The sequence below is a fragment of the Triticum dicoccoides genome, chromosome 2A, assembly GCF_002162155.2.
Source record: "Triticum dicoccoides isolate Atlit2015 ecotype Zavitan chromosome 2A, WEW_v2.0, whole genome shotgun sequence".
Lineage (NCBI taxonomy): Eukaryota > Viridiplantae > Streptophyta > Magnoliopsida > Poales > Poaceae > Triticum > Triticum dicoccoides.
Window position 1 is genome coordinate 335031601 of NC_041382.1, and position 72089 is coordinate 335103689.

Genomic DNA, 72089 nt, shown 5'->3' on the forward strand with positions numbered 1-72089 from the left:
GGTTTGATGTTATATGCACGAGTAGAACACAAGTGAGTTGTGGGCGATATAAGTCATACTGCCTACCAGCATGTCATACTTTGGTTCGGCGGTATTGTTGGACGAGACGACCCGGATCAACATTACGCGTACGCTTACGCGAGACCGGTTCTCCCGACGTGCTTTGCACATTGGTGGCTTGCGGGCGACTGTCTCTCCAACTTTAGTTGAACCGAGTGTGGCTACGCCCGGTCCTTGCGAAGGTTAAAACGGAGTCTATTTTACAAACTATCGTTGTGGTTTTGATGCATAGGTGAGATTGGTTCTTACTTAAGCCCGTAGCTGCCACGTAAAACATGCAACAACAAAGTAGAGGACGTCTAACTTGTTTTTGCAGGGCATGTTGTGATGTGATATGGCCAAGACATGATGCTAAATTTTATTGTATGAGATGATCATGTTTTGTAACCGAGTTATCAGCAACTGGCAGGAGCCATATGGTTGTCGCTTTATTGTATGCAATGCAATCACGATGTAATGCTTTACTTTATTACTAAGCGGTAGTGATAGTCGTAGAAGCATAAGATTGGCGAGATGACAACGATGCTACGATGGAGATCAAGGTGTCGCACCGATGACGATGGTGATCATGATGGTGATCATGACGGTGCTTCAGAGATGGAGATCACAGGCACAAAATGATGATGGCCATATCATATCACTTATATTGATTGCATGTGATGTTTATCTTTTATGCATCTTATCTTGCTTTGATTGACGGTAGCATTATAAGATGATCTCTCACTAAATTATCAAGAAGTGTTCTCCCTGAGTATGCACCGTTGCGAAAGTTCTTCGTGCTGAGACACCACGTGATGATCGGGTGCGATAGGCTCTACGTTCAAATACAACGGGTGCAAAACAGTTGCACACGCGGAATACTCACATTATACTTGACGAGCCAAGCATATACAGATATGGCCTCGGAACACGGAGACCGAAAGGTCGAGCGTGAATCATATAGTAGATATGATCAACATAGTGATGTTCACCAATGAAACTACTCCATCTCACGTGATGATCGGGCATGGTTTAGTTGATTTGGATCACGTGATCACTTAGAGGATTAGAGGGATGTCTATCTAAGTGGGAGTTCTTAAGTAATATGATTAATTGAACTTAAATTTATCAGGAACTTAGTCCCTGATAGTATCTTGCTTGTTTATATTGATTGTAGATAGATGGCTCGTGCTGTTGTTCCGTTGAATTTTAATGCGTTCCTTGAGAAAGCAAAGTTGAAAGATGATGGTAGCAATTACACGGACTGGGTCCGTAACTTGAGGATTATCCTCATTGCTGCACAGAAGAATTACGTCCTGGAAGCACCGCTGGGTGCCAGGCCTGCTGCTGGAGCAACACCAGATGTTATGAACGTCTGGCAGAGCAAAGCTGATGACTACTCGATAGTTCAGTGTGCCATGCTTTACGGCTTAGAATCGGGAATTCAATGACGTTTTGAACGTCATGGAGCATATGAGATGTTCCAGGAGTTGAAGTTAATATTTCAAGCAAATGCCCGGATTGAGAGATATGAAGTCTCCAATAAGTTCTATAGCTGCAAGATGGAGGAGAACAGTTTTGTCAGTGAGCATATACTCAAAATGTCTGGGTATAATAATCACTTGATTCAATTGGGAGTTAATCTTCCAGATGATTGCGTCATTGACAGAATTCTTCAAACACTGCCACCAAGCTACAAGAGCTTCGTGATGAACTATAATATGCAAGGGATGAACAAGACTATTCCCGAGCTCTTTGCAATGCTGAAAGCTGCGGAGGTAGAAATCAAGAAGGAGCATCAAGTGTTGATGGTCAATAAGACCACTAGTTTCAAGAAAAAGGGCAAAGGGAAGAAGAAGGGGAACTTCGAGAAGAACGGCAAGCAAGTTGCTGCTCAAGAGAAGAAACCCAAGTCTGGACCTAAGCCTGAAACTGAGTGCTTCTACTGCAAGCAGACTGGTCACTGGAAGCGGAACTGCCCCAAGTATTTGGCGGATAAGAAGGATGGCAAGGTGAACAAAGGTATATGTGATATACATGTTATTGATGTGTACCTTACCAATGCTCGCAGTAGCACCTGGGTATTTGATACTGGTTCTGTTGCTAATATTTGCAAGTCGAAACAGGGACTACGGATTAAGCGAAGATTGGCTAAGGACGAGGTGACGATGCGCGTGGGAAACGGTTCCAAAGTCGATGTGATCGCGGTCGGCACGCTACCTCTACATCTACCTTCGGGATTAGTATTAGACCTAAATAATTGTTATTTGGTGCCAGCGTTGAGCATGAACATTATATCTGGATCTTGTTTAATGCGAGACGGTTATTCATTTAAATCAGAGAATAATGGTTGTTCTATTTATATGAGTAATATCTTTTATGGTCATGCACCCTTGAAGAGTGGTCTATTCTTATTGAATCTTGATAGTAATACACATATTCATAATGTTGAAGCCAAAAGATGCAGAGTTGATAATGATAGTGCAACTTATTTGTGGCACTGCCGTTTAGGTCATATCGGTGTAAAGCGCATGAAGAAACTCCATACTGATGGACTTTTAGAACCACTTGATTATGAATCACTTGGTACTTGCGAACCGTGCCTCATGGGCAAGATGACTAAAACACCGTTCTCCGGTACTATGGAGAGAGCAACAGATTTGTTGGAAATCGTACATACAGATGCATGTGGTCCGATGAATATTGAGGCTCGTGGCGGATATCGTTATTTTCTCACCTTCACACATGACTTAAGCAGATATGGGTATATCTACTTAATGAAACACAAGTCTGAAACATTTGAAAAGTTCAAAGAATTTCAGAGTGAAGTTGAAAATCATCGTAACAAGAAAATAAAGTTTCTACGATCTGATCATGGAGGAGAATATTTGAGTTACGAGTTTGGTGTACATTTGAAAAATTGTGGAACAGTTTCGCAACTCACGCCACCCGGAACACCACAGCGTAATGGTGTGTCTGAACGTCGTAATCGTACTTTACTAGATATGGTGCGATCTATGATGTCTCTTACTGATTTACCGCTATCGTTTTGGGGATACGCTCTAGAGACGTCCGCATTCACGTTAAATAGGGCACCATCAAAATCCGTTGAGACGACGCCTTATGAACTGTGGTTTGGCAAGAAACCAAAGTTGTCGTTTCTGAAAGTTTGGGGCTGCGATGCTTATGTGAAAAAGCTTCAACCTGATAAGCTCGAACCCAAATCGGAGAAATGTGTCTTCATAGGATATCCAAAGGAAACTATTAGATACACCTTCTATCACAGATCCGAAGGCAAGACTTTTGTTGCTAAATTCGGAAACTTTCTAGAGAAGGAGTTTCTCTCGAAAGAAGTGAGTGGGAGGAAAGTAGAACTTGACGAGGTAACTGTACCTGCTCCCTTACTGGAAAGTAGTACATCACAGAAAACTGTTTTAGTGACACCTACACCAGTTAGTGAGGAAGCTAATGATAATGATCATGAAACTTCAGATCAAGATACTACTGAACCTCGTAGATCAACCAGAGTGAGATCCGCGCCAGAGTGGTATGGTAATCCTGTTCTGGAAGTCATGCTACTAGCTCATGATGAACCTACGAACTATGAAGAAGCGATGGTGAGCCCAGATTCCGCAAAATGGCTTGAAGCCATGAAATCTGAGATGGGATCCATGTATGAGAACAAAGTATGGACTTTGGTTGACTTGCCCGATGATCGGCAAGCGATTGAGAATAAATGGATCTTCAAGAAGAAGACTGACACTGACGGTAATATTACTGTCTACAAAGCTCGACTTGTCGCAAAAGGTTTTCGACAAGTTCAAGGGGTTGACTACGATGAGACCTTCTCACCCGTAGTGATGCTTAAGTCCGTCCGAATCATGTTAGCAATTGCCGCATTTTATGATTATGAAATTTGGCAAATGGATGTCAAAACTGCATTCCTGAATGGATTTCTGGAAGAAGAGTTGTATATGATGCAACCAGAAGGTTTTGTCGATCCAAAGGAAGCTAACAAAGTGTGCAAGCTCCAGCGATCCATTTATGGAGTGGTGCAAGCCTCTCGGAGTTGGAATAAACGCTTTGATAGTGTGATCAAAGCATTTGGTTTTATACAGACTTTCGGAGAAGCCTGTATTTACAAGAAAGTGAGTGGGAGCTCTGTAGCATTTCTGATATTATATGTGGATGACATATTACTAATTGGAAATGATATAGAATTTCTGGATAGCATAAAAGGATACTTGAATAAGAGTTTTTCAATGAAAGACCTCGGTGAAGCTGCTTACATATTAGGCATAAAGATCTATAAAGATAGATCAAGACGCTTAATTGGACTTTCACAAAGCACATACCTTGACAAGATTTTGAAGAAGTTCAAAATGGATCAAGTAAAGAAAGGGTTCTTGCCTGTGTTATAAGGTGTGAAGTTGAGTCAGACTCAATGCCCGACCACTTCAGAAGATAGAGAGAAAATGAAACATGTTCCCTATGCTTCAGCCATAGGCTCTATCATGTATGCAATGCTGTGTACCAGACCTGATGTGTGCCTTGCTATAAGTTTAGCAGGGAGGTACCAAAGTAATCCAGGAGTGGATCACTGGACAACGGTCAAGAACATCCTGAAATACCTGAAAAGGACTAAGGATATGTTTCTCGTATATGGAGGTGACAAAGAGCTCATCGCAAAGGGTTACGTTGATGCGAGCTTTGACACTGATCCGGACGATTCTAAATCGCAAATCGGATACGTGTTTACATTAAACGGTGGAGCTGTCAGTTGGTGCGGTTCTAAACAAAGCGTCGTAGCGGGATCTACATGTGAAGCGGAGTACATAGCTGCTTCGGAAGCAGCGAACGAAGGAGTCTGGATGAAGGAGTTCATATCCGATCTAGGTGTCATACCTAGTGCATCGGGTCCAATGAAAATCTTCTGTGACAATACTGGTGCAATTGCCTTGGCAAAAGAATCCAGATTTCACAAGAGAACCAAGCACATCAAGAGACGCTTCAATTCCATCTGGGATCTAGTCCAGGTGGGAGACATAGAGATTTGCAAGATACATACGGATCTGAATGTTGCAGATCGTTGACTAAGCCTCTTCCACGAGCAAAACATGATCAGCACCAAGGCTCCATGGGTGTTAGAATCATTACTGTGTAATATAGATTATTGACTCTAGTGCAAGTGGGAGACTGAAGGAAATATGCCCTAGAGGCAATAATAAAGTTATTATTTATTTCCTTATATCATGATAAATGTTTATTATTCATGCTAGAATTGTATTAACCGGAAACATAATACATGTGTGAATACATAGACAAATAGAGTGTCACTAGTATGCCTCTACTTGACTAGCTCGTTAATCAAAGATGGTTATGTTTCCTAACCATAAACAAAGTGTTGTTATTTGATTAACAAGGTCACATCATTAGTTGAATGATCTGATTGACATGACCCATTCCATTAGCTTAGCACCCGATCGTTTAGTATGTTGGTATTGCTTTCTTCATGACTTATACATGTTCCTATGACTATGAGATTATGCAACTCCCGTCTGCCGGAGGAACACTTTGGGTGCTACCAAACGTCACAATGTAACTGGGTGATTATAAAGGAGCATTACAGGTGTCTCCAAAGGTACATGTTGGGTTGGCATATTTCGAGATTAGGATTTGTCACTCCGATTGTCAGAGAGGTATCTCTGGGCCCTCTCGGTAATGCACATCACATAAGCCTTGCAAGCATTACAACTAATGTGTTAGTTGTGAGATGATGTATTACGGAACGAGTAAAGAGACTTGCCGGTAACGAGATTGAACTAGGTATTGGATACCGACGATCGAATCTCGGGCAAGTAATATACCGATGACAAAGGGAACAACGTATGTTGTTATGCGGTCTGACCGATAAAGATCTTCGTAGAATATGTAGGACCCAATATGGGCATCCAGGTCCCGCTATTGGTTATTGACCGGAGATGTGTCTCAGTCATGTCTGCATTGTTCTCGAACCGTAGGGTCCGCACGCTTAACGTTACGATGACAGTTATTATGAGTTTATGCATTTTGATGTACCGACGTTAGTTCGGAGTCCCGGATGTGATCACGGACATGACGAGGAGTCTCGAAATGGTCGAGACATAAAGATTGATATATTGGAAGCCTATGTTTGGATATCGGAAGTGTTCCGGGTGAAATCGAGATTTTACCGGAGTACCGGGAGGTTACCGAAACCCCCCGGGAGCTGTATGGGCCTTAGTGGGCTTTAGTGGAAAGGAGAAAGGGGCAGCCCAAGGTAGGCCGCGCGCCTCCCCCCTCCCCTAGTCCTATTAGGACAAGGAGAGGTGGCCGGCCCCCCTCTCTCTCTCTTTCCCCCTCGGGGAATCCTATTCCAACTAGGATTGGGGGGGGGGGGGTCCTACTCCCGGTAGGAGTAGGACTCCTCCAGCGCCCTCCTCCTGGCCGGCCGCCCCCTCCCCCTTGGATCCTTTATATACGGGGGCAGGGGGGCACCTCTAAACACACAAGTTGATCCTTGAGATCGTTCCTTAGCCGTGTGCGGTGCCCCCTGCCACCATATTCCACCTCGATCATATTGTAGCGGTGCTTAGGCGAAGCCCTGCGACAGTAGAACATCAAGATCGTCACCACGCTGTCGTGCTGACGGAACTCCTCCCCGACGCTTTGCTGGATCGGAGCCCGGGGATCGTCATCGAGCTGTACGTGTGCTAAGAACTCAAAGGTGCCGGAGTAACGGTGCTTGGATCGGTCGTATCGGGAAGACGTACGACTACTTCCTCTATGTTGCGTCAACGCTTCCGCAGTCGGTCTGCGTGGGTACGTAGACAACACTCTCCCCTCTCGTTGCTATGCATCACCATGATCTTGCGTGTGCGTAGGAATTTTTTTGAAATTACTGCGTTCCCCAACACCCATACCCATGTGATTATGTCTCCTTGGTTGGTGAAGAAGGTGGCGGTGACGGATAATCGCACATCGAGCGTAAGAGGTCCTCCAGCTTGCGAATAATGCCCTTGAGTGCGACAATATGCTCCTTCAACAAAATATTTTCTTGTGTGAGATACTTGTTTTGAACACAAGCTAACTCAATCATCTTGAAAGCTTCAATCTCAGTTGGGGTAAGAAGGTTATGATCAATTTGAAGGGTGTCTTTTGCTTCGAGAGCTTGATCCTCCGTGGTCTTCTTGATCCTTTCATCCTTGTTGACCCTCATGGGTTCTTCCCTCTTCAGATCTATCTTCATTAGCCAAGCATCGTTGTCACCATTGTTGGAGGAGGGAGACGACATGATGCCTAGCCTGGAAAACCCTGACAGAAAACAGCCCGAAACAAGAACAGAGGAGGTTTGCGTGATACGGGAGTCAAAACCTTTGGGAGAATATATAATGAATTTTTACCGACCAAAATACGTAATGTGCAAGAAAACGAAGTCCGGAAGGCACACGAGGTGCTCACGAGGTAGGGGGCCGCGCCCAGGGGGTAGGGCGCGCCCACCACCCTCGTGGGGCCCTCGTGTCCTTCCCGGACTGCTACTTATTTTTCTATTTTTCTAAATATTCCAAAACGGAGAAATATTGCCTTAAAATTGTTTTGGAGTCGGTTTACTTACCATACCACATACCTATTCATTTTCGGAGTCTGAAACGTTCCGGAAAGTGTCCCTTATGTATTCCTCCGGGGTTACGGTTTCAATAATATTGGTTTCAACATTTATGGGATTACCTGAGATATAATGTTTGATTCTTTGACCGTTTACCACCTTCGGATTTGTGCCTTCGAAGTTGTTGATTTTTATGGCACCGGAATGATAGACTTCCTCGATAACATAGGGGCCTTCCCATTTAGAGAGAAGTTTTCCTGCAAAAAATCTTAAACGAGAGTTGTATAGCAATACATAATCACCTACATTAAACTCACGCTTTTGTATCCTTTTGTCATGCCATCTTTTAACTTTTTCTTTAAACAACTTGGCATTTTCGTAAGCTTGGGTTCTCCATTCATCAAGTGAGCTAATATCAAATAACCTCTTCTCACCAACAAGTTTAAAATCATAGTTAAGCTCTTTAATAGCCCAATATGCCTTATGGTCTAGTTCGAGAGGTAAGTGACATGCTTTTCCATAAACCATTTTATACGGAGACATACCCATAGGATTTTTATATGCAGTTCTATAAGCCCATAATGCATCATCAAGTTTCTTGGACCAATTCTTTCTAGACCTATTAACAGTCTTTTGCAAAATTAATTTGAGCTCTCTATTGCTCAACTCTACTTGACCACTGGACTATGGGTGATAAGGAGATGCAATTCTATGATAAACATCATACTTAGCAAGCATTTTACGGAAAGCACCATGAATAAAGTGTGAACCACCATCAGTCATTAAATATCTAGGGACTCCAAACCTCGGAAAAATAACTTCCTTAAGCATTTTAATAGAAGTGTTATGATCAGCACTACTAGTTGGAATAGCTTCTACCCACTTAGTAACATAATCAACAGCAACTAGAATATGTGTGTATCCATTAGAGGCAGGAAAAGGTCCCATATAATCAAAGCCCCAAACATCAAATGGTTCAATAACAAGAGAATAATTCATAGGCATTTCTTGATGTCTACTAATATTACCAATTCTTTGACATTCATCACAAGACAAGACAAACTTACGGGCATCCTTGAAGAGAGTAGGCCAATAAAAACCAGATTGCAATACCTTATGTGCAGTTCTATCTCCAGCGTGGTGTCCTCCATAAGACTCGGAATGACACTTGCGTAGGATCTGTTCCTATTCATGCTTAGGTACACAACATCTAATAACACCATCCACTCCTTCTTTATAAAGATGTGGGTCATCCCAAAAGTAATGTCTCAAATCATAGAATAACTTTTTCTTTTGTTGGTATGTGAAGCTAGGTGGTATAAATTTAGCAACAATATAATTAGCATAATCAGCATACCATGGAGTACTACGAGAAGTACTTATAACATTTAATTGTTCATCAGGAAAGTTATCATTAATAGGTAGTGGGTCATCAAGAATATTTTCTAACCTAGATAAGTTGTCTGCAACGGGATTCTCAGCTCCCTTTCTATCAACAATATGCAAATCAAATTCTTGTAGCAAGAGAACCCATCTAATAAGTCTAGGTTTAGCATCTTTCTTTTCCATAAGATATTTAATAGCAGCATGATCAGTTTGAATAGTTACTTTAGAATCAACAATATAAGATCTGAACTTATCACAAGCAAATACAACTGCCAAAAGTTCTTTTTTCAGTAGTAGCATAATTTCTTTGAGCATTGTCTAGAGCATTACTAGCATAATGAATAACATTTAATTTCTTATCAACTCTTTGCCCTAGAACAGCACCTACAGCATAATCACTAGCATCACACATAACTTCAAAGGGTAAATTCCAATCAGGTGGCTGAACAACAGGTGCAGAGACTAATGCTTTCTTAAGTATTTCAAATGCTTCTACACAATCATCATCAAAGACAAATGGTATATCTTTTTGCAATAAATTAGTCAGAGGCCGAGAAATTTTTGAGAAGTCCTTAATGAACCTCCTATAAAATCCAGCGTGACCAAGGAAACTTCTTATACCTTTGATGTCCTTGGGACATGGCATCTTTTCAATAGCATCAACCTTGGCTTTATCAACTTCAATACCTCTTTCAGAAACTTTGTGCCCCAAGACAATACCTTCATTAACCATAAAGTGGCACTTTTCCCAATTCAAAACAAGATTAGTTTCTTCACAGCTCTGCAAAACTCGATCAGGATTGCTCAAGCAATCATCAAAAGAGGAACCATAGATGGAAAAGTCGTCCATGAAAACCTCACAAATCTTTTCACAAAAGTCAGAGAATATAGCCATAATGCATCTTTGAAAGGTAGCAGGTGCATTACATAAACCAAAAGGCATACGTCTATAAGCAAAAGTACCAAAAGGGCATGTAAAAGTAGTCTTTGATTGATCTCTAGCTGACACGGGTATTTGAGATAAACCAGAATAACCATCTAGAAAGCAATAGTGTGTATGTTTGCATAATCTTTCTAGCATTTGATCAATAAAAGGTAAGGGGTAATGATCTTTTTTAGTAGCTTTATTTAATTTGCAGAAATCAATTACCATCCTATAACCTGTGATAATTCTTTGTGGAATCAATTCATCTTTATCATTAGGAACAACAGTAATACCTCCCTTCTTAGGAACACAATGGACATGACTTACCCACTCACTATCAGCAACGGGATAGATTATACCTGTCTCCAGAAGCTTGAGTATTTCTTTTCTTACCACTTCTTTCATTTTAGGATTCAAACGTCATTGAGGATCACGAACTGATTTGGCGTCTGCTTCCAAATTTATTTTATGTTGACATAGAGTGGGACTAATGCCCTTAAGATCATCAAGAGTATATCCAATAGCAGCACGGTGCTTCTTCAGAGTTTTCAATAATCTTTCTTCTTCATGCTCTGAAAGGTTAGCACTAATAATAACATGATATATCTTCTTTTCATCAAGATAAGCATATTTAAGATTATCAGGCAACGGTTTAAGCTCAAACACGGGATCACCCTTAAGTGGAGGAGGATCCCCTAAGATTTCAACACGCAAATTGTGATGCAGAATAGGTTCCTGTTTAAAAATACTTCATCTATTTCCCTTCTTTCATTCATGAACATATCATTTTCATGGTCTAGCAAATAGTGTTCTAAAGGATCACTAGGAGGTACAACAATAGAAGCAAGACCAATAATTTCATCCTTACTAGGTAATTCTTCCTCACGATGTTGTTTACTAAATTTAGAGAAATTAAACTCATGAACCATATCATCTAAGCCAATAGTAACAACATTCTTTGTGCAATCTATGGTAGCATTGACAGTATTTAAGAAGGGTCTACCAAATATAATGGGACAAAAGCTATCTTGTGGAGAAGTAAGAACAAGAAAATCAGCAGGATATTTAGTTTTCCCACACAAGACTTCAACATCTCTAACAATTCCAATTGGTGCAATAGTATCTCTATTAGCAAGTTTAATTGTGACATCAATATCTTCTAACTCAACAGGTGCAATTTCATTCTTAATTTCTTCATATAAAGTATGCGGTATAACACTAGCACTTGCACCCATATCACATAAGCCATGATAACAATGATCTCCTATTTTAACAGAAATAACAGGCACGCCTACCATAGGTCTATGTTTATCTTTAGCACAAGGTTTAGCAATTCTAGCAGTTTCACCTTCGAACTGAATAACATGCCCATCAATATTATCAGACAAGAGATCTTTAACAATAGCAATATTAGGTTCTACTTTAACTTGCTCAGGAGGTGTATAAGTCCTAATATTGCTTTTACGAACAATAGTTGAAGCTTTAGCATGATCCTTTATTCTAACAGGGAAAGGTGGTTTCTCAACATAAGAAGTAGGAACAATAGGATCATTATAAGTGACAGTCTTTTCTTCAACTTTAATAGGTGCAGCTACTTTTACTTCTATGGGAGGATTATATTTAAACCACTTCTCCTTAGGGAGATCAACATAAGTAGCAAAAGATTCACAGAAATAAGCTACTATCTCAGAGTCAAGTCCATATTTAGTGCTAAACTTACGGAAAATATCGGTATCCATAAAAGATTTAACACAATCAAACTTAGGTGTCATACCCGACTCCTTACCTTCGTTGAGATCCCAATCTTCAGAGTTGCGTTTAATTCTACCCAATAAATTCCATCTGAATTCAATAGTCTTCATCATAAAAGAGCCAGCACAAGAAGTATCGAGCATGGTTTGATTATTATGAGAAAGCCGAGCATAAAAACTTTGCATAATTATTTCTCTCGGGAGCTCATGATTAGGGCATGAATATAACATTGATTTAAGCCCCCCCCCCCAAGCTTGAGCGATGCTTTCTCCTTCACGAGGCCAAAAATTATATATATAATTGCGATCACGATGAACAAGATGCATAGGGTAATACTTTTGATGAAATTCCAACTTCAATCTTTTATAGTCCCATGATCTCATATCATCACATAGCCTATACCATATCAATGCGTCTCCCTTCAAAGATAAAGGGAAGACCTTCTTCTTAGCAACATCATCGGGTATACCTGCAAGCTTAAATAATCCACAAACTTCATCCACATATATTAAGTGCTCATCAGGATGCTTTGTTCCATCTCCTGTAAAAGGGTTAGCTAGCAGTTTTCCCATCATACCCGAAGGAAATTTAAAAGGAGTTTCATTTTCAATAGGTTCAGTAGGTTGAGGAGCAACTCTTTGCTCTACTGGACGGGGTGAAGATACCCCAAACAAGCCCCTCAGAGAATTACTTTCCATAGTAACAAGTGACAGTAAATTTCAGCACACTATATAAATTTTTCCTTACCAAATTCCACCTACCAAAGGCGCTACACTCCCCGGCAACGGAGCCAGAACAGAGTCTTGATGACCCACAAGTATAGGGGATCTATCGTAGTCCTTTCGATAAGTAAGAGTGTCGAACCCAACGAGGAGCAGAAGGAAATGATAAGCGGTTTTCAGTAAGGTATTCTCTGCAAGTACTGAAATAAGTGGTAACAGATAGTTTTGTGATAGGATAAATTGTAACGAGCAGCAAGTAACAAAAGTAAACAAAGTGCAGAAAGGTGGCCCAATCCTTTTGTAGCAAAGGACAAGCCGTAACAAACTCTTATAATAGGAAAAGCGCTCCCGGGGACACATGGGAATATCGTCAAGCTAGTTTTCATCACGTTCATATGATTCGCGTTCGATACTTTGATAATTTCATATGTGGGTGGACCGGTGCTTGGGTGCTGTTCTTACTTGAACAAGCATCCCACTTATGATTAACCTCTATTGCAAGCATCCGCAACTACAACAAAAGTATTAAGGTAAACCTAACCATAGCATGAAACATGTGGATCCAAATCAGCCCCTTACGAAGCAACGCATAAACTAGGGTTTAAGCTTCTGTCACTCTAGCAACCCATCATCTACTTATTACTTCCCAATGCCTTCCTCTAGGCCCAAATAATGGTGAAGTGTTATGTAGTCGGCGTTCACATAACACCACTAGAGGCTAGACAACATACATCTTATCAAAATATCAAACGAATACCAAATTCACATGACTACTCATAGCAAGACTTCTCCCTTGTCCTCAGGAACGAACGAAATTACTCACAAAGAATATTCATGTTCATAATCAGAGGGGTAATAATATGCATATAGGATCTGAACATATAATCTTCCACCAATTAAACCAACTAGCATCAACTACAAGGAGTAATCAACACTACTAGCAACCTACTAGCACTAATACCGACCTCTGAGACAAGAATTGGATACAAGAGATGAACTAGGGTTTGGAGATGAGATGGTGCTGGTGAAGATGTTGATGGAGATTGCCCTCTCCCGATGAGAGGAGCGTTGGTGATGACGGTGGTGATGATTTCCCCCTCCCGGAGGGAAATTTCCCCGGCAGAACAGCTCTGCCGGAGCTCTAGATTGGATCCGCCAAGGTTCCGCCTCGTGGCGGCGGAGTCTCGTCCCGAAAAGTTCCTCCCTATTTTTTTCTCATCGAAAGACCTCATATAGGAGAAGATGGGCGTCGGAGAGCCACCAGGGGGCCCATGAGGTAGGGGGCGCGCCCTAGGGGGGGGCCACCCTCGTGAGCAGGGTGTGGGCCCCCTGGCCTTCATCTTTTGCGTGGATTTTTCTTTATTTCTTTTAAGACGTTCCGTGGAGTTTCAGGACTTTTGGAGTTGCGCAGAATAGGTCTCTAATATTTGCTCCTTTTCCAGACCAGAATTCCAGCTGCCGACATTCTCCCTCCTTATGTAAACCTTGTAAAATAAGAGAGAATAGCCATAAGTATTGTGACATAAAGTGAAATAATAGTCCATAATGCGATAAATATCGATATAAAAGCATGATGCAAAATGGACGTATCAGATACTTCTATTTAGTCTAATCTGCCTGTGTAAAAAAATTAAAGCGGGAGAAGGCAGTGTACGTATGTCGTTTCGCACACGGAGGTGGCATGTTCCCTCTCGAAACCACGAGCCTTCTTGACGGAAGCTCCGATTTGCAAGAAGCTTACACCAAAGCTTGTCCCAGTTCGGCCAAAAACATTACCGCAGCATGTTGGTGCCATGTCATGACACCATGCCAAGTTTCATGATTTTCAGGCGTGTTTTGGATTTACATGAATTAAAAAACCAAGTTTCTCAATCTTTCCGGGCGAGCCATGACGCCCAGATGTTTGAATATCATTCCCATCTCTTGGATGGGACCTATAAATTCACCCAAGGACACACATCTGATTTTTCAAACAACTTTGGTGCACTAGAGCATGTGCTTGTAGTTCAAATTTGAATTATGCACATTAAATGCCCAGAAACTCAACTAATGCATAAAGATGCCAAACGAACCCAAAATAATTCCAAAATCTAGCATGATACTTCTATTTGGTCTAATCTGCCTGTGTAAAAAAATTAAGGCGGGAGAAGGCAGTATATGTATCTCGTTTCGCACATGGAGGTGACACGTTCCCTCTCGGAACCACGAGCCTTCTTGAGGGAAGCTCCGGTTTGCAAGAAGCTTATACCAAAGCTTGTCCCGATTCGGCCAAAAAATTTACCGCAACATGTTGGTGCCATGTCATGACACCATGCCAAGTTTCATGATTTTCAGGCATGTTTTGGATTTACAGGAATTAAAAAACCAAGTTTCTCAATCTTTCCGGCCGAGCCACGACGCCCAGATGTTTGAATTTCATTCCCATTTCTTGCATTGGACCTATAAATTCACCCAAAGACACACATGTGATTTTTTAACCAACTTTGGTGCACTGGGGCAAGTGCTTGTAGTCCAAATTTGAATTATGCACATTAAATGCCCAGAAACTCAATTAATGTATAAAAAAGGCCAAACGAACCCGGAATAATTCCAAAATTTAGCACGATACTTCTATTTGGTCTAATCTGCCAGTGTAAAAAAATTAAGGTAGGTGAAGGAAGTGTACGTATGTCGTTTCATACACGGAGGTGGCACGTTCCCTCTCGGAACCAAGAGCCTTCTTGAGGGAAGCTCCAGTTGCAAGAAGCTTACACCAAAGATTGTCCCAATTAGGCCAAAAAATTTAATCAAACATGTTGGTGCCATGTCATGACACCATGGCTAGCTTCATGATTTTTAGCCGTGTTTTGGATTTACAGGAATTAAAATAACCACGTTTCTCAATCATTACGGCCGAGCCACGACACCCAGATGTTTGAATTTCATTCCCATTTCTTGCATGGGACCTATAAATTCACCCAAAGACACACATGTGATTTTTAACAAACTTTGGTGCATTGGAGCATCTGCTTGTAGTTCAAATTTGAATTATGCACATTAAATGCCCAGAAACTCAATTAATGCATAAAAATGCCAAACGAACCCAGAATAATTCGAAATTTAAACACGACACTCATGTACTAGTTGCATGTTCACTGTACGTAAATGTTCTAGCAATTCAAAGACCATCCTTTCCCTCTGTAACACCATTTTGTCTTTCAAAACATAATGAAAAAATCAGGTATACCACAAACAGTTTACAAGAAAGAATCGTGTGGGATGTGATATAAAATATCTTGGTGCACTGTCTTGTCTAGCTTACGCAGGAAGCTTCGTCGTCTACAGTCCACCGCCCCCGCTTGAACCACGCTTGCGCGCCAGTTTCTCACGGCACCGAGCGATTTATTTTTTTCCACCGCGGAAATATCTATCTCCCTGCCCCCTCCCTCCTACCAAAAGCCACATTTCCACTCTTCCTCCTTGCTTTCCAAGTTCAAACCTTCACTTCTTCTTACTGGCAGCTCAGCCTCCTCACCGCGACCCTTCTTCATGCAGCGCCGCCTCCTCGTCGGCGACCCTTCTTCTTGAAGCACCGCCTCCTCGCCGGCGACCCTTCTTCTTGCTGCGCAGCCTTCTCGCCGCCGACCCTTCTTCTTGCTGCGTGACCTTGTCTATATGGTCAGGTAATCCACACCCCACCCACACCATCCTCCTCCTTTCCCATCCCACATGCCCCGACTGATGGAGCGACACCTTCCACCGAAATCACTGCCCCCTCCTCCAATTAAGCGCCGCCCATAGCCATTTTGCACATAGTATAACATGGAGCTCAGTAGCATGTGGCCGCATGCGAGAACGAGGTCGCTATGGCTTCCATGCGTGTCGACTGCCAGATCTTGGAGGAGCACCTTGTCTTCGAGGCCACTGTCGACACCGCCACACGGTTGTCTACTTTAAAATACTGTTCGTGATGTTTTCTCGAGGCCACCACCAGTGCCTTCTAGTGATTTGTCCTCTGTAATGTTAATATGCAATCTGATGTTCAGTTAACAGTTTGGTGCTCTCAAATGTAATGTTCAGTTAACACTTTGGTCCAATAATTGCTACATTTCGTAGTACTATTCTCAAGCATTCTTTGTTTTGTTAACTGTCTTATCTGCTAGTACATGTTTCTATTCTGCAATGTCGTTCTCAGTTAACTATTTTAGTTCATTTGGTCTGCTGTCCATTTAACTGTTTGGTTCAGTTCTGCAATTTGATTTTCCTTTGATGTGGGTACAATTTTGTATTGTTACGCATGTGACACCAATCAAATTTGGCTGTACTCAATACAAATTCTACTGATAGTATGTCAACTATCAGTTAACCTGACGAAGATCTTCCTTATGTGTGTTGCAGGGAAACAATGGGAGACACTGCGGTTTACCATCGAGGTTTTTTCAAGTAGTGTCCTTTGGCTAATAGCACATTATTGTGCAGTTACAAGAATCATTCTAATATTTAGGTTTCTTACAATTTGGTCTTGCACATGTAGGTCCTGCTGTCAGAGGCTTAGACCCACTGTTCGACCCATTTTTGCTTATGGGGAAATTAGATGTCCATGAATATCAGTCAAGTCAAGAAACTCAGAAAGATTGTTAGGATGAAGAAACTTGCGACGAATAACAGCAAGATCTTTGTTTGCACAATGAAGAAGACATCAGTCAACTATAGGATGGTACCAACTCTTTTACCTTGTTTTTACCCCTTGCGCCATTTCAAAATTTACAACAGTGATTTATGCATAGCTTTGTTTTTAGTACTTTTCAAAGCAGTTCACCGATGTTTACCTCTCAAAGCACCTGCATGGTCAAGAGGCAAGGAAGGTATTCATTCAACACCCACGAGACAATATTGAAGTCTTGCTTAAGAGGACGAAGGTTGGGTGGGCAATTATCCATAGCCACTGGCCTAAAGTTGCAAGGACATTCAACATTACTAAAGTCTCAATATTTGCCTTCCGCTTCTGCAGTATCCCAGATGAGATTCATCTGTCTATTTACCGTGTATGATGCTACTTTCCAAAGGTTTTTGATGCTGCATGTGAAACTTGGTGCCATTGTGTAATGGAGTAACTGAGTGTCGAAGCTATCTGTTGTAATTCGATTATGAAATCCTGGTTGCTTTTATACGGATATGAAATATCTGGCGTGTTTTATAAGAAATATCAGTTTGATTAGTACATGGATTATCAATAATAGTCTAATTACCCTGCTTATTGGGGTTTTCTATTGCAAACGGTTACTCAGACAGCACTATGGGCGATGAACTCAAACAACCCGCACGGTTTCTAGAAAGTAGGCGTGTTCGATCAACTAACAATCACACACGGCTTCCGGCAGTGAACTGTTTGCGGTTAGGCCACCTTGCACAAACGTTTCCACACAAAGAACTGTGTGTAATATACATACCTATGGAAAAATTTCTAGGATTCACTGTGTGGGATGTACATACCTACGGAAATGATTTTCTGGTATTCACTGTGTGGGATGTACATGCCTACGGAAATGATTTTCTGAGATTCACCGTGTGGGATGTACATACCTACGAAAATGATTTTCTGGGATTCACCGTGTGGGATGTACATACCTACGGAAATGATTGGGTTTCAATGCCTCACCCGATCGCACACGGCCCTAGCCTGGGTCCCAGGAGGGCCTCTCCCCGACGATTTCTGGGTTGTGTGGGAAGGACACCCTATCACACACACTCACTTGGCGATGTTTCCAAATGCTGTCGCGGAAAGGGGTTAAAACCCATTTGTTTAGCACATCGCTGTACCAGTGTGAGCTCGGCTAGGTCTTGTTTAACACCGCTCCTTTAATGAGTGATCTGGGAATCTTGAAATCAGAGAGGGGAACTCGTCTGTCGAGCCAAGGACTTCAGATCCGAGGTTGTCCACGTCAAGATAATCGTCCTCAGCATAGAAGACTAGTTCGGGGGCTACTAACGGTGTCCTGGATTTCGGGGTACTAACCTAGTCGGCCCATGCTCCTCAGATTGGGCTGGTGGGCCCTCAATCTTATCAAGATGGGCTCCGAAAGCTGCACGGTGGGGTGGGCTCAGGACTGCATTTGTCGAAGACTAGTCATATACTCTAAGACTTCTCCTGCCACTACCACGCCAAGATACTGACCTTGTAACCCTAGATACCCTACGTGGCGTGTATATAACTCTATGACGCCCCCGATTCAATCATACACGCAAACATATATGATCAAGATCAGGGACTCAAGTGAAGCTATCACAACACAACTATAAAAATAAATAAGTCATACAAGCATCATAATACAAGCCAGGGGCATCGAGGGCTCGAAAACAAGTGCTCGATCATAGACGAGTCAGCGGAAGCAACAATATCTAAGTACAGACATAAGTTAAACAAGTTGCCATAAGATGGATAGCACAAACTGGGATACAGATTGAAAGAGGTGCATGCCTCCTACCTGGGATCCTCCTAAACTACTCCTGGTCATCGACGGTTGCATGCACGTAGTAGTAGGCACCTCCGGTGTAGTAGGCGTCATCGTCGGTGGCGTCTGGCTCCTGGGCTCCAACATCTGGTCGCAACAACCGGGTATAGAAACGGGAAAAGGAGGAGAAAAGCAACTGTGAGTACTCATCCAAAGTACTTGCAAGCAAGGATCTACACTACATATGCATTGGTATCAATGAAATGGGTAGTATTTGTGGACTGAACTGCAGAATGCCAGAATAAGAGGGGGATAGCTAGTCCTGTCGAAGATTACGCTTCTGGCAGCCTCCATCTTGAAGTATATATAAGAGAGTAGCTGGTAAGTTCACCAAGTATCATCATATAGCAAAAAACCTACCCGTCAATCATCTCCTCGTCGCCCTGTGAGAGAGCAATCATCGGGTTGTATCTGGCACTTGAAAGGGTGTGTTTTATTAAGTGTCCGGTTCTAGTTGTCATAAGGTCGAGGTATAACTTTGGGTCGTCCTTTTACTGAGGGACGCGGCCATTCAAATAGCTAAACTTCCCTGCAGGATTGCACCACATTACCCAACACGCTCAATCCCTCTGGCCGAGCACACTTTCCTGAGTCATATCCGGCCTCGGAAGATCAACACGTCGCAGCCCTACCTAGGCACAACAGAGAGGTCAGCACGCCGGTCTAAACCCTAAGCGCGCAGGGGCTAGGCCCATCGCCCATTGCACACCTGCATGTTGCGACGGCGGCTGGAAGCAGACCTAGCCTCCCTAATTGTCGGGATCCCGATCCTAAGCCACATTGATCTAGCATGTAACACATCATATCACTTTGCGTCCTCACGCACGGTATTCCCACGGGTGACACCGTACCTGGCCCGGGACCGTTTGCGCCTTTTAGCTCACGTATATGATAGTGTCGCTAGCATCCATATGACAAAGAACCCGGGCCGACATGACTAGTCGTGAACCCAAAGTGGCACTAACTTATAGTGACATGCATACATCACCCAACAACGAACGTGTCGGTCATCAGTGAGTGAATTCGGGCTGTAGCAGCTGGGCTAGCAGGACTCCGGGAATTCGGGCTGTAGTAGGCTAACAGGACTCTGAAAGACAACACGTGGCATTCCCCCGAAGGGACAGACATAGGATCGAATAAGGACATATGCCGGCCAGTCTAAATGTTCCGGAGCAGTAGCAACTGGGCTAACAGGACTCCAGTAAACCGGGCTACAACAGACTACCATGGCTCAGTGGAAGCACTAGACTACATTTCCCCATAAGAGAGGCTACCAAGGATAGACAACTAGGTTGTCGGATCCCACACATTTCAATCATTTCAATCATACACACAATATGCTCGATATGTGTAAATACAACATGGCATCACAACAAAACTCTACGACTCAAAGTATTTATTCATTAGGCTCCGAGGAGCCAAGTATTACAAACATGGGTCTCATGACCCAACAAACAGAGCATACAAGAAACAAGCGGAATCATAAACATGTCTGAGTACAGACAACTACAAATGAAAATGGCTGAGAAGCCTGACTATCTACAAGTCCCTCCCAAGGGTACAAGATCGTAGCTGAGGTAACAAGCTACTCGTCGAAGTCCAAGCGGAACTACTAGTGAGAGAGATGTCTCATCTACAAAAACATAAATTAAGAAAACGTGAGAACAAAGGTACTCAGCAAGACTTACATCAGATCCTATCATATATGCATTACTATCAAGAAGGCAATGTGGGGTTTAATTGCAGCAAGCCAGCTTTGACTCAGTGGCTATCTTGTTCTATGACTACGAGTAAGTTCTTTGAGGTAGGAAAGCGCGCACGAGTCCACTAATCACCACATCAATACACTACTATGGATTCATTCCCGTCCCCGTACGAGAAGGCCTTCCATAACACTCACACTTGTCCTGAGCATTTTAGAGTATCCACTTTAAGTTGTCTATGTACCACATAAGCATCCAAGAAGTCCATACCTGCGGACCCAACTATTCGAATAGATCGTGTTAACCCTGCTGGGGTGTACTTCTTCACACACGCTCTTGCCACTTACCGCCATATACATGTCATGTATCTCGGCAACCTTCAAGCGGAAGCCTGGCGAGGGTGTCGGCCATGACCTGACTAACCACACAAGACTCTTGTCCATGTTTATCGCCTATTCGGGTTCCATCCGGAAGGAGATCCGGCCGGGGTGTCGCTCACGGCCCCAAACGATGTGTACATGGTTCCCAAGCTGACAAAACGGGCAACGCTCGGTATATCCCGGCCACGGTGCCTAGTCTGTCCCAAGTCCACCCTGCCGGGTGCCACTCGGTAGAAAAATAGCACTACCTACAAACACCAGAAACTAGTTGCGACTCCTGGACAGAGACCAAGTCAATTAATAAGTCGAGAGGGGTCGAGTTACCGGAACCCAATGTGTGGTAGTATATAGTTATTGGAAAACATACACATAACTCAGTTCTTAGGGGCGGTTCCAGTGAGACAACCCACCATGTACTCCTACATGGCCTCTCACCGCTACCTTTACCAAATTGTGTTCACACACTTAACTCTCAACATCAGAACATAGCACTGCACTCCAATTCATTCCCAATGAATCAGACCCGACATACTCTAAGCAATAGCAAGCAATGCATGGTAGGAACACAACATGGCTCAATAAACTCCTACACATGGTAGTGGTATTTACTAGGGCAATGACAGGTCATGCAGAGGAATGGGTTCAACTACCGCAGCATAAAGTAGCAGTTGAATTGTTGTTGTCCTAATGCAATAAACGAGAGCATGAGCGAGAGAGTAGGATTGTATCGGAATGAACAAGGGGGTTTGCTTGCCTGATGAATCGATAGTAGAGCACTGCTCTTTAGACAGGTACTCTCAGACACTCTCCGGAGTAGGACCTATTGAGAAGAACGGTGCTGGCAATCAGTACACAACATATGCAACAATATGATGCATGATCATGGCATTTAGATGTGATGTTGTTTGTGCTAATGCAACCAGCAACAAGTTCAATGGAGCTCATTTGAATCAAGGATTCAAATGCAACTCCAAACTTAAGCATTTAAAATGCCCTTTATGTATTTTCACTTATACAGTAGGTATAAGTTGGTTTGTCATGCATGGAAATGGTACAAATGGATAGATTGCATTTTTCTGATGATTTTTCATATATAAATTATTTCAATCTGAGCTACGGTTGAATTTCTATGAATTTTTGAAGTTTATATCTTTTTCTGGAATTTCCTGATTTGTTTTAATACCAGAAAAGAATAATTGCGTCAGCATTGTGTCATGCCTGCATCAAGAGGTCAACGGCGTTGACCTGGTCAAACCTTATGTGTGGGGTCCACACGTTAGTGTCACAATTAACTAACAGGGTTAGTTAACACTAATACTAACCTAACTACAAATTAGCTGGCCAGGACCCACATGTCAGTGTTAGGGGTTAATTAGCTAAACGGTGATTAGCCCTAAGCTAATCACCTGACCAACGGGGCCCACTTGACGGGCCGGCAAGGTCAAACCGGTCAAACCCGCCTGCGTTTAGCCGCCGGCGAGGCCGAACACGGCGGAGGGGCATGGGATTCGCCCTCCGACGACCATTCGGGCGGCGGAGACCACGGGCGAGAAGCTGAGCCTTGTCCGCGTAAGCTGGAGCAAGCGGGAGGGCCGGGAGTGCCGGAGCTCGCTGGAAACGAGCTCGAAGCGGCGGCCGGAGCACAGCCAAGTGTGCGTGCAGCGTTGCGGTGCACTGCAGGGGCTGCGGTTGGCAGCATGGGCTTGCTGGGGCGCTGTTGAGCGTGTTGGCGTGCGTGGGCGCGAGCTACGGTGGCCAGGATGACGGCGGCGACATGAACGGCGGCGAGGTGCTACGACCAGGTTGGCAGACGGGGCTACGACGCGCAAACGGCTAAACGGAGAGAGGGGAACAGAGCAGAAGCTCACAACGATCTCGGTGGGCTTGACGGTGAGCTCGGGGACGCGCTGAGGTCGACGGGGCGGCGATGGGGATCCACGGCGGCTGGAGATGAAGACGACGGTGATGGAGGCGCTCCAGGGCCTCCCAAGGCGCGTGGCTTGGCGGAGAGGACAAGGAAGACGGGGTGAAGCTCTTGGGCATAGAGAGAGGTCGAGGGGGACGCGGTGGCTGCGGCTACGGCGAACAGCGGCGACGGCAGTGCTCGGCCATCGTGTGAGAGAGCGAGGGAGAGGAGGGGAGGATGAACAGAGGAGATGCGCGTGATCTAGATGCAAGGGGGAGCTTATCCCCTCGTCAAGAAGTCGGTAGAAGCAGGAGGGTGCGATCCTGGCCTCCTGGCGAGAGGTTGGGGGTGACTGGCATGGCCAGTTGGCTGGGCCGGCCTACTGGGGCCGCACAGTGCCAAGCCGTAGGTAAGTTTTTCCATTTTGTTTTCTTTTCTATTTTCTGACATTTGTTTCTGCTTTAAAAAATAATACTAAACTAATTTATTTTCTTATGCCAATTTTTGTAGGAGCTAGTGGTAATATTCCAGAGCTCCTCAACAAGTAGCATAATTTTGGACATATATTATATATATAACATATATATATCCAATGCAAATAACTATGCATTAATTCCAAATGGCCAAAATAAATATTTATGAGCTCCTGAAAATATTTGTTTGAATTTTACCTCTGACCAATATTTTCAGAGAGAGACATGAACGTTTTCTTGGACCTTTTTGGGGCAATTTTTATCTGGGTCATTTCGAGAAATGATTTTTGAGGGTTTCACAAATCCCCATTTCAAATTTAATGAAATTTAAACATGATGCACACATGACTTGCTAGTCTAGGTCATACCAGAACTAGGGATGTGACAACTCGCCCCCACTCAAAAGAATCTCGTCCCGAGATTCAGGAGTCGGTGAAAAGAAAGCGGGGTACTCAAGTCGAAGACGATCTTCTCGCTCCCAGGTAGCTTCTCTCTCGGAATGATGAGACCACCGAACCTTGAGAAACTTGATGTTATGATGTCGAGTGACACGCTCTGCTTGATCCAGAATGCGAACAGGGTACTCCCGATATGTGAGGTTATCTTGGAGATCAAGCATTTCGTGGTCCACTCCGCGGATGGGATCCGACAAGCAACGCCTGAGTTGAGAGACGTGGAAGACATCATGAACTCGAGAAAGATGTGGGGGTAGTTCCAACTGGTAGGCAACCTCTCCTTGTTTAGCAAGAATGTGAAAAGGACCAATGTAATGAGGAGCCAACTTGCCCTTGATACCGAATCGATGGGTACCCTTCAAAGGAGTACCCCGAAGGTAAGCCTTGTCGTCAACTTCATAAGCCACTTCCTTATGACGACGGTCATACTGTCTCTTTTGACGAGATTGGGCTGTTTTCAAATTCTCACGAATGATGCAAACTTGCTCTTCTGCCTCCTGGATCATATCCGGTCCAAAGAATTGTCTTTCACCGGTTTCTAACCAGTTCAAAGGTGTTCGACATCTTCTTCCATACAGAATCTTGAAAGGTGCTTTCTTAAGACTAGATTGGTAGCTATTGTTATAAGCAAACTCGGCGAAAGGAAGGCACTTCTCCCAATCCATACCGAATGAGATAACGCAAGCTCTAAGCATGTCTTCGAGAATTTGATTGACCCGTTCCACCTGACCACTTGACTGAGGGTGGAAAGCGGTACTGAAGGAAAGATGTGTTCCCATGGCAATCTGGAAACTCTCCCAGAAATGAAAAGTGAAAAGACTACCACAGTCTGAATTGATCTCTAGTGGTACACCATGAAGTGATACTATTCGAGAAATATATAAGTCAGCGAGCTGACTAGCAGTGATACTCTCTCGAATAGGTGAGCCACTTTGGAAAGACGTTCAATGACTACAAAGATAGCATTATTCCCTCTCTTGGTCCTGGGAAAGCCGGTGATGAGGTCCATACCAACTTTATCCCATTTCCACTCGGGAATAGCTAAAGGCTAAAGGGTGCCAGCAGGACTTTGATGCTCTACCTTAACGCGACGACAAACGCCGTAGTTAGCAATGAACTGAGCAATTTCTCTCTTCATCCTAGTCCACCAGAACCTCTGACGTAGGTCCTGATACATCTTAGTAATACCGGGATGAATCATGAGAGGAGATTCATGGGCCTCCTTAAGAATTAATTGCCGAAGATGCTGCTTCTTGGGGACCACTAGGCGATTCCCGAAGAAAACAACACCTCGATCATCTATAGAGAAACTACCAGCAATACCCTTGGCAATGTTTCTCCTGATCCGGGTAATCACCGTATCATGCTTCTGAGCTTCTAGATATGATCCACAAGAGTAGGTTTCCCCACCAAGGTAGAAAGGAATCTGTGAGGAGCAATGTGAAGGTTAAGCTTATAGAATTCCTCATGGAGAAGTGGCTAACCCTGTTGAAACATGAGATTGTTGCAATAGGACTTACGACTTAGTGCATCAGCCATGACATTGGCTTTGCCTGGGGTGTAAGTGACCCCTAAGTCGTAATCTGAGATCAACTCCAACCAACGTCTTTGTCTAAGGTTCAAATCTGGTTGGGTGAATATATACTTGAGACTCTGGTGATCGGTGTAGATCTTGCAACGTTTACCAAGGAGCTAATGTCGCCAGGTCTTAAGTACATAGACTACGGCTGCAAGCTCTAGATCATGTGTAGGATAATTCTCCTCATGTGGATGCAACTGTCGAGATGCATAGGCAATCACATGGCGATCTTGCATAAGAATGCAACCTAGCCCCTGTCGTGAGGTGTCACAATAGATAATAAAGTCCTTAGTGAAATCCGGTGGCACAAGTATGGGAGCAGAAATCAAGCGTCTTTTCAGTTCCTGAAAACTGTGCTCACACTGTGGGGACCATTCAAACTTTTTATCCTTCTTGAGAAGTTCCGTGAGAGGTTTGGCCACTTTGGAGAAGTTTTCGACAAAGCGGCGACAATAACTGGCTGGACCAAGGAAACTCCTAACTTGTTTAAGTGTTTCAGGCGGAGTCCAATCAAGAATGGCCTGAACTCTCTCAGGATTGACGGCAATGCCCTTTCCAGAGATCATGTGGCCAAGATAGGTCACTTCTGGCAACCAAAATTCACACTTGGAGAACTTGGCATAAAGGCGGTGCTCTCTAAGTTTTTCTAACACAAGTCTAAGATGTTCGGCATGCTCTTCCTTGTTCTTCGAGTAAATAAGAATATCATCGAGGTAAACCACGACGAACTTATCTAAGTAATCCATGAAGATCGAGTTCATCAAGCAGGAGAATGTAGCTGGAGCATTGGTTAGACCAAAGGACATGACGGTGTACTCGTACTGGCCATAACGAGTGACAAAAGCTGTCTTAGGAATGTCCCCGTTTCTGATCTTGATTTGGTGGTAGCCTAACCTCAAATCCATCTTTGAAAAGACTGAGGATCCAGCGAGCTGATCATACAGGTCGTTGATCCTGGGGAGTGGATACTTGTTCTTTATCATGACCAAATTAACGGGACGATAATCTACAACCATCCGATCTATACCATCCTTCTTCTTGACGAAGAGGACGGGACAAGCCCAAGGAGAAGAACTAGGACGGATGAAACCCTTTTTCAAGGACTCATCAAGCTGTTTCTTAAGCTCAACTAGCTCTAAGGGTGCCATCTTGTATGGTCTCCTAGAAATTGGGGCGGTTCCTGGGATAAGATCTATGGCAAACTCTACATCTCCGTCAGGTGGAATGCCTGGCAGTTCCTCTGGAAAGACATCCGGAAAGTGACGGACTACCGGGATATCTTCAAGGTCTGGGAGAGGGCTGGCATTAAGTGAATAGAGTTGGCACTTTGCAACTCTAGTGGAGACAGTGACTATCTTGCCAGATGGGTGTGTAAGCTGAACAAACCTGGTGAAACAATCAATCTTTGCATGATGGGCTATCATCCAGTCCATACCTAAGATGATGTTAATATCTGAAGACTTGAGGGCTACAAGTGATGCAAGGAATACAAGTCTGTCAACAAGGATTTCATTACCATGGCTTATTCTGATAGTTTTCCATCTAGGCCATGGGGTTTGGATTTCAAGTGGAGTTGGCATATCACAAAATGACAAGTCGTGCAAACGAGCATAGCCTTCCGAGATGAAGGAGTGAGATGCTCCGGTATCGAATAGAACCGAAGCTGGATGACAGTTGACAAGGAGTGTACCAAGAACGACATGTGGATCATCTTGAGTGTTTCTAGCTGAGACATGATGCACATGTCCACGTTCAGTGGAAGTTGACTTGACACTGATTGTCTTGTGTGATGGCTTACCACGGCCAACAGACTTCTCGGGCTGGGATGGAGCATAGCTGGCCTTAGAGCAGTCACGTGCATAGTGTCCTGGCTCTCCGCATGTGAAGCAAGTCCCTGATGTAGGACGTGGACCCGCATTAACAAGGGGTCTACCAATAGGCCTGGGTGGAGCATACTGCTTAACTGGGGGAGGAGCCACATAAGATGGCCTTGGTGAATATCCGGGTGGAAGAGCAGAGTTCGGAACCCAAATCTGACGCTTCTGAGAGCTAGAGCCGGAGGAGGAACCCAAATCACGGGTGTGCTTATGAGACTCCTCATAAGTGAGCTGAGCTATCTCTGGATTAATGGCCTTGTTCACAAGAGCCTGGAATGTATCACAATGATGCTGGTGGGGATCACGATGCAACTTGGGGTTGAGACCCTTCCGGAACCTAGCCTGCTTCTTGGCGTCCGTGGACACCTCCTCTGTACCTTAGCGGGCGAGGTTCTCAAACTCTGTACTGTAAGCATCAACGACCATCTTACTCTAGGTGAAACTACAGAACTCTTCTCTCTTGCGATCGATGAGGGCTTCAGGAATGTGATGCTCGCGAAAAGCCTCAGTGAAATCTCTCCAGGTGGGTATCTGACCAGCTGGAAGCATAGCCTCATGGTTCTACCACCGAAGACTAGCAGGACCCTCTAGGTGATATGTAGCATAGGTGACCTTGTCACCTTCAGCTATGTTCGCAGAACACAGTTCGTGAGTGATACTACAGAGCCAGTCATCTGCATCGAGTGGCTCAATGGCATGATGGAAGGTGGGTGGGTTCAGGCATATGAAGTCGGTAATGGAAACCAACTTATCATTCTGATGTGCGGTGTTCTGCTCAATCTGTGCCAACAAGTGGTTGGTCTCACGCTTGTTCATCTCAACCTCTAACAAGAACTCTGCCAACAAAGATTGGTCGGGAGGATCCTCATCCCTACCATCTCTGTGGTTCCGGCTACGAGCAACGGAACTTCGGGTAACTGACGACATCCTGAAGAACCAACCAAGGTAACAAGGATGGATTCAACATCATCATAAGGATGTAGAATATAGTACAAGGAAAATACTATCTCTTTAACTCCTAGGACAATTCCGGCAGCATAACGACAGTAAAATGCTCAAAATGAGACATCCTGCAAACGATGGGGTAGTACCATAATCAACATCATCACTTAAGGTTCTGTGATAGTACTAAACAGACTACACCAGAAGTACTCGAAAACTGGAATATGACTTTGATAAACCAATCCTAAGAGACTACGGAGTAGTAACACGTGATCCTGGTAGACGGAAGAGAAAGCCTAGTTCCTTAAACCCATAAGAAAGATAGGATGACTCAGATCAGAAAGGCATGAGGTATAAGGAGTAAAAAGAGCCTTACATTCCCTTCCACAATCAATTCCCCTACATAACTAAAGAATTTCTAGACTCAACTTCGACCAGTTTAGCTTGGTAGTCCTACAGGCAGTCAGGCTCTGATACTAAAGCTGTCGAGACCCCGATCCTAAGCCACATTGATCTAGCATGTAACACATCATATCACTTTGTGGCCTCACGCACGGTATTCCCATGGGTGCCACCTTACCTGGCCCGAGACCGTTTGCGCCTTTTGGCTCACGTATATTATAATGTCGCTAGCATTCATATGACAGAGAACCCAGGCCGACATGACTAGTCGTGAACCCAAAGTGGCACTAACTTACAGGGACAGGCATACATGACCTAGCAACGAACGTGTTGGTCATCAGCGAGTGAATTCGGGCTGTAGCAGCTGGGCTAGCAGGACTCCGGGAATCCAGGATGAAGCAGGCTAACAAGACTCTGAAAGACACCGTGTGGCATTTCCTCGAAGGACACATGATCGAAGAAGGACACATGCTGGCCAGTCTAAGTGTTCCGGAGCAGTAGCAACTGGCCAAACAGGACTCCGGTAAACCGGGCTGTAGCAGACTACCATGGCTTAGTAGAAGCACTAGACTACATTTTCCCATAAGAGAGGCTACCAAGGATAGACAACTAGGTTGTCGGATCCCACACATACCAAGCATTTCAATCATACACACAATATGCTCGATATGTGTAAATACTACATGGCATCACAACAAAACTCTAAGACTCAAAGTATTTATTCATCAGGCTCCGATGAGCCAAGTATTACAAACATGGGTCTCCTGACCCAACAAACAGAGCATACAAGCAACAAGCGGAAGCATAAACATGTCTGAGTACTGACAACTACAAATGAAAAAGGCTGAGAAGTCTGACTATCTACAAGTCCCTCCCAAGGGTACAAGATCGTAGCTGAGGTAACAAGCTACTCGTCGAAGTCCAAGCGGAACTACTAGTGAGACAGATGTCTCATCTGCAAAAACATAAATTAAGAAAACATGAGTACAAAGGTACTCAGCAAGACTTACATCAGATCCTGTCATACATGCATTAGTATCAAGAAGGCAATGTGGGGTTTAGTTGCAGCAAGCCAACTTTGACTAAGTGGCTATCTTGCTCTATGACTACAAGTAAGTTCTTTGAGGTAGGAAGGCGCACACGAGTCCACTAATCACCACATCAACACACTACTATGGATTCATTCCCGTCCCCCTACGAGAAGGCCATCCATAACACTCACACTTGTCTTGAGCATTTTAGAGTATCCACTTTAAGTTGTCTATGTACCACGTAAGCATCCAAGAAGTCCATAACCGCGGACCCGGCTATTCGAATAGATCATGTTAACCCTGTAGGGGTGTACTTCTTCACACACGCTCTCGCCACTTACCGCCATGTACATGTCATGTATCTCGGCAACCTTCAAGCGGAAGCCTGGCGAGGGTGTCGGCCACGACCTGACTAACCACGCAAGACTCTAGTCCAGGTTTATCGCCTATTCGGGTTCCATCCGCCAGGAGATCCAGCTGGGGTGTCTCTCACGGCCCTAAACGATGTGTACAGGGTTCCCAAGCCCACCAAATGGGCGACGCTCGGTATCTCCCGGCCACGGTGCCTAGTATGTCCTAAGTCCACCCTGCCGGGTGCCACTCGGTAGAAAAATAGCACTACCTACAAACACCAGAAACTAGTTGCGACTGCTGGACAGAGACCAAGTCGGTTAATAAGTCGAGAGGGGTCGAGTTACCGGAACCCAACGTGTGGTAGTATCTAGTTATTAGACAACATACACAGAACTCAGTTCATAGAGACGGTTCCAGTGAGACAACCCACCATGTACTCATACATGGCCTCTCACCGCTACCTTTACCAAATCATGTTCACACACTTAACTCTCAACATCAGAACATAGCACTGCACTCCAATTCATACCCAATCTATCAGACCTGACATACTCTAAGCAATAGCAGGCAATGCATGGTAGGAATACAACATGGCTCAATCAACTACTACACATCCTAGTGGGTTTCAACTATTTACTATGGCAATGACAGGTCATGCAGAGGAATGGGTTCAACTACCTCAGCATAAAGTAGCAGTTGAATCGTTGTTGTCCTAATGCAATAAAAGAGAGCAGGATCGAGAGAGTAGGATTTTATCGGAATGAACAAGGGGGTTTGCTTGCCTGATGAATCGACAGTAGAGCACTGCTCTTCAGACAGGTACTCTCAAACACTCTCCGGAGCAGGACCTATCGAGAAGAACAATGTTGGCAATCAGTACACAACATATGCAACAATATGATGCATGATCATGGCATGTAGATGTGATGTTGTTTGTGCTAATGCAACCAGGAACAAGTTCAATGGAGCTCCTTTGAATCAAGGATTCAAATGCAACTCCAAACTTAAGCATTTAAAATGCCCTTTATGTGTTTTCACTTATACAGTAGGTATAAGTTGGTTTGTCATGCATGAAAATGGTACAGATGGATAGATTGCATTTTTCTGATAATTTTTCATATATAAATTATTTCAATCTGAGCTACGGTTGAATTTCTATGATTTTTTAAGTTTATATCATTTTCATGAATTTTCTGATTTGTTTTAATACCAAAAAAGAATAACTACGTCAGCATTGCGTCATGCCTATGTCAGCAGGTCAACGACACTTACCGGGTCAAATCTAACGTGTGGGGCCCACACACCAGTGTCATAATTAACTAACAGGGTTAGTTAACACTAATACTAACATAACTACAAATTAGCTGGACATGACCCACATGTCAGTGTCAGCGGTTAATTAGCTAAATGGTGATTAGCCCTAAGCTAATCACTTGACCCACAGGGCCCACCTGACGGGCCAGCAAAGTCAAACCGGTCAAACCCGCCGGCGTTTAGCCACCGACGAGGCTGAACGCGGCGGAGGGGCACGAGATTCGCCCTCCAGCGACCATTCGGGCGGCGGAGGCCACGAGCGAGAAGTTGAGCCTTGTACGCGTAAGTTGGAGCAAGCGGGAGGGCGCAGGACTGCCGGAGCTCGCCGGAAACGAGCTCGAGGCGGCGGCCGAAGCACGGCCAATTGTGCGCAGCGTTGCTGTGCATAGCAGGGGTTGCGGTTGGCGGCGTGGGCTTGCTGCGGAGCTGCTGAGCGTGTTGGCGTGCGCGGGTGCGAGCTGCGGTGGCCAGGACGACGGCAGTGACATGAACGACGGCGAGGTGCTACGACCAGGGTGGCAGACAGGGCTACGACGCACGAATGGCTAAACGGAGGGAGGGGAACGGAGCAAAAGCTCACAACGATCTCGGTCGGCTTGACGGCGAGCTCAGGGACGCGCTGAGGTCGACGGGGCGGTGATGGAGATCAACGGCGGCCGGAGATGAAGACGAGGCAATGGAGGTGCTCCAGGGCCTCTCGAGGCGCGTGGCTTGGCGGAGAGGACAAGGAAGACGGGGTGAAGCTCTTGGGCACAGAGAGAGGTCGAGGGGGACGCGGTGGCTGCGGCTACGGCGAACAGCGGCGATGGCAGCGCTCGGCCATCGTGTGAGAGAGCGAGGGAGAGGAGGGGAGGATGAACAAAGGAGGTGCGCGTGATCCAGACGCAAGGGGGAGCTTATCCCCTCGTCAAGAAGTCGGTAGAAGCAGGAGGTGGCGCAGCGCGTGCGTGCACGCGGCGACCACGCGCCCCTGGCCTCCTGGCGAGAGGTTGGGGGTGACTGGCACGGCCAGCTGGCTAGGCCGGCCTGCTGGGCCGCACAGTGCCAGGCCGCAGGTAAGTTTTTCCATTTTTTTCTTTTCTATTTTCTGACATTTGTTTTTGCTTTAAAAAATAATACTAAACTAATTTAATTCTTATGCCAAAAAATTTAGGAGCTAGTGGTAATATTCCAGAGCTCCTCAATAAGTAGCATAATTTTTGGACATATATTATATATATAACATATATATCCAATGCAAATAACTATGCATTAATTCCAAATGGCCAACATAAATATTTATGAGCTCCTGAAAATATTTGTTTGAATTTTACCTCTGACCAATATTTTCAGAGAGAGACATGAACATTTTCTTGGACCTTTTTGGAGCAATTTTTATCTGGGTCATTTCTAGAAATGATTTCTGAGGATTTCACAAATCCCCATTTCAAATTTAATGAAATTTAAACATGATGCACACATGACTAGCTAGTCTAGGTCATACCAGAACTAGGGATGTGACACTAATACAAGAGCATGCGTTCCAGTCCAATCCGGCGCACGCCGCTCAGTCGCTGATGTCAAGAAGGCTTCGGCTGATACCACGATTTGTTCCCGCGTAGTTGGTTAGTGCGTATAGGCTCGTAGCCAGAATCAGATCAAATACCAAGATCTCGTTAAGCGTGTTATTTTGAAGTAACCGCGAACACCGACGAGGGGCCAGGCCCGCCTGTCACCTAGGTGGTCTCAACCCCTGTCGCTCTGCCAGAAAGATCCACCCAGAGGGCCGTCGGGACAAATGTCCTTTCAGCCCCCAATCCGTGAATCACTCGCGGGTACTCTACGAGCCGACCCGACTTTAGTCACCCCATGTATCATGTAATATGTATGTAAGTATATACCAGTGATCACCTCCCGAGTGATCATGGCCCGGTAGTATAGTATGGCAGACGGACAAGAATGTAGGGCCACTAATGATAAACTAGCATCCTATACTAAGCATTTAGGATTGTAGGTAAAGGTAACAACAGTAGTAGCAAAGACAGGCTATGCATCAGAATAGGATTAACCGAAAGTAGTAACATGCTACACTACTCTAATGCAAGCAGTAGAGAGAAGGAATAGGCGATATCGGGATGAACAAGGGGGGTTGGCTTGCCTAGTTGCTATGGCAAGGAGGGGTCGTCGTCAATGTAGTTGATCACAGGGGTATCGGCAGCGGTCTCAGGGTCTACCGGAAAGAAGTAACAGAGGGGGAACACAATAAATAACAGAGCAATCAAAGCATCACAAAGCATAACATGGAAATACGCGGTACTAGGGGTGACCTAACGCAGTACTAGGTGCTACTGGCGAAGGGGGAAAACATTCGAGAAAGTATTCCCGGTGTTAGGCATTTTCGGACAAATGAATCAGAGGGGACGGTTCCATGTTTGCAGTGTTAGGGGCATGTGACCGGTATGTGGATGGCGTATTCAGATTTGCCATATTTTTCTGATCATTTTTCATATATAAATTATTTTCATTGGAGTTATGGTTTATTTTATATGAATTTTTAAAGTTTAAAACAATTTCTAAAATTTTGGATTGATTTTAAATCGAGTTGACCAAGTCAAGCTGAATAGTCAAATGAGCAGTGTGTGGCCCACATGTCATCGGATGCAACTAAAATATTCTAGTTAATTAGATTAATTAGTCTAGGGGTCCACTTGTCATAGGCTACACCTAATAACATAAATAAACCTACCTAATTAACTAAACTAATTAAGTACAAGGCCCACTTGGCATATGCTAGTTTAGCTCCTAATCTAACCTACCACTAATTAACTAGGGCTGTCATTGGTCAGCCAAGCCTCACGGCTGTGCACACTCACACACAACACATGGGCGCTCTGCCCTGGCCAACAGCAACAACAAATGGCAACAACGGGCAGCAGCAGGTAGCATCAACAACCAACGCAAAAGAGCAGCAGCGGCAAAAGTAGAAGGAGGAGCGGCAAGCAAGCAATAGCTCAGAGGCTAGTAGCTAAGCAGCAGTAGCAGCAAGTAATCAGCAGCGGCATGCAGTAGAAACAACAGGCAGCAACAACGGCGGCGGCGCTAGAGGCATTAAGAACAACAGTTCTAGGCAGAGCAAGCAACGGCCAGGGGAGGAGGTGTGGCCACGCGCAGGTAGGGGAGGAGGCGAGGCCACGCGCACGCGGGGAAGTGGCTTTGGCGTGGCGCGCGGGGCAAGGCGCAGCCAGGGGAGCCCAAGGTGCGGGCTGGGCATGGCCCGACCGTAGCGAGTGCGGGTACAGCACATGTGCGACCAATGATGAGCACAAAGCGATGGCTACGACCATGAACCGAAGGGGGGAAGAGGGGAATCGACAAAGGAGCTCACGGGGAAGCTGTAGGTGAGCTCGAGGAAGCCGGGGATGCAGTGGTGATGACAAAATCGACGACGGCATCGCGGCGGACGAAAGTTGCAGAAGACGGCGATCTGGCGCTGTGGTGGAGGCCGGCTCGTGTTCGTTGGCGTAGGGGGCGTAGCGTTCAACGACGGAGCTTGTGGACAACCTCCTAGGGCACAGGGATGACGAAGAGCGCGCGGGCGAGGTCGGCCATGGCGGTAGCGGTTCGGCCGACCTCGAGTTCAATCGAGGGGGGCGAAAGGAGGGGGAGAAGTGTCTAGGGTTCATTCAGGGTCAAGGGAGACGCCCTTATCCCCTCCCAGGCGCCCCAGTAGAGCCAGGCGTCGGCCATCCGACCATGGCGCCGCCGGATGGTTGCCACACATAGGCTGTGCCTCCTGTAGCGGGAAGTTAGGGATAAGCCAGGTGGGTTGGGCTTGCTAGCTCCTATTCATAGTGAGCCCAAAGTGCATAGTGCAATCTTAGTTTTTTACTTTTCTATAAAAAGATAGCTACTATTTTCTATTTATCTCATTGTCCAAACAAATTTAGTTCTACATGATACCTCACATATAATTCAAATACAATATTTTGGATACTACACACAAGGTTTCATTTTTATTTGGAAATGTTTATATAATTGTTTATTTTGAAAAGGGCATTTTATTTGTTATTGGAGCATTTATTAATTTTCTAGGGATTATTTGGTTAGTCAAATGATGTTGGTTTCAACATGACAATTGATGAGGGGAATTTAAAGAATAATGCGAGCATTTTATTTTTACCGTTTGAAGAAATAATAATTTGACTTTGATTTTTTAAAAGGCCATTTAGCTTATCAAAACATGGCGACATGGCAACACTAGCATTCGACCATTGTAGGTAAACTATCGGGGTGTTATAAATCTGCTCCACTACAAGAAATCTCGTCTCGATATTTAACAGGTGGAGTTAAGGGGAAGAATCACTTACAAAATTCTAGCAAGTCTTCTCGGTCTTGGTTGCTCTTCCCGAAGTAGTCGATCCTTATAGTTGATGTCTTTAGTTCTCTACTTCAGGGCATTGTGATGAAGTTGTCATTCTTCCTTCAGAATCTCTATCGTACTTACAAAAAAGATAAGGGGAAAAAATTCGGGCAGGACGGAGCTCAACATGTCTTAGGTACCTAGGGGCTATCTCGGTGAACAAGGCATAGAGGCCTCGCTCTAGTTGAAATTCAAGAAAGTCCTCAAGAGGATAATAAGAAGGTGCAATCAGAAGTTTCAAGCGGATAGGAAATCGTTCGTTGCCTAAAACGGAGTGTGGAAGGGGTTCAGAGCAATGGGAATAAGTATTGTGTCCAATACCAGAATTGATGATCTCTCGGAAGGTGGCTCGTGAATTACATACAAGGCCACGCGTGAGGGATGACTTTGGGAATAGGGGTTCTACAGGAGAGCCAGGTTTCAATCATGTGGAACCGTGGGTTATGGGCCCACCATGTGGGTAGAAGTAGAAGGAGCGGTGACATCTTGCATGGTCATGATAGCAAGGCATGTCAGAGGATAGCCCGTCAGTTATGTTGGCAACATATTGGTACCAAGGGAAAGGGACGAAGAGAACCATTTTCCTGCTCATTGAAATGAGGCGGACCTTTAGGCAAAGTTCTCGCCCACTGGTGGTAACCGAAATATTATCAACAATAGTAACAGGGTCTCTTACTGACAGAGTTGTACACCGAGATGTTTACGTAAGCAGAGAATTATTACTGCTTAGATTATATGTAGATCACAAGAAAGGTTAAGCAAACCAACGGAAAGGAAAATGTGTTTAAACACAGGTAATAGGAGTATATCATTCCCAACGATAAGCAGGGCATGATATACGTGACAGGAGATCAAAGCCATGACCATTTGGATAAAAGGGTTAATAAGAATCATGATATGTACCCGTACAGGTTGTTTGGATAACTAATCAAGAAACATTTAGCATTGTGCTTTCAATGTTCTGGTTGATGTCTGAGTACCACCGTCATGCTTCGAGATAGGATCGACACGGTCAACAGGTAAAGGTCGGACTTCGAAAACACAAAAGGATCCAGACGGAACTGCTAGAACAGCTCGTACAATTTTATCATGGAAAAGATGAGGATGTGGCCGATGGGATTAGCAACAACTCATCATGATTTCCATAAACATGTATTTCCACAATTAAGTGAAAAAGGTGAAAATATTGGACATACCAAAATATATAATGAAGTATGTTCGAGGAGAACATCCACGAGTAAACATTGATGGAAACAAGCACCTGGAAAGATGGACTAGGTAGCATGATCAATGTTAGAGCGGTGACTTGATAATCAAAAGACCTAGAATGAAAGTATCGGCCATTCACTTCAAAGCAATAGCGTTGATAGAAGTTTTAAATTCACACATCACTGTTCAATGGTCGGTATTCCGGTTAGAAACAACATGGGAACCAATATATGAACGGAGATGTCGAGAAGTATTACTATATCAGGAATCCTTAAGAGGTGGTGAAATTCTCATGACATTCTTGACGTAAAAGATGGTAATACTCCAAGGAAGAACATAACATAAGTTGGGTAGCAAGGAATTTAAAGTTCATTCAAAACATGATCAAGTCTAGGTTTGGAAGGAAGGCATGGATGTGGTTGACGATAACACAGATCATTGAGGGACAAGCATGGAATTTCCTCATCATGAATTCAATTGATATGTCGGAAGAAGTTAAAATGTTGATGATGATCATGACATATTTGTTGAGAGGTTTCTTGAAGATGTAATCAATAATAGACGACATCAAGCAAAAGGAATGATGAAGCGAAAGGTTATCAAAACCACAGATAAGACTGCAAGCATCGGAGTCAGAGTTGCCTTTCAAGTGAAACAATAACATGTTGAAAGCTCGATGTAGCTTAGCGCATTATCGGGAATGTGTTTCGGGGATGAAGGACATATGTAGCATGGTTAAGCTTTAGCATGACGACAATGATGTAATCAATCGACTGGAGATGACATGATCGAGTACAAACTCGTAAGCATTAAGTTACTAAGAGTTATTGAATGGAGTGCGGACTCGATTCACTATTCGGTATCCTCGGTTTACGACAACCTAGAACTTGTGGAGTGACTATGACAGGGAAAGGTATTACTACAGCACATATTCATAGGATGTAGGGCAATAGCATAATATCCTTGAGATACCAGGGGGTAATACTCGAAGGTGCAGCATGATTGAGGTTAGAAAGATGCATTAATCTTTAGAAGACAAGTACTTTAACTTGTCCGAGAAATGAAATGAAAGGAGAACAATATGGTCGGAACCATGATTGTACATGATCACATTAAGATACAAAATGAACTTATAACACGGGGATACTTATTTTTACAAGAAGCTTCGATGATAAGGTCTACATCATGTCCTTGGGCATGAACACAAAGCTCAAGGTCGACTCCCACTTCTTCAATGTATAATGTTCCATGCACCTCTCATTTCTTGAAAATGACACTAGTTGTTGAAAGTTTTACCTCGTGCAACCCCAGATAAGTATGACTCGTGAAATCTTTTGGGTTCACACAAATTAGGGAAGGCGTTGGTTCAACCTATCAAGGCATCTTAGGAACATATACCACAAACTTCAGGAGTAAATAACACAAGCTCGAAAGTAGAGCATGGTTATCAAAGCAGAGGATACAATTTACCAAAGGCATTATATATTTGTGGAAAGGCTCACAAGGTTATTGAATATGAAGGACGTTGTCGGATGACATCAAACAAGGATATGGCAGACCGCAAAGAATATGATGTGAGTATCGATGTCCACAAGAAGAAGAAATAATGCAAAGGCATCGGATTATAGAAATATCTGGATGATTCTGAAGCTTAAATGCATGAAATTAAGATTTCCAAAATGGGGGATTAGAAGCAGGAGCTCTGATCAAAGATAAGTAAGTTGAATAGACATAGATCGATAACCAATCAAGGCTTGATTTGCCGAGAACCAGCCCATGTCTAGAGTGATGTCTGAGCTGAAGGGGCGAATTCTAGTTTCGACTGATGATTGCGACCATTCACAAAAATATTGAATCAAGGCTCAAAATGACGATAACAAAGGATACTAAAGAATATTGCTAGACATATGGAAAGTAACCATTATGCAAGCAGACAAGTAATTTGCAGAGCAACACTTGGTAGAGGATTATCAGAAGATTGAATAGTATTCCGAAGTACCTTGTATAAGAACAACTAGGGATGAACAAATCCTCGATAAGTGTGAGGAATTATTTGTAAGGGTATTCATGTGGTAAAAAACTGCAAGCCGGTAGTCACATAGTATTCTCAGAACAATAGAGAGAATTTTGGGGTATCTTGTAATAACAAGATCAATGGGGAATTACTGTATGAATGGAAGGTGTACGTGGTTATCCATAGGGGTTTATCGATGGGAGGGAATTGCACAAGTGATGGCACAAAGTCTCGTGAGAACATCGTACAGTATCTTCGGAATCTTCTGGTGCAACAGGTAATCATCTGTAATAAGAGGCTTTCCCGGAGAAAGTATTTACGAGAACCTAGAGTTAGATTTAGCAAAATTATTTAACCCTAGTAGAAGAGAGATCAGAATCCCAGAGTAAATACGAGGAATAAAAGATCCTAATACCACCCAATGGCGACATGGGCCCGTAAGCCACACAACCATGTTAGTAAAAGTTTTGCAATGACTAGACTCAACTTCGTCCAAGGAGTTGGAAAGTGGGTTCCTACAGGCAGTTGGCTCTGATACCAACTTGTGATGCCCCTAATTCAATCGTACACTAATGATACGTCTCCAACGTATCTACTTTTCCAAACTCTTTTGCCCTTGTTTTGGACTCTAACTTGCATGATTTGAATGGAACTAACCTGGACTCACGATGTTTTCAGCAGAATTGTCATGGTGTTATTTTTGTGCAGAATAAAAAGTTCTCGGAATGACCTGAAACTTCCTAGAGATAAATTTTGGAATTAATAAAAAATATTGGCGAAAGAATTAGCACCAGGGGGGCCACACCCTAGCCACAAGGGTGGGGCGCACCCTCCGACCTTGTGGGCCCCCTGGACCTCCATCGACCTCAACTCCAACTCCATATATTCTCTTTCAGGGAGAAAAAAAATTAGAGAGAAGGATTCATCACGTTGTACAATACGGAGCCGCCACCAAGCCCCGTTCTTCCTCGGGAGGCCAGATCTAGAGTCCGTTCGGGGCTCCGGAGAGGGGAATCCGTCGCCATCGTCATCATCAACCATCCTCCATCACCAATTTCATGATGCTCACCACCATTCGTGAGTAATTCCATCGTAGGCTTGCTGGACCGTGATGGGTTGGATGAGATTTACCATGTAATCGAGTTAGTTTTGTTAGGGTTTGATCCCTAGTATCCACTATATTCTAAGATTGATGTTGCTATGACTTTGCTATGCCTAATGCTTGTCACTAGGGCCCGAGTGCCATGATTTCAGATCTGAACTTATTATGTTTTCATGAATATATTTGTGTTCTTGATCCGATATTGCAAGTTATAGTCACCTACTACGTGTTATGATACGGCAACCCCGGAGTGACAATAGTCGGGACCACTCCCGGTGATGACCGTAGTTTGAGGAGTTCATGTATTCACTAAGTGCTAATGCTTTGGTCTGGTACTCTATTAAAAGGAGGCCTTAATATCCCTCAGTTTCCAATAGGACCCCGCTACCACGGGAGGGTAGGACAAAAGATGTCATGCAAGTTCTTTTCCATAAGCACGTATGATTATATTCGAAATACATGCCTACATTACATTGATGAACTGGAGCTAGTTCTGTGTCACCCTATGTTATAACCGTGGCATGATGAATGCCATCCAACATAATTATACATCGTGGATCCATTGCCTACGAGCTTTTCACATATTGATCTTTGCTTAGTTACTTTTCCATTGCCACTGTTACGATTGCTACAAAACTTGTCGTGGAATTGTCACGGCAGATGTCCTTAGTGTTAGGACTTAGTCGCGAGGCCAACGCATCTATGTGGTAGCTTGAGAGGGGTTGAGCGGAATCGAGAGACGCAACACAAGACAAGGGTTTAGACAGCTACGGGCCCCGGGAAACATCATCCGGTAATAACCCTACATGTTGTTTGCGGCTAGGTCTTATTATGATCCTCATGGAGTCGCTGCATAAGCCGGCTCTCCTTATTGTGTCTAGCCCTAGAGATTATTTTTCTCCCCCTCTTAGGGTGCCCTGCCCCTCCTTATATATGTTGAAGGGGTGGGTTACATGACTAGTCATATTAGGATTAGGATTACTCTATTACAAGTGGAGTCCTATCTTGCCTCATTTGTAGGAGAATATTCCTTATGTCTTTTCTCTTAATCCGGCCCATCATAACATGAACCGGCCTTCTGGGCCTTGGGACTTGTCATCCATCTGAAACACCTGCCGGGTCACTAATGAGTCTTCAGGCTCATGAGTCGTCACACAAGTGAACCGCTAGACACGTGAGTCGCCAATCCTCTAGCAGGTTACCAATGAGTCGTCAAGTCCAGCCAGGTCATTTATCCGGCCGAGTCATACTGCGGGGTATATCCCCTACATTAGCCCCTAGTTTAATTTGGATTCATCCATGTTAAACTTATCCGGCCGAGTCATACCAGCTTCATAATCAATTTGCTTGTAGAAGAAATATTGTAAAAGAATCCATTTGAGTCGGCCTTCAATGCTCTGACTTGACAAAAATATTGGTCTTGAAATACTCATTTGACTTTCAGCTGGCTTGAAGATGTAAAACTTATCGGTTTATCAGTACCAAAATTGTCGGGTTATAAATAGATGATGCCGGGTCATGTAATTGTTGCAGATGCTGGGTTAATCTTATGATGACGCCGGGTCATAAACTTTGCAGATTTCTCCGATAATAATGTAATACCTGATTTGCCCAAAACTGAGAATTTGAAGTTATTCCTCCCTTATATGCGTATCACCTGTAGCCCCCAAGTGCTGGGTTGTCATGCTTGCGGCAACCTGGGACTTGTAATTGCCTTATGCTCATAAAAATTTCAACCAGTGTAGCCCCCAAGAGCCCGGTCATTATGCAATAATGAGCAGGGACTTTGTAAATATGATCATGTAAACTTGAGCAGCAACGTGTAGCCCCCAAGGGTCGGCTCAGTAAGATATTACTGAGCTGGGACTTTGTATATGATTCATTGATAATAGCATCATACGATGTAATCTCCACCATGGGGCTTGAACCCACGTCCACAAGGTTAAGAGCTTTGTACTCTACCAACTGAGTAGTGGATCTTTCAATATAATGGATTAAAGCTTGTGTACCTTGAATTTTTGACAGGAGCAATTGGTAGCCCCCAAGGGCCGGCTCATTTAGAATGTGATGAGTCGGGTCTTCAATAAATTGAGCAAAAAAATGACTTTGCATTAGCCCCCAAGTGCTATGGTGCATGCTGGCAGTGACATGGGACTTGCATATTCGATGTAATCTCAATTTGAATAATGTAGCCCCCAAGTGCTGGGTCGTAAGCCTGCAGCGACTCGGGACTATTCCTTCCATTGTAGAATAAACCATATCCATTGATAAAATAATAGCCATTGCGCCAAAGCGACTTTGAATACCTTATCTGTTGGCAAGTAAATCCGGAGTTTAAATACCCGGTGGCTCTTGACCGATGGCGATTTAATACACCTCCATTATAAGCCAGGATTTTTATAACCCGGCGGCTTATAGCCTTTGAGAAAATCCATAACGGATAATCATTTTGAAGCATCAATTTTGATGATGAGCTTGGACTTACACATTTATGTAAGTCATAATTCTACAAATCTTGCACAAAGTTTAAACAACATATGCCCTGGCAACTTAACGTCAAAAGCCAGGGCGGGTAACCACCCAAATGTAGTCTTATCCTGCACACAAGTAGATCACAAGAACCATTACGGTTTACCGTAGGGCGGGTCATAATATCTTACATATTTCCACTGATGTGTAAAAAAGGAGTCATAGATAAGCCTGTTATGAATCATAACTTTGAAACATAACTATAATATCATACATGTGATATTGAATTTGCACTACCGGTTTATGTGACCTGCACAGTAAGGGTGATAACCCAATCTTTAGAAGCCAAGACTTCGAAATGTTTGATGATTGTCATATGCTGGCGATTTATCGTCCAAAGCCAAACCAAGTTAAATAGAAACCACATATATACTTCAGATATGAACAAAAAGGTCACAAGACAAAACAAAAGATTGTTTTCAAAAAACTTAAGTCAAACAGAGAAAAAATGAGGCTTCTGATTCGAATACGATCAGTAAACCAGACCAAAAGGGGTTAAGCTAGGATTCGAATACGATCATGAAGCCCCTAGTGGTTTTGGCGTTGCGCCGATCAAGAGGGTACCGACAGCTATGTTCTCTTTGGTTAGAATACGACCTATGTTTGAACAGGAAGCCCCCAAATGACCTTGAGAGTTTTTTAACGACTCTGATTCAAATACGATCAAATTCGGACCCAAGAGGGGTTAAGCTACGATTCGAATACGATCAAGAAGCCCCTAGTGGGTTTGGCATTGCGACGATCAAGAGGGTACCGACAGCTATGTTATCTTTGGTTCGAATGCGACCTATGTTTGAACAGGAAGCCCCAAATGACCTTTTGAAGTAGGGTACCTATGTTTGAGTTGTGCTTTGCAACAGACTCTCTTTGGTCCCTTTAATTTTTCTGAGAACTCAAACTTGTGAGTAATGAATTCATCTTGAACCAGGCGTTGAGCCAGATATTGAAAGCTTCAGAGCTTTGTGGGAGACAGATTTCCCTTGAGCCAGATTGTAAACCGGAATTATTCATTTTGAGCCGAAAATTTTCTGACGACCTTTACACCAGCAACATTTACTGAACCATGTCATCGTAGCCCTCGAGTCTTAAGACGACTCAAAGAGTTGACTTGAGATTCTCCATCTTTGACCGTGATATAAACCGGTATGAGTCATTCAACATCTCAATGATATAACTTGTCCTACACTGGAGAAGTTGCAAGCCATAGTAATTGCTCTTTTAATGAAAGCAATAAAAATATACTGGATGGATCTCACCTGATATATCAAGCCAAAATTTATCCGCCGCAGATTTGATGATCAGTTGACCACCACGATGAAGCGACACGGTGAACCGTGCGAACGGGCAAGTTAGCCGCGTTATGTTGATATACACCAAACCGCGGAGGCAGATAGAAAAAACAAACCGCAACATTAGAGGTAGTATGGATGCGTGCGAGTCGCTACTGCTCTTGCAGTGACCAAATGTCCTGCATAAATAATATCATAACCCAGAGTAATTGTTCTCAAAAGGAAAAGATTGATACGTGCTATTTAAAATAGTTTGGACAGATATCACCTGATGTATTTATGATCCTCAACGGCGTCCGTTAGTCAACCCGGCACGTTGAATAGGCTGGATTGCAGGGCGGACAGTAAAACGGCAGCATCATCAGAGGCGGCACAGACAGATGAATTGGCCACGACGTTGTAAGCCGGTGGGAACGACGAGTTAATCGCAGGTGCGGTAAGCCACGCGGACGGGCGAGTTAGCCGTGTCATGTTGATGTAAATTGGGCCGCAGGGGCGGCGGCTTGCACAAATATTCGTCAAGCATATGACACTGTCAGATGCATGATACTAATTGTGCAATTTATATATCCATGATACGATCATCGCCTTTGCAGTGACCAAATGTCCTGATTTACTTTGACGATGGATGGTACAGACTATCAATATCAATTAATTCATCTAGTGCCTAATCTTCCTCTTTCTCCATACTTTTGTCCGGATGTGGACTAATAGTGGCTTTTTTGCTCAACGTAACATGTATGTAGCACGAAAACATGGCAACACCTTTCTTTGATAGTATTTTGAGATGTTAGGCCTTGACCTTAATTCCAACAACAAATTCATCACAACGACGTAGGTGTGCCTCATGCCTATCCATCGGCTGTTGAAGAAGCTCATCTTGGTAGAAAACTGCTAAACCTTGCACCATGGATCTCAGGCATATGAAAATCTACATGGAATTGAGAGTTGAGTCGTGACAGAGTTACAAAGCCACATCCATCTTTCTTCAACTTCCCACTTCTGCCGACTCCTCCAACTCCCTGTCTTGGGAACGACTTCACGATAAAACGACGGCCACATCGGTTCAACGATGAGGCGTGGCTGAACCGTTGGCAGGTTGGAGGTTGGCCGTTGTGAAGGCGGCTCACCCGTGACGGGTCACAGCAGCGGCAGCTCACGGGTTACAAGGCCGCGTGAAAGGAGGTAACGACGGTGGCTGGTGTAAGAGGCGGAATAGTGGTGGAAGCAATTGCACTCGATTCACTCGCACTAGCCCGATTCACAGGTTCGATTACAAGGTATGGATAAAAGACGAAGAACAGGAGGGGAATAGAGTTAGGGTTGCCGCCGCCGATGCCTTGATCCACCGGATCCATCGCTCCACTGGTGGCGTCGCCTTAAGTAGTGGTGGGTCGCTGGGCCTTACTGCACCCAGGACGGTCCGGTCACTTGCAGGTTGGGCTTCTTGGTCCTGGCAGGCCTGGTAGGCGAGCCTGGTGAGCCTCGGTCGGTGGGCCCTCCTGGTCAGCCTGCCTGTGAGGGACAGGGGTGCTGACATCCCCTCCCCCTTGCGAGGAGGCTTGCCCCCAAGCCTCAGCTGCCGGAAAACGATCCTGCAATGCTGCTTTGTCTTCCCAGCTGTCAGGTGTGCTCGCTTGATTCAACCACCGTATGAGAACTTGCTCGACCATCGAACCATTCTTCCTGCGCCAGTGCGTCCCCAGTACTGCTACAGGGACTGCAGGGATGTCAGATTGAACAGGGAGCACAGGAGATGAAATCGTACCCGGAGTGAGGCAGCGGCGCAGCTGGGAAACATGGAAGACTGGGTGCACTTGGGACTGTGCTGGCAGATCCAGTTTGTATGCCACTGCACTGATCTTGGCAATGATTTTGAATGGCCCATAATACTTGAATGACAGCTTGTGGTTGGCGCGCCGCACAACTGAGGTTTGAACATAAGGCTGAAGCTTCAAGTAGACTGAATCACCGACCTCAAATGCACGCGGCGACCGGTGTTTGTCCGCTTGCTCTTTCATGTATTGCTAGGCTCGGTGGAGATGTTGCTGAAGTAGATCTTGGATCACAGCGCGCTCATTGAGCCATGTTTGCAATGCGGGAACTTGACACGTGGCTGTGCTTGTGACGCCCCAGTGCCGCGGCTCGTGTCCGAAGAGAGCTTTGAACGGGGACATACCGATGCTCGAGTGGTGGGAAGTATTGTACCAAAACTGAGCGAGGGGTATCCAATGGCTCCAGCGTTGTGGGCAGGCGTGCACAAAACACCGAAGATAAGTTTCAATGCACTGGTTGACGCGTTCGGTTTGCCCGTCCGTCTGAGGGTGGTTGGCGGTGCTCATACGCAGTTTCGTGCCGGCGTGCATGAAGAGCTCCCGCCAAAACAAACTGGTGAACACCGGGTCCCGGTCGGATACGATGGCCCTAGGAAGACCGTGGACGCTGTAGATGTTGGTCATGTAGAGAAGAGCCACCTTGGATGCTGTATACGGGTGGGAGAGCGGCAGAAAGTGAGCAAACTTGGTGCGCTTGTCGACCAAGACCCACAAGCAGTTGAATTTGCCTGACTGAGGAAGCCCTTCGACAAAATCCATGGTGATCATGTCCCAAGGATGTTGAGGTATTGGCAGGGGTTCCAGAAGACCGGGGTACGCTGACCTGTCAGGTTTGGCTTGTTGACAGATGGGACAACAGCGAACAAACTGAAGTACATGAATCTTCATCTTGGGCCATGCAAACGGACGACGAATGCGTCGAAATGTAGCTGGGAATCCTGAGTGACCTCCCAGTGGGCTGTCATGGAAGGCAGACATGATCTTCTGCTGGAGAGACGTGGAGCCGCCGAGCCAGATATGTCCTAGGAAACGCAGAATGCCGCTCTGGAGGGTGAAACGTCCCTTTGGGTCTTCCCTGATGGCCAGTTGCTCCAGCAACTTTTGTGCTTGTGGGTTACAGTTGTAGCTGGACAACACATCTTCGAGCCAACTGGGCTGACAGGAGGTGACTGTGAATAGTGTTGCCGTAGGTTTGGAACGGGAGAGAGCATCAGCTGCTGTGTTCTCGGCGCCCTTCTTGTATCTGATTGTGTAGCACAAACCCAAAAGCTTGGTGAATGCCCGTTGCTACCAGGGTGTTGTTAGCCGCTGCTCTTCCAGGTGGATCAGACTTTTCTGGTCTGTATGAATGACGAATTCGCTGCGTTGCAAGTACGGACGCCATTGTTCGACTACTACTATGATGGCGATGTATTCTTTCTCATACGTAGAAAGGCCTTGGTACCTCGGGCTCAGGCTTTTGCTCATGAATGCAATAGGGTGGCCCTCCTATTGAAGAACTGCGCCAATGCCTTTGCCGCATGCGTCTGTTTCGATTACAAATGTCTTGGTGAAGTTGGGCAGGGCCAAGACAGGTGTTGAGGTGAGCTGCTGCTTCAACAGTTCGAATGCCTGAGATGTGTTGTCTGTCCAAACAAATGGGGCTCCCTTCTTCAACAAGTTGAACAAAGGGCGAGCAATGATGCCGAACCCGCGAACAAATCTGCGGTAGTACCCTGCCAGTCCCAAGAAACGGCGAACCTCCCTGGCGTCTTGCAGTATAGGCCATGACTGTACAGCCTGCACCTTGCTGGGTTCAGTGGAGACCCCTTTGTCACTGATTACGTGCCCCAGGTATGATAGTTGCTGTTGTCCAAATTCACATTTGCTTAACTTCACTTTCCATTGATCCCTGCGCAGGAGTTGGAGGACCTGTCGCAGGTGTGCCAGATGCTCTTTCCAAGTTTTGCTGAACACCAAGATGTCGTCAAAGAACAGGAGTACACAGTCCCGTAGCAAAGGATGGAATGTGTCTGTCATGGCGCCCAAGAAAGTTGATGCCCCCCCCGCCAATCCAAACGACAGCACTTTGAACTCATAGTGACCTGTGTGTGTTTGAAATGCAGTCTTGAACTCCTCTCCCTCTGCCAGCCGTATCTGATGGTAGCCCGACCGCAAATCAAGCTGTGTGAACCATGCTACCCCATGTAGCTCATCCAACAGCTCCTCAATGATGGGCACGGGGAACTTGCTGACACAGGTCATGGCATTGAGATGCCTGTAGTCAATGCAGAGATGCCACGTACCATCCTTTTTCTTCACCAGGATCATGGGGGAAGAGAAACTGCTATGACTGCGCTGGATGACCCCTGACTACAGTAGCTCTTCCACTTGGCGTCCAATTTCTGACTTATGCTCAGGTTTGTGCCGATATGGTCGTATGTTGACAGGTTGAGCGCCGGGCATGAGGGGAATTTTGTGGTCACACGCGCAGCGCGGTGGCAGTCCTCTTGGTTCCCCTAAAACATCTTGGAATTCATCTAACAGTGCTTGCAATTCTGGTGCTGGCGCTGTTTTGTGTTGTGGCTGATCGGTGATTGGGTAGAGGATGGCAATGTGCAGCAAAGAGCCCTGCCGGCACAAGTTCTGCAACTGTAAGCTGGTGATCAGATGGCAGGTTGAAGAATTGGCTTCGTGGCCGAACAAACGCGCCTGGCCCATTGGTGTTGGTATCTGAATGACTTTGCTCTTCCAGTCAACCGTCATAGGACTGTGTTGCTCCAGCCAATCCATGCCGAGAATGGCATCATATGTTCCTAGGGGAAGAACTTTCATATTCGTCACGAAATCTAGTCCTTGCGACGACCATTGACATCCAGGAATGCTCGCTGAACAGGTGAGTTCACCGCCATCAGCTACACGCACGCGGCACTGTTGGTGAAGGGGGGTCACTCCAGCGAGCTGATCAGCCAGTCGCTGGTCGATGAATGAAGTGGAACTGCCACTGTCCACTAGCATGAGCACCTCGTGTCCTTGGATGGACGCGAGCAGTTGGAACGCCTTGGTGGAAACACTGCCGTCCAGCGCTGCTCGAGAAATGGCCATCACAGAGTTCGTTGGCGGCTCAGTGGTGGTGTTGTCGAGTCCTATGTCGAGGCCGAAGAGCTCGAGCATTTCTTCGACTACATGGAGCTGCACGGTGGTGGGGCAGACGTGCTCATGGCCCCAGCGCTCGCCGCACTTGAAGCACAAGCCGCGGGCGCACCTGTAGTCGCGGAGCGCCTTGATCTTGGTGTTGTGGGCGTGTGCGGCGTCCGTCCCGCGACGGTCTGCCGCGGTCGCTATACTCGTAGACGCTCCCGGCCGCGCTGGGACAGGTGGTGGTGGTAGAGGCAGTGGCAGCCCTGCGCGCGTGGACGTGTCCTGCGCGCGATTGGAGTTGTGCGGTGCCCCATCGGCCACTTCCTCTTGGGGTAGTGCCAGAGCGCACGCCGTATCCAAATCCGGTGGTCGCTGAACTAGCACCACCGCGCGAATATCCTTCCGGAGGCCCTCCACGAAACGGGTGAGAAAATAGAACGGATGAATTATGTTAGAATAGGAACTAAGATGATTGATAATTGACTCAAACTGCTCAATATAATCTGCCACAGTAGTTGTCTGTTGCATAGTGTAAAACTGGCGAATCAACGTCCGGTGGCGGTCGCGGCCGAAGCGCGTGCATAGGAGTGCGGTAAAAGATTCCCAGTCAAAGTCTGCAAGTCGCTTCTGGATGGATTGCAACCAGATCGACGCTGAACCGGAGAAGTTCAATGCAGCCATGGGAACTCAGAAGGAAGGCAGAATAGCAAACATGGAAAAATATTGCTCGCACAGCGTTTTCCACAATTTTGGATTGTCTCCAGTGAATTGTGGAAATTGGATGGATGGGTGCGCCTAACCCAGTCCACTGAGCAGTTGACTAGCATGTGCAAAGGGGGACAGAGCAGGAGGTGAAGACGGGGCATCATACTGACCGTTTGCCGAGGGCGGTGGCGGCATCTGGAAAGACGCCGCCGGGGCCCCCCCGTGGAATGATGTAGACGCCACGGCCATTGGGCCCTTGTGGAGATTGCGCCGCGCCAGACGCAGTCCCGATGTGGGTTCCGGCCGTCGTAGGCGGTTGATTGGTCGGTGTAGGCGCCTGAGTCATCGCATTGTCCATGCGTGGTGGAGGGGGCGCAAGCTGTAGAGCTGCCATCGAATCCCTCAGATCGGTGACGCGTCACTCGAGATCGGGGCGCCACGCCACGAGATCGTCGACTTTGGCGTTGGACGCGTTGATTGCGGCAGTGTGTTCCTTCAAGTGGTGTCTAGCCGCTCCAAGAACGACTGGACGGCCGGATCCATGGCGACGAGGTGTGCGCGGGCTTGGGTCAGGGATCTGGTCTCGATGAACTGCGCCATATCGACGCGGAGAAGGGTGGTAGGTGTGGTCTCTGATACCAGATGTAAGAGGCGGAATAGTGGTGGAAGCAATTGCACTCGATTCACTCGCACTAGCCCGATTCACAGGTTCAATTACAAGGTGTGGGTACAAGACGAAGAACAAGAGGGGAATAGAGTTAGGGTTGTCGCCGCCGATGCCTTGATCCACCGGATCCGTCGCTCCGCTGGTGGCGTCGCCTTAAGTAGTGGTGGGTCGCTGGGCCTTACTGCACCCAGGCCGGTCCGGTCACTCGCAGGTTGGGCTTCTTGGTCCTGGCAGGCCTGGTAGGCGAGCCTGGCGAGCCTCGGGTCGGCGGGCCCTCCTGGTCAGCCTGCCTGTGAGGGACAGGGGTGCTGACAGCTGGAGGCTCCACGGGGATGGAGCGAAGCAACGGCGTTGACTTGTAGACGGAGGCAGGCGGCTCGGAGGCGTGCCGGCGTGGGCGGAGCCCAGCAGCGGAGGCGGGACGACGAAGCTGCAGAGTCGGTGTCGTGACTGAGGGCCGGCCGAAGCCTGCAACAGCGAGGCGGGCACGCAGAGGGCCACCACAGCGGCTTCGGCGGCGATCCGGCTATGGCCGCAAACGTGGGCGGCTCAAGGGTGAGGCCACGGCCAGGAGGCAACCCGATGGAGCTCGGAGCCCGCCAGCGGGCGGTTCAGGCAACGGGCACGCGGGCGCAGAGAACCGCGGCAGGAGCCGGCGGAGGCCGCTTCCAGGCCAGGGCGTGGATCAGCGGAATTAGGGCCGAGGGCAGCTCGTCGGAGGTCATTTGGTGGTGGCTCGGCCGCTCGTTAGGGCCGGCACCGAACGGCAGTTGTGACAGCCATAGGCGGGTCAAGACGCAGCAGCAGAGGAGGTCGCACGAGCCTGCTCGGAGGCGGAGATCGCAGCCCACTTCCGAGTCGCGGTCAGTTGGATGAAATCGCGTCTGTGTTTTACCCCGGGTCGTTGACTCCCCTTTTTTGTCTTCATGTCATGATGACTCGGTACGGGCTCTTGATATAACAAACGATTAATCCATCAAATCTCCATGAGCACGCATGTACTAGTATTCTGGTCAGCCTTGAGTAGGTCGTAGAATAGAAAAAGTAGGGTAAAATCGCCGGATGTGGGGAGCAGGAACAAGATTATAAGACTAGTACTAAGCGAGCAATAGTGCCTGATTTCCTCGGGGCTTGAGCCTGTAACCGGGCCACAGGAACTTGCGGAACTTGGCCGATCGGACATCAGAAATTTTTTGTCGGTCTCGATAGAAACTCCGACTTGACAGCTTGCAGGACTCGGTGTAGAAACAAAATCGATCTCCTGTTGGTTTTGACGGATCGCGTTACGTCGCCGGCGGCGCACAGAAGGTTGAACCCTAATTATTTTTCATCTCAATCTGATATTTGCTGGGCTGACCGCTCGTTAATGATGTAGATCCTTCCTAACTGATTCCTCCTCGTCCAAAAAAATTGCGAACTTCTCGATCCCTATGAGAGATCTCTTCAAGAACTCAATATCACCGTGCGCAAGCCCCACGGTGGGAGCCAATTGTCATGGAATTGTCACGGCAGATGTCCTTAGTGTTAGGACTTAGTCGCGAGGCCAACGCATTGATGTCTACTACACAACCTTCTTCTTGTAGACGTTGTTGGGCCTTCAAATGCAGAGGTTTGTAGGATAGTAGCAAATTTATCTCAAGTGGATGACCTAAGGTTTATCAATCCGTAGGAGGCGTAGGATGAAGATGGTCTCTCTCAAGCAACCCTGCAACCAAATAACAAAGAGTCTCTTGTGTCCCCAACACACCCAATACAATGATAAATTGTATAGGTGCACTACTTCGGCAAAGAGATGGTGATACAAGTGGTATATGGATAGTAGATAATAGTTTTTGTAATCTGAAAATATAAAAACAGCAAGGTAACTAATGATAAAAGTGAGCATAAACAGTATTGCAATGATAGGAAACACGGCCTAGGGTTCATACTTTCACTAGTGTAAGTTCCCTCAACAATAATATCATAATTGGATCACATAACTATCCCTCAACATGCAACAAAGAGTCACTCCAAAGTCACTAATAGCGGAGAACGAACAAAGAGATTATGGTAGGGTATGAAACCACCTCAAAGTTATTCTTTCCAATCAATCCGTTGGACTATTACTATAAGTGTCACAGACAGCCCTAGAGTTCGTACTAGAATATAACACCTTAAGACACAAATCAACCAAAACCCTAATGTCACCTAGATACTCCAATGTCAGCTCAAGTATCTGTGGGTATGATTATACGATATGCACCACACAATCTCAGATTCATCTATTCAACCAACACAAAGGACCTCAAAGAGTGCCCCAAAGTTCTACCGGAGAATCATGACGAAAACGTGTGCCAACCCCTATGCATAGGTTCATGGGCGGAACCCGCAAGTTGATCACCAAAACATACATCAAGTGAATCATGTGGTATCCCATTGTCACCACAGATACGCATGGCAAGACATACATCAGGTGTTCTCAAATCTTTGAAAACTCAATCCGATAAGATAACTTCAAAGGGGAAACTTCAATTCATTACAAGAGAGTAGAGGGGGAGGAGAAACATAAGATCCAACTATGATAGCAAAGCTCGCGATACATCAAGATCATATCACCTCAAGAACACGAGAGAGAGAGAGAGAGAGATCAAACACATAGCTACTGGTACATACCCTCAGCCCCGAAGGAGAACTACTCCCTCCTCATCATGGAGAGCACCGGGATGATGAAGATGACCGCCGAAGAGGGATTACTCCTCTGGCAGGGTGCCAGAATGGGCCTAGATTGGCTTTCGGTGGCTACGGAGGCTTCTGGCGGCGGGACTCCCGATCTATTGTGCTCTCGGATGTTTTTAGGGTATATGGAGATATATAGGCGGAAGAAGTACGTCAGGGTGGCCACGAGGGGCCCACAAGGGTGGAGGGCGCGCCCCCTGCCTCGTGGCCTCCTCGTAGATCCCCTGACGTGCACTCCAAGTCTTCTGGGCTTCTTCTGGTCCAAAAATAAGTTCCGTGAAGTTTCATGTCAATTGGACTCCGTTTGATTTTCCTTTTTTGCGAAACCCTAAAATAGGCAAAAAAACAGAAACTGGCACTGGGCTCTGGGATAATAGGTTAGTCCCAAAAATCATATAAAAGTGTATAATAAAGCCCATAAACATCTAAAACAGAAGGTAATATAGCATGGAGCAGTCAAAAATTATAGATACGTTGGAGACGTATCAGCATCCCCAAGCTTAATTCCTGCTCGTCCTCGAGTAGGTAAATGATAAAAACAGAATTTTTGATGCGGAGTTCTACTTGGCATAATGTAATTCTTCTTAATTGTGGCATGAATATTCAGATCCATAAGATTCAAGACAAAAGTTTAATATTGACATAGAAACAATAATACTTCAAGCATACTAACTAAGCAATCATGTCTTCTCAAAATAACATGGCCAAAGAAAGTTCATCCCTACAAAATCATATAGTTTAGTCATGCTCCATTTTCGTCACACGAGAATGCTCTCATCATGCAAAACCCCGATGATAAGCCAAGCAATTGTTTCATACTTTAGTAATCTCAAACCTATAAAATTTCACGCAATATATGAGCGCGAGCCATGGACATAGCACTATAGGTGGAATAGAATATGATGATGGGGGTTATGTGGAGAAGACAAAAAGGAGAAAGTCTCACATCAACGAGGCTAATCAATGGGCTATGGAGATGCCCATCGATTGATGTTAATGCAAGGAGTAGGGATTGCCATGCAACGGATGCGCTAGAGCTATAAATGTATGAAAGCTCACAAAAAGAAACTAAGTGGGCGTGCATCCAACTTGCTTGCTCACGAAGACCTAGGGCACTTGAGGAGGCCCATTGTTGGAATATACAAGCCAAGCTCTATAATGAAAAATTCCCACTAGTATGAAAGTGACAAAACAAGATACTCTCTATCATGAAGATTACGGTGCTACTTTGAAGCACAAGTGTGGCAAAGGATAGTAACATTATCCCTTCTCTCTTTTTCTCTCATTTTTTATATGGACCTTTCTCTCTTTTTTTTATGGCCTTTCTTTTTTGTGGCCTTTCTATTTTTTTATGGCCTTTATTTTTTATGGCCTTTCTCTTTTTTATGACCTTTCTATTTTTTTATTTCCTCGCTTGGGACAATGCTCTAGAAAATTATGATCATCACACTTCTATTTATTTACAACTCAATGATTACAACTCGATACTAGAACAAAGTATGACTCTATATGAATGCATTCGGCGGTGTACCGGGATTGCGATGAATCAAGTGTGACATGTATGAAAAAATTATGAACGGTGGCTTTGCCATGAATACTATGTCAACTACATGATCATGCTAAGCAATATGACAATGATGAACGTGTCATGATAAACGGAATGGTGGAAAGTTGCATGGCAATATATCTCGGAATGGCTATGGAAATGCCATAATAGGTAGGTATGGTGGCTATTTTGAGGAAGATATAAGGAGGTTTATGTGTGAAAGAGCGTATCATATCACGAGGTTTGGATGCACCGGCGAAGTTTGCACCAACTCTCAATGTGAGAAAGGGCAATGCACGGTACCGAAGAGGCTAGCAATGATGGAAGGGTGAGAGTGCGTATAATCCATGGACTCAACATTAGTCATAAAGAACTCACATACTTATTGCAAAAATCTACAAGTCATCAAAAACCTTGTCACTACGCGCATGTTCCTAGGGGGATAGATTGGTAGGAAAAGACCATGGCTCATCCCCGACCGCCACTCATAAGGAAGACAATCAAATAACACCTCATGTTTCAAATTTGTTACACTACGTTTACCATACGTGCATGCTACGGGACTTGCAAACTTCAACACAAGTATTCCTCAAATTCACAACTATTCAACTAGCACAAATTTGATATTATTACCTCCATATCTCAAAACAATCATCAAGCATCAAACTTCTCTTAGTATTCAAAACACTCATAAGAAAAAAATTAACTATTCTTTGAATACCAAGCATATTAGGATTTTAAGCAAATTACCATGCTATTTAAGACTCTCAAAATAATATAAGTGAAGCATGAGAGTTCATCTATTTCTACAAAATAAAACTACCGCCATGCTCTAAAAGATATAAGTGAAGCACTAGAGCAAATGACAAACTACTCCGAAAGATATAAGTGAAGATCAATGAGTAGTCAAATAATTATGCAACTATGTGAAGAGACTCTAACATTTAATAATTTCAGATCTTGGTATTTTATTCAAACAGCAAGCAAAGAAAAAGAAAATGACATTCTAATAATGGCAAACATCATGTGAAAAAGCAAAAACTTAGGATCAACCGAAACTAACCGATAGTTGTTGAAGAAGAAAGGTGGGATGCCAACCGGGGCATCCCCAAGCTTAGATGCTTGAGACTTCTTGAAATATTATATTGGGATGCCTTGGGCATCCCCAAGCTTGAGCTTTTGTGTCTCCTTAATTCCTCTCATATCACGGTCTCCCTAAATCTCAAAAGCTTCATCCACACAAAACTCAACAAGGACTCATGAGATAAGTTAGTATAAACCATTGCAAAAACCTTATCATACCCTACTGTAGCAAATCACTAAAATTATTATTCAACATTGCATACTAAATGTCTCTGCATATTTAATAGTCCTATCCTCAAATATAATCTTTAAAGAAGCAAACTGCAAACAATGCAAACATAATAGCAATCTGCCTAAACAGGATAGTCTGTAAAGAGTGCAGCAAGATCCATACTTCCCTAACTCCAAAAATTATGAAAGAAAATTCCCACTGTAGAAAATTTATCAGATCTTAATATGCAAAAGGTTTCAACATTTTATCACATTCTGAATTTTCTAGGGAATTATTGCAACAGCGGTAAACTTTCTGTTTCCAAACAGCAACATGTGGACTTCTAAAATAGGCATAGTAAAGGCTATCAATGCCACTTTTATTGAAATAAAAGATGCAAAACATTGTTATAAATAACAGCAAGCAAATATTAACAAAATAAATTGACGCTCCAACCAAAACACATATCATGTGGTGAATAAAAATATAGCTCCAAGTAAAGTTACCGATGAACGAAGACGAAAGAGGGGATGCCTTCCGGGGCATCCCCAAGCTTACGCTCTTGGCTATCCTTGAATATTACCTTGGGGTGCCTTGGGAATCCCCAAAATTAGGCTCTTGCCACTCCTTATTCCATAGTCCATCGAATCCTTACCCAAAACTTGAAAACTCCACAACACAAAACATGACAGAAAACTCGTAAGCTCCGTTAGTATAAGAAAATAAATCACCACTTCAAGATACTATAATGAACTCATTATTTATTTATATTGTTGTTAAACCTACTGTATTCCAGCTTCTCTATGGTTTATAAACTCTTTTACAAACCATAGATTCATCAAAATAAGTAAACAACACATGAAAAACAGAATCTGTCAAAAACAGAACAGTCTGTAGTAATCTGGATCAAGCGTATACTTCTGGAACTCATAAAATTCTCAAATAAATTTCTGGACCTGAGGAATTTATCTATTAATCATCTTAAAAAATAATTAACTAAATATCACTCTCCAAATAAACATGGCAGCAATTCTCGTGAGCGCTAAAGTTTCTGTTTTTTACAGCATGATCGCAAAGACTTTCCCCGAGTCTTCCCAAAGGTTCTACTTGGCACAAACACTAATTAAACACATAAAACCACATCTAAACAGAGGCTAGATGAATTATTTATTACTAAACAGGAACAAAAAACAAGGAACTAAAATAAAATTGGGTTGCCTCCCAACAAGCGCTATCGTTTAACGCCCCTAGCTAGGCATGATGATTTCAATGATGCTCACATAAAGGATAAGAATTATAACATAAAGAGAGCATCTTGAAGAATATGACTAGAACATTTAAGTATAACCCACTTCCTATGCATAGGGATTTTGTGATCAAACAACTTGTGGAAATAAGAATCAACTTGCATAGGAAGGTAAAGCAAGCATAACTTCAAAACTTTAAGCACATAGAGAGGAAACTTGATGTTATTGCAACTCCTACAAGCATATGTTCCTCCCTCATAATAATTTTCAGTAGCATCATGAATGAATTCAACAATATAACCAGCACCTAAAACATTCGTTTCATGATCTACAAGCATAGAAATTTTACTACTCTCCACACAAGCAAAATTCTTCTCATGAATAATAGTGGGAGCAAACTCAACAATATAACTATCATGTGATTGAAAATTAAGATCAAGATGACAATTTTCATGGTTATCATTATTCTTTAAAGCATACGTGTCATCACAATAATCATCATAGATAGGATTCATGCTTTCATCATAGTAAATTTGCTCATCAAAGCTTGGGGGACAAAAAATATCATCTTCATCAAACATAGCTTCCCCAAAATTGTGGCTTTGCATATCATTAGCATCATAGATATTCAAGGAAATCATACTAAAAACATTGCAATCATGCTCATCATTCAAATATTTAGTGCCAAACATTTTATAAATTTCTTCTTCTAGCACTTAAGCATAATTATCCTTTCCATCATACTCACGAAAGATATTAAAAAGGTGAAGCGTATGAGACAAACTCAATTCCATTGTTTTACAGTTTTCTTTTATAAACTAAACTAGTGATAAAACAAGAAACTAAAAGACTCGATTGCAAGATCTAAAGATATACCTTCAAGCGCTAACCTCCCCGGCAACGGCGCCAGAAAAGAGCTTGATGTCTACTACACAACCTTCTTCTTGTAGACATTGTTGGGCCTCCAAGTCCAGAGGTTTGTAGGACAATAGCAAATTTCCCTTAAGTGGATGACCTAAGGTTTATCAATCCGTAGGAGGCGTAGGATGAAGATGGTCTCTCTCAAGCAACCCTGCAACCAAATAACAAAGAGTTTCTTGTGTCCCCAACACACCCAATACAATGGTAAATTGTACAGGTGCACTAGTTCGGCAAAGAGATGGTGATACAAGTGGTATATGGATAGTAGATAATAGTTTTTGTAATCTAAAAATATAAAAACAGCAAGGTAACTAGTGATAAAAGTGAGCATAAACGGTATTGCAATGATAGGAAACAAGGCCTAGGGTTCATACTTTCACTAGTGTAAGTTCCTTCAACAATAATATCATAATTGGATCACATAACTATCCCTCAACATGCAACAAAGAGTCACTCCAAAGTCATTAATAGTGGAGAACGAACGAAGAGATTATGGTATGGTACAAAACCACCTCAAAGTTATTCTTTCCAATCAATCCGTTGGGCTATTCCTATAAGTGTCACAAACAGCCCTAGAGTTCGTACTAGAATAACACCTTAAGACACAAATCAACCAAAACCCTAATGTCACCTAGATACTCCAATGTCACCTCAAGTATCCGTGGGTATGATTATACGATATGCATCACACAATCTCAGATTCATCCATTCAACCCACACAAAGGACCTCAAAGAGTGCCCCAAAGTTCTACCGGAGAATCACGACTAAAACGTGTGCCAAACCCTATGCATAGGTTCATGGGCGAAACCCGCAAGTTGATCACCAAAACATACATCAAGTGAATCACGTTGTATCCAATTGTCACCACAGATACGCACGACAAGACATACATCGAGTGTTCTCAAATATTTAAAGACTCAATCCGATAAGATAACTTCAAAGGGGAAACTTCAATTCAACACAAGAGAGTAGAGGGGGAGGAGAAACATAAGATCCAACTATAATAGCAAAGCTCGCGATACATCAAGATCGTATCACCTCAAGAACACGAGAGAGAGAGAGAGAGAGAGAGAGAGAGAGATCAAACACATAGCTACTTGTACATAACCTCAGCCCCGAGGGATAACTACTCCCTCCTCATCATGGAGACCACCGGGATGATGAATATGGCCACCTGAGGGATATTCCCCCTCCGACAGGGTGCTGGAACGGGTCTAGATTGGCTTTCAGTGGCTACGCAGGCTTCTGGCGGCGGAACTCCCAATCTATTGTGCTCTGGATGTTTTTAGGGTATATGGAGATATATAGGCGGAAGAAGTACATCAGGGGGGCCACGAGGGGCCCACGAGGGTGGAGGGCGCGCCCAAGGGGGTGGGCGCACCCCTGCCTCGTGGCCTCCTCGTCGATCCCCTGACGTGTACTCCAAGTCTTCTGGGCTTCTTCGGGTCCAAAAATAAATTCTGTGAAGTTTCAGGTCAATTGGACTCCGTTTGATTTTCCTTTTCCGCGAAACCCTAAAATAGGCAAAAAAAAGAAACTGGCACTGGGCTCTGGGTTAATAGGTTAGTCCCAAAAATCATATAAAAGTGTATAATAAAGCCCATAAACATCCAAAACAGAAGGTAATATAGCATGGAGCAATCAAAAATTATAGATACGTTGGAGACGTATCACGCATCTATGTGGTAGCTTGAGAGGCATTGAGCTGAATCGAGAGACGCAACACAAGACAAGGGTTTAGACAGCTTCGGGCCCCGGGAAACATCATTCAGTAATCACCCTACATGCTATTTGCAGCGAGGTCTTATTATGATCCTCATGGAGTCGCCGCATAAGCCGGCTCTCCTTATTGTGTCTAGCCCTAGAGATTATTTTTCTCCCCCTCTTGGGGTGCCCTGGCCCTCCTTATATATGTTGAAGGGGCGGGTTACATGACTAGTCCTATTAGGATTAGGATTAGTCTATTACAAGTGGAGTCCTATCTTGCCTCATTTATAGGAGAATATTTCTTATGCCTTTTCTCCTAATCCGGCCCATCATAACATGAACCGGCCTTCTGGGCCTTGGGCCTTGTCATCCATCTAAAACACCCGCTGGGTCACCAATGAGTCTTCAAACTCATGAGTCGTCACACCAGTGAACCGCCAGACACGTGAGTCACCAATCCTCTGGCGGGTTACCAATGAGTCGTCAAGTCCGGCCGGGTCATATAGCCGGCCGAGTCATACCGCGGGGTATATCCCTGACTAAACTGCTACTATTACTTTTGCCACCGTCACCGTTACTTCCATACTACTTTTCTACTAAATACTTTGCTGCAGATATTAAGTCTTTCTCGTGTGGTTGAATTGACAACTCAGCTACTAATACTTAAAAATATTCTTTGGCTCCCCTTGTGTCGAATCAATAAATTTGGGTTGAATACTCTACCCTAGAAAATTGTTGTGATCCCCTATACTTGTGGGTTATCAAGACCTTTTTCTGGAGCAGTTGCTGGGGAGTATAGCTCTATTCTCTGAGTCACTTGGGATTTATATATGTTGATCACTATGAGGAACTTGAAAGATCAAAGAACTAAGATTTTTCCCTCAACTACGAGGGGAGGTAAGGAACTGCCATCTAGCTCTACACTTGATTCTCCTTCTGTTTTGAGTAAACATGCGACACCTACACCTGCTATTGATTCCGATATGTCGGATGTTATTGATGATGCCACTTCTGCTATGCATGATGCTTATGATGAAACTGATTATGTGCTTGATGATACTGTGCCACTAGGTGAATTTCTTGATGAACAACTCGCTAGGGTTAGAGAGAATGAAATTACTGAAACTGATGATATTATTGAAAATGATGATTACGATTCTCCCCCTAGATATGAATTGTCTGTTGTTCCTAAGGGTTATGTTATGGATGAAGAAACTGCTAGAGACTTCTTTGCTCTCAATGATGGATAAGATCTTAAGAAATTGTTAGCTAAGCTGAAAGAAAAATCCTTGAATTCTAGAATGAAATATGATCCTGCTTTTGCTACTTCACCTATCTTTGTTACTGATATCGATTATGAATTCTTTGTCGATCCTGAGTTAATTAGTTTTGTTGAATCAAATCCTTTTCATGGTTATGAATTTGAAACTGTTGTGGCACATCTTACTAAATTAAATGATATAGCCACCCTATTTGCTCATGAGGAAAAAATTCGCTATTACTATATCCTTAAATTGTTTCCTTTCTCATTAAAGGGTGATGCTATGATATGGTTTAATTCTCTTGCTCCTGGCTGTGTGCGTAGTCCCCATGATATGATTTATTACTTCTCTACAAAATATTTCCCCACTCATAAGAAACAAGCTGCCTTAAAGGAAATATTTAATTTTGTTCAAATTGAAGAATAGAGTCTCCCACAAGCTTGGGGGAGGCTTCTCCAATTACTTAATGCTTTTCCTGATCATCCTCTCAAGAAAAATGAAATACTTTATATCTTTTATAATGGACTAACCGATGCTTCCAGAGACCACCTGGATAGTTCTGCTGGTTGTGTTTTCAGGGAAAGAACTGTTGAGCAAGCTGAATTGCTATTGAATAATATATTGAGTAATGAAAATGACTGGACACTTTCTGAACCAACTCCGAAGCCAACTCTGAAGAAAAGGGGTATTCTATTTCTCAGTCCTGAAGATATGCAAGAGGCAAAGAAATCTATGAAAGAAAAAGGTATTAAAGCTGAAGATGTTAAAAATCTACCACCTATTGAAGAAATACATGGTCTTGATAACCCGACACACGTAGTAGAGATAAGCTCTCTCCGTAGATTTGATGAAGGTGATATTCCTTATAATAAGTCTGCTAGACAATGCTTAGATGAGTTTGATAATTTCATTGTTAAACAAGATAACTTCAATGCTTATGTTAGTAGACAATTGAAAAGTAATGCTTACATGCTTGACCACTTGGGTGATTATATGAGTAGAACTGTTAATGATCTTAAGCTTATTAGTAAACATGCTTCCATGGTTACAACTCAAGTAGAACAAGTACTTAAAGCTCAGGATGATTTGCTTAATGAGTTGAATAGTAAGAATAATGATAATGCTGCTAGGGTTATGACTAGAGGTGGTAAGATGACCCAGGAACCTTTGTATCCCGAGGGTCGTCCTAAGAGAATTGAAAAGGATTCTCAGAGAACTAATACAGATGCACCTAGTCCTCGTACTAAAAAGAAAAAGGAAATTGATAGGACTTTGCATGCTAGTGAACCTGCTCTAGACACACCTGAGAATCCCAATGATATTTCTATTTCTGATGCTGAGACACAATCTGGTAATGAACATGAACCAAGTGATAATGTTAATGATGATGTTCATGTTGATGCTCAACCTAGTAATGATAATGATGTAGAGATTGAACCTGCAGTTGATCTTGATAACCCACAATCAAAGAATCAACGTTGTGATAAGAAAGAATGTGTTGCAAGGAAACATAGTAAGGAAAGAGAACCATGGGTTCAGAAGCCCATACCCTTTCCTCCGAAGCCATCCAAGAAAAAGGATGATGAGGATTTTGAGCGCTTTGTTGAAATGATTAGACCTATCTTTTTGCATATGCGTTTGACTGATATGCTTAAAATGCGTCCTTATGATAAGTACATGAAAGAAATTGTTACTAATAAAAGAAAGATACCGGAAGCTGAGATTTTCACCATGCTTGCTAATTATACTTTTAAGGGTGGAATAGCAAAGAAACTTGGAGATCCAGGTGTACCAACTATACCATGTTCCATTAAGAGAAACTATGTTAAAACTACTGTATGTGATCTTGGAGCCGGTGTTAGTGTTATGCCTTTCTCTTTTTATCCTAGACTTGACTTGAATAAGTTGACACCTACTGAAATTTCTTTGCAAATGGATGATAAATCAACTGCTATACCCATCGGTATTTGTGAGGATGTGCCTGTCGTGGTTACAAATGTTACTATCTTAACAGACTTTGTTATTATTGATATTCCCGAGGAGGATGGTATGTCGATCATCCTTGGTAGACCCTTTTTGAATACTGCAGGGGCTGTTATTGATTGCAACAAAGGCAATGTCACTTTTCATGTTAATGGTAATGAGCATACGATACACTTTCCGAAGAAACAACCTCAAGTTCATAGTATCAATTGTATCGGAAAAATTTCAACTATTACTATTGGAGGTTTGGAATTTCCTCTTCCTACTGCAAAAAGAAATATGATATTCTTATTGTCAGGGTCATGCCTGTCCCCATTGAGGTAACCTAGTGTTATTCGAAAGTTCTCCGGTTTCATGTCATTCGGAAGAAGTTTATTAGTAAGGCTTGATCAACCTTGTTAATGGATTTGTTTTGATGAGCATGAGATGGATGAATTTAGAAGGCACAACTCTTTGTACCCATCTTTTGCTCTCTGTTTCTTAGTTTAAATAAAGCGAAAATAGTATTTTCTGTCTGTTTTCTGAATTATCCATGCAATAAAAAATGTCCCGAAAATAAAGTTTTCCAAATGCCCTAAAAAATTGATATGATTTTTATATAATATTAAAGAATTTCTGATGCAAAGAACATACCAGGGGGCCTCACCAGTTGGCCACAAGGGTGGACGGTGCGCCCACCCCCTAGGGCGCGCCCCCTAACCTTGTAGGCCCCACGTGGCCCCCCTCCACTTATTCCAGCGCCCATCCTCTTCCTCTTCCTCCAGAAAAAATCACTCCATAGCTCAAACCCGTGTTCTTGCTCATCTTGCTGCCATTTTCGATGTCCTTGCTCAAAGCCCCATTTACAAAACTGCTTTGGGGGATTGATCTTCGGTATGTGACTCCTCCAATGGTCCAATTAGGTTTTGTACTAGTGCTTTATTTATTGCAAATTTTTGCTGCTCTGGTGACCCTGTTCTTGAGCTTGCATGTCAGATTTATATGGTCTAAAGTAGTTTTGATGAATGATATAGCCTCTAGGAACTTGTAGGAGTAGTTGCTATCAATCTTGTTGAGTTTGGTTCACTTTTATTTTCAGTCACTAAAAATTTCAGAAATTTTCAGGGGGAGAAAATGATGAGGAGATTGTTCAGAGGTTCCTCGAGCCGTGGCTCGGAGGAAAAATAAAATGAGAAGGAAAAACCCAAGTATAATATCCCTCGCTCCGCGGAAATTTGGCCGTGTGAATGGCCATGTGATGCATTCTTACAAGCAGCCGGGATTTATGATGATTTCTATTATTTGGCTGGGAATGCAGACATCACCGACTTCCTCCTCGACCAGTGTAATCACTATCTCTTACTCACTAATACTTTCATGCAAATTTTTCACTTTCATGCTAGGAAATCACCACCCATGGTAGACTTTCATTTATATGATGAATACAAAGAAATGACGCTTTATGACTTTTGTGAGGTTTCTACATTACCTTATGAAGGTAGCGTCGAGGAACCACGTCCTAGTGATGTGGAAGGCCTTATTCATGAAATTACTGTAGGGGAAGGTAGAGGAGTGTCAGGAGCGAGAGTATCTAGTATACATCTTCCTGCTTTACGCTATTACTCATTATTTTCTGGGAGATGTTTAATTGGTCGTGGAGAGAGTGGAGGGCTTAGTGCCCCTGACCTCGCTATTTTGTGCCATGTTTTACATAGAGATAGAACTTACAGTTTGGGCGCTATGTGATACGTCCATTTTGCATCATGTTTTCTTACTGTTATTTATAGCGTTTTTATCCATAATAATGCTTTTTGGAGTAATCCTAATGCCTTTTCTCTCATAATTTGCAAGGTATACACCAAGAGGGAGAATTCCGGGAGCTGGAAATCTGGACCTGGAAAAGCTACGTCAGGCCACCTATTCTGCACAACTCCAAATAAGTTGAAACTTCATGGAGATTTTTTATGGATTATTTAAGAAATATTGGAGCCAATAAACACCAAAGGGTGGCCACCAAGTGGGCACAACCCACCTGGACGCACCAGGCCCCCCAGGCGCGCCCTGGTGGGTTGTGGCCTCCTTGGCCCACCTCCGGTGCCCATCTTTTGGTATATAAGTCATTTTGACCTAGAAAAAAATAAGAGGAGTACTTTCGGGACGAAGCGCCGCCGCCTCGAGGCGGAACTTGGGCAGGAGCACTTTTGCCCTCAAGCGGAGCGATTCTGTCGGGGGAACTTCCCTCCCGGAGGGGGAAATCATCGTCATCATCATCACCAAAAACTCTCCCATCTTTGGGAGCGCAATATCCATCAACATCTTCAACAACACCATCCCCTCTCAAACCCTAGTTCATCTCTTGTGTTCAATCTTATTGCCATAACTTAGATTGGTGCTTGTGGGTGACTAGTAGTGTTGATTATATCTTGTAGTTGATTACTATATGGTTTATTTGGTGGAAGATTATATGTCGTGGTGGGCGAACTACAGATGCCAAGGGATGGCTAAAGATAGGAGGAGGCTCGAGGGCACTGGTGGGCTCCAGAGGCGAGGTCGGCATGAGCGAGCGCGGGGCGCAAGACATACCCAGGTTCGGGGCTCTCCGGAGAGATAATACCCCTAGTCCTGCCGAGTGTAGTTGATGTGTATCAGTATAGAGTTTCTCCTAGAGCTATATTGAGGAGGAAGGAAGGCAGACCAAGGCTTAGGCTGCTCCCTCTCCTTGGGTGTTGCTTGCTATGTGTGTGTGAGTAAGTGAGTGATCGCTTGTATGCATGAGGGCTCCTGGGGGTTTTATAGGTCAACCCCCAGGGGTACAATGGTAATGTTACAAGGCCATGGGGCCGGGTTGTCATCGTCCAGGGAGCCGGTGCTAGGACCCGCCGGGTGCCAGGGCTCGCCGGGTTCTCCGGGCGCGGGGCCCGCTGGTTGTAGGGGCACTGTTTACCGTCTTGTCGATCGTTAGGGAGTGGCCGGGTCGAGTCCGCTACAGTGGACCTCCGTCAGGTCGCCGCTTGCTGGCGTAAGTAGTGATGATAGATGTACTGTAGCCACGCCAACCCTGGTCAGCGGGTAGGTGGGGCACTGTTGCCACGCCCGACTTACCAAAGGCATGGGCGGGGAACTGTTGCCTTTCTCATCTCTGAATGAGGACGCGTCCCATTGTATGGCTTGGATGGGACGGGAGCTGACCCATGGCTGGGTTGGGGAACACACCAAGGGGAAGCTGGCTTGTTGAAGATGTCTTGGTGCGCCAGGTACGGCTGCCTTGCGCTGGCCGTCGGGGCTAGGTTTGAGGATTTTGGCCGGATCGAGGGGCTTGGCCGGGTCGAGCGACCCGGCCAAGCATGAGCCAGCTCAAGGGGCGTTGCTGGCCCCGTTGTTTTTGAAAAGGATCCGGGTTCCGTTGCCTGCTTGGGGTTTATCCCCCCGATAGTATTTCCCAAAGTTGTGAAGGTCCGTCGTCTTTGAATGGGAGCGCCTTCGCAGTCCCTCCCCCTCGAGGAGGAGAATTTTGTGGTCGCCGGGTCCGGCAACACCCACTGTGCCGGCTTCCGGAAGCCAGATGATGGCACCCCTACAGGGGCGGGAAACCAAAGAGTTCGTCGAATCTTGGGGCGATCTTTTGGGCTTCATGTCGGCGCCATGTGGTGCCCGGGAGCTAGAGGGGCCTGACAGGCCATGCCCGCGATAGGTCGGGGCGACTGTTGAGGAACGCGGTAATTTCAAAAAAATTCCTACGCACACGCAAGATCTATCATGGTGATGCATAGGAATGATAGGGGAAGAGTGTTGTCCACGTACCCTCGTAGACCGTAAGCGGAAGCGTTATGACAAGGCGGTTGACGTAGTCGTACGTCTTCACGATCCGACCGATCCTAGTACCAAAAGTACGGCACCTCCGCGATCTGCACACATTCGGCTCGGTGACATCCCACGAACTCTCGATCCAGCTAAGTGTCGAGGGAGAGCTTCATCACCACGACGACTGATGATGGTGATGATGAAGCTACTGGCGCAGGGCTTCGCCTAAGCACTACGATGATATGACCGAGGTGGATTATGGTGGAGGGGGGCACCGCGCACGGCTAATGGATCAACGATCAACTTGTGTGTTCTAGGGTGCCCCCTGCCCTCGTACATAAAGGAGCAATGGGGGAGTCCGGCTGGCCCTTGGGGCGCGCCAGGAGAGGAGTCCTCCTCCTCCTAGTAGGAGTAGGACTCCCCTTTCTTAGTCCTACTAGGAGGAGGAAGGGGGAAGGAAGGAGAGGGAGAGAAGAGAAGGAAAGGGGGGCACCGCCCCCCCTTCCCTAGTCCAATTCGGACTAGAGGGGAGGGGCGTGGTGGCCCTGCCTTGGCCGCCCCTCTCTCTCCACTAAGGCCCATGTGGCCCATTAGTTTCCCCCGGGGGTTCCGATAATCGCCCGGCACTCTGATAATTATCCGGTGACCCCCGGAACTCATCCGGTGTCCGAATATACTCATCCAATATATCAATCTTTATGTCTCGACCATTTCGAGACTCCTCGTCATGTCCGAGATCACATCCGGGACTCCGAACTACCTTCAGTACATCAAAACACATAAACTCATAATACCGATCGTCACCAAACGTTAAGTGTGCGGACCCTACGGGTTCGAGAACTATGTAGACATAACCGGTACATATCACTGGTCAATAACCAACAACGGAACCTGGGTGCTCATATTGGCTCCCACATAATCTACGAAGATCCTTATCGGTCAAACCGCATAATGATATATGTTGTTTCCTTTGTCATCGGTATGTTACTTGCCCGAGATTCGATAATCGGTATCTCAATACCTAGTTTAATCTCGTTACCGGCAAGTGTCTTTACTCGTTCCGTAATGCATCATCCTGCAACTAACTCATTAGTCACTTTGCTTGCAAGGCTTATAATGATGTGCATTACCGAGAGGGCCTAGAGATACCTCTCCGATACTCGGAGTGACAAATCCTAATCTCGATCTATGCCAACTCAACAAACACCATCAAAGACACCTGTAGAGCATCTTTATAGTCACGCAGTTACTTTGTGACGTTAGATAGCACACAAAGTGTTCCTCCAGTATTCGGGAGTTGCATGATCTCATAGTCATAGGAATATGCATAAGTTATGGAGAAAGCAATAGCAACAAACTAAACAATCATCATGCTAAGCTAACGGATGGGTCAAGTCAATCACATCATTCTCAAATGATGTGATCCTGTTAATCAAATGGCAACTCATGTCTATGGTTAGGAAACATAACCATCATTGATTCAACGAGCTAGTCAAGTAAAGCTGTTTGTCTATGTATTCACACATGTGCTAAGTTTTCGGTTAATACAATTCTAGCATGAATAATAAACATTTATCATGATATAAGGAAATATAAATAACAACTTTATTATTGCCTATAGGGCATATTTCCTCCAGTCTCCTACTTGCACTAGAGTCGATAATCTAGATTACATTGTAATGATTCTAACACCCATGGAGTCTTGGTGCTGATCATGTTTTGCTCGTGAGAGAGGCTTAGTCAATGGGTCTGCAACATTCAAATCCGTATGTATCTTGTAAATCTCTATGTCTCCCTCCTTGATTTGATCGCGGATGGAATTGAAGCATCTCTTGATGTGCTTGGTTCTCTTGTGAAATATGGATTCCTTTGCCAAGGCAATTGCACCAGTGTTGTCACAAAAGATTTTCATTGGACCCGATGTACTAGGTATGACACCTAGATCGGATATGAACTCCTTTATCCAAACTCCTTCATTTGCTGCTTCTGAAGCAGCTATGTACTCCGCTTCACATGTAGATCCCGCCATGACGCTCTGCTTGGAACTGCACCGACTGACAACTCCTCCATTTAATAAAAATACGTATCCGGTTTGTGACTTAGAGTCATTTGGATCAGTGTTAAAGCTTCCATCAACATAACCGTTTACGACAAGCTCTTTGGCACCTCCATAAATGAGAAACATATCCTTAGTACTTTTCAGGTATTTCAGGATGTTCTTGACCGCTGTCCAATGACCCACTCCTGGATTACTTTGGTACCTCCCTGCTAAACTAATTGCAAGGCACACATCAGGTCTGGTACAAATCATTACATACATGATAGAACCTATGGTTGAAGCATAGGGAATGACTTTCATTTTCTCTCTATCTTCTGCAGTGGTCATGCATTGAGTCTGACTCAACTTCATACCTTGTAACACAGGCAAGGACCCTTTCTTTGCCTGATCCATTTTGAACTTCTTCAAAACTTTATCAAGGTATGTGCTTTGTGAAAGTCCAATTAAGTGTCTTGATCTATCTCTATAGATCTTGATGCCCAATAATAAGCAGCTTCATCGAGGTCTATCATTGAAAAATTCTTATTCAAGTATCCATTTATGCTATTCAGAAATTCAATATCATTTCCGATCAACAATATGTCATCTACATATAATATAAGAAATGCTACAGAGCTCCCACTCACTTTCTTGTAAATACAGGCTTCTCCAAAAGTATGTATAAAACCATATGCTTTGATCACACTATCAAAGCATATATTCCAACTCTGAGAGGCTTGCACCAGTCCATAAATGGATCGCTGGAGCTTGCACACTTTGTTAGCACCTTTTGGATTGAAAAAACCTTCTAGTTGCATCATATACATTAAGATATCCATTAAGGAATGCAGTTTTGACATCCATTTGCCAAATTTCGTAGTCATAAAATGCGGCAATTGCTAACATGATTCGGACGGACTTAAGCATCGCTACGGGTGAGAAGGTCTCATCATAGTCAACCCCTTGAACTTGTCGAAAACCTTTTGCAACAAGTCGAGCTTTGTAGACAGTAACAATACCGTCAGCGTCAAGTCTTCTTCTTGAAGATCCATTTATTCTCTATGGCCTGCTGATCATCGAGAAAGTCAACCAAAGTCCACACTTTGTTCTCATACATGGATCCCATCTCAGATTTCATGGCCTCAAACCATTTTGCGGAATATGGGCTCATCATCGCTTCCTCATAGTTCGTAGGTTCGTCATGGTCAAGTAACATGACCTCCAAAACAGGATTACCGTACCACTCTGGTGCGGATCTCACTCTGGTTGACCTACGAGGTTTGGTAGTAACTTGATCAGAAGTTTCATGATCATCATCATTAGCTTCCTCACTTACTGGTGTAGGAATCACTGGAACTGATGTAAGTGATGAACTACTTTCCAATAAGGGAGCAGGTACAATTACCTCATCAAGTTCTACTTTCCTCCCACTCACTTCTTTCAAGAGAAACTCCTTCTCTAGAAAGGATCCATTCTTAGCAACGAGTATCTTGCCTTCAGATCTGTGATAGAAGGTGTACCCAATAGTCTCCTTTGGGTATCCTATGAAGACACATTTCTCCGATTTGGGTTCGAGCTTATCAGGTTGAAGTTTCTTCACATAAGAATCGCAGCCCCAAACTTTAAGAAATGACAACTTGGGTTTCTTGCCAAACCACAGTTCATAAGGTGTCGTCTCAACGGATTTAGATGGTGTCCTATTTAACGTGAATGTAGCCGTCTCTAAATCATAACCCCGAAACGATAGCGGTAAATCAGTAAGAGACATCATAGATCGCACCATATCTAGTAAAGTACGATTATGATGTTCGGACACACCATTATGTTGTGGTGTTCCGGGTGGCGTGAGTTGCGAAACTATTCTGCATTGTTTCAAATGAAGACCAAACTCGTAACTCAAATATAATCCTCCACGATCAGATCGTAGAAACTTTATTTTCTTGTTACGATGATTTTCCACTTCACTCTGAAATTCTTTGAACTTATCAAATGTTTCAGACTTATGTTTCATTAAGTAGATATACCCATATCTGCTCAAATCATCTGTGAAGGTGAGAAAATAACGATATCCGCCGCGAGCCTCAATGTTCATTGGACCACATACATCAGTATGTATGATGTCCAATAGCTCTGTTGCTTGCTCCATTGTTCCGGAGAATGGATTTTTAGTCATCTTGCCCATGAGGCATGGTTCGCAAGTACCAAGTGATTCGTAATCAAGTGATTCCAGAAGTCCATCAGAATGGAGTTTCTTCATGCACTTTACACCAATATGACCCAAACAGCAGTGCCACAAATAAGTGGCACTATCATTATCAACTCTGCATATTTTGGCTTCAATACTATGAACATGTGTATCACTACTATCAAGATTTAGTAAAAATAGACCACTCATCAAGGGTGCATGACCATAAAAGATATTACTCATATAAATATAACAAGCATTATTCTTTGATTTAAATGAATAACCGTCTCGCGTCAAACAAGATCTAGATATAATGTTCATGCTCAACGCTGGCACAAAATAGCAATTATTTAGGTCTAAAACTATTCTTGAAGGTAGATGTAGAGGTAGCGTGCCGACGGCGATCACATCGACTTTGGAACCATTTCCCACGCGCATCGTCACCTCGTCCTTAGCCAATCTTTGCTTAATCTGTAGCCCCTATTTAGACTTGCAAATGTTAGCAACTGAACCAATATCAAATACCCAGGCACTACTGCGAGCATTATTAAGGTACACATCAATAACATGTATATCAAATATACCTTTCACTTTGCCATCCTTCTTCTCCGCCAAATACTTGGGGCAGTTCCACTTCTAGTGACCAGTCCCTTTGCAGTAGAAGCACTCAGTCTCAGGTCCAGACTTGGGTTTCTTCACTTGAGCAGCAACTGGTTTGCTGTTCTTCTTGAAGTTCCCCTTCTTCCCTTTACCCTTTTTCTTGTAACTGGTGGTCTTGTTGACAATCAACACTTGATGCTCCTTCTTGATTTCTACCTCCGCAGCCATTAGCATTGCGAAGAGCTCAGGAATCATCTTATCCATCCCTTGCATATTATAGTTTATCACGAAGCTCTTGTATCTTGGTGGCAGTAATTGAAGAACTCTGTCAATGACACTATCATCAGGAAGATTAACTCCCAGCTGAGTCAAGTGGTTGTGGTACCCGGACATTCTGAGTATGTGTTCACTGACAGAACTATTCTCCTCCATTTTGCAGCTATAGAACTTATTGGAGACTTCATATCTCTCAATTCGGGCATTTCCTTGAAATATTAACTTCAACTCCTGGAACATCTCATATGCTCCATGACGTTCAAAACGTCGTTGAAGTCCTGGTTCTAAGCCCTAAAGCATGGCACACTAA